Source organism: Adiantum capillus-veneris, chromosome 23, assembly GCF_014529385.1.
Source record: "Adiantum capillus-veneris isolate H3 chromosome 23, ASM1452938v2, whole genome shotgun sequence".
In the NCBI taxonomy this organism is placed as follows: Eukaryota; Viridiplantae; Streptophyta; class Polypodiopsida; order Polypodiales; family Pteridaceae; genus Adiantum; species Adiantum capillus-veneris.
This window is the reverse complement of record NC_140953.1, coordinates 72,119,334-72,180,281: the sequence shown is the minus strand read 5'-3', so window position 1 is coordinate 72,180,281 and position 60,948 is coordinate 72,119,334. Positions and strand designations below refer to the sequence as shown.

The following is a 60,948-nucleotide window of genomic DNA, read 5'->3' as shown; positions in this document are numbered from 1 at the left end:
ATGTTTGTGCAGTCTTAATTAGCGTTAATTAGCAATGTTAGTTGTAAGCAAGCTTGACAGAGCTGCCAGGGGTAGTTGTGTGCGCGCGTGAGCTCGAGGCCCACACGCAGCATTATCCACAGAAAAGTTTTTTTTTATAAAAAATTTCTCTTGCCCTCCCTTGGTCTTCTCAGGTTCAGTGTCTGGTGTGTGGTCAGATTGGCCTTGAGAACTTCCAGGTGCCTAACTGGTCTGATTTTCTCTTTGAATTGAGCCAAGAGCATTGGTGGAGTCATCATCATCATCATCATCTTTCTTGTTATATGGTCCCCCTTCCTCCAGATCCTCTGTGTCTTAATCACTCTCCTTGTCTTCATTCTTCATCATCATCCACATTTGGCAGAATTGGTCAATGTGTGTTTGATTTGCTAAAGCACTGGTGTAGGTGAAGCTCTTTCCCTCCATATCATCTTTGATTGTTTCCACTAGATTTTGTAAATCTTCTAAATTTAGGGTCGTGTAACCCTTTGAATTTGTTATGTCCTCTAGTGCCTGATAAAAGTATTTGTCAAGAACCGATTGTTTCAGTACACTATGGACTTCTTTCAAATTGCTCAGAGCTGCCTTCTTGTGATCTCTTTTGTGCCTGTCAAATTTTGGAGCTTCAGTTATCCAGTGTGTTGTTGGAGTTCTTCGATGGTATTTGTCTGCCTTTCTGACACTCTTCTTAAATTAGATATTCCTTGAGGTTTGTTACCTTTTTTTGTCGTTTCCTAGCCACATCAGAATGTTGCACTGAGTTCTGGGCTTCCATTATCTATACCAAGGCATTTATGATTGTGTTCCATGTAGTCTCAATGGTTTCAACACAACCATCAATAATTGTATCGGTGAATGATTTCAATTTGGTGTTTTGACATTGACAATTTGGGTCACCACACTGTTGAATAAGATTGTGCTCAGATTAATTGGTTTGTTGTTGTTGATGGATTTAGTACAAGTGCGAACGAACCTATCAATTGTTATCCATGACTTATAAAACCTTTTTAATAAAAAACATACTATCCTTTTGAGAGGATCAAAATATTGCAAAAGTAAGTAGATAGACAAAAAAAAAAACTGATTTCCACATGTTTTCATTGTGATCAAAAGGCCACCATGCCTTCTGATCCAAGTGTCAAAAGAACCATCAAATATTTCACAAAAAATTGAAGTATCTACGATGTAGCTTTTTAAATTAACAAACCCCAAAATATAAAGAAGTGTTATTCCACATGTTTTCAATATGATCAGAAGCCCGCTACCCCTTCTGATCCCAGTGTCAAAAGTTCCCCTTAAATTTTAAAGTGTATCTAATGTGATCAGAAGGCCACCAACCCTTTTGATCCCAAAAAATATCCCTTTAATATTTCATGATGTAATCAAAACATGATGTAACCTTTGAATAATAAACCAGATAAGTTATGCACCTTTCTTAGAGCCTAAATATGTGTTTTTTAGTGCTATGTGGATCAGAAGGCCATCACCCCCTTCCGATTCAAGTGGTATAACCATTATCAAAAATTTTGTTTTGAGTCGACATTCATTGTGGTCTTACACATTATCTATCACTTCCTCTTGAAGCCATATATTATAATGTCCAGTCGTCCGTACCAAAGGGATTGGATCCACATATCGTGACATAACTATATCAATCTCGAGCATGAGCATATATAAAAACTATGTATCATCCCCCTGTGTACTAGTAGGCATCTTTGTCCTAGGACGGTAAACTTCTTGTGTCTCGCTAGAGCATGGCCACTAACTTTGTAATAACCAGACATGTCGTGCATAACACATGCATAGGGTAGACCAAGAAACTCCCGGCTCCTCCTGCAATCACTAGCGATCCACAAGGCATCTGAAAAGACTGCTCTCTAAGCATAATTTGACACCCACAATCTGCTAAGTATCTCACTGAGATCAAACTTTGTCTTGGTTGAGGAACATAACGCACATCTCAAAGTGTATATGATGCACCACTATGCAATGATATGCATATATGTCCTGCTCTTGCAATGTCAAATGCCAAACCAATGGACAAGTACACTCAAGACTCCCACTCAAGAAAGTGCTAAACTACTCACAACATAGTGTGATTTGCAAGATCGTACAATTATCTACTAACCACCATGAAGAAGTGTCACTTGTACTAAACACGTAAGCAAGAGGGACACTAGAGGTCAACATGACATCACCATCATTAGTATATGAACCCACATCTTTAGCATGTGTCAAAACCGTTTATGCATCTTGCATACATCATTGCCGCTACCTCAAACATCAAACGCAATGACGCTTAATGTACATTGTGTGACCACAATGCAAACAATGCATATATTGGCAATTAACAAACCATGGTCTCTCACGAGTTTCCATTGTGGAATTTGAACTCTCACACATAATCTACTATATGGATACGTAGAAATCAAAACTATGGCAAGAAATCGTGGGAGAACTCTTGCACAATCTCCCCTGTAAATTGAGCAAAATCTCAATCATAAACCATGCCAAAACGGCAACAAAGTGGGAGATCACTTGACCACTATAAATTCAATGCTTGTATATGCACAGTGTAGCTCTACCAAAGCAATGTACACTAATAGTGTTCAAGACTTGACGTACTACGACGGAGTAACCTCTATTATACTAAGCAAAATGTGCGCACAAACAATCCAAGAATAGAAAAACTATAAAAATGAGCATAAAACGCATAACTATATGCATAAGCAAAAAACAAACGTGATGCTCAATACGCATCCCACAAAACCACATGCACAATCTGATGAATGCAAGTAACATGTACCTAAAACCTATAGAACCAACAACTAGCTACCTCTAACTTGTAGCAAAACGAGCTTACACAAAGAACACAAAAATATATCAAAGGGAGTCAAAAATTAATATACCTAACCATCATAATAAATTGTAGATACGCACAAAAGCATGGCGAAAATCTGGGGAAAAGCAGACAGAGATTCCCCTTCAAAATCTTCAAAGATCTCACTAACAACCTGGCATACACAAAACCTATGAAGCCAACTAGGCTATAAGAAAATAAAAAACTCAATCTCTCATCCAGAAGTGCCATATCTTGTGCCAAAACCATTATCAAAACACTCTCCAAGTGCGATGGAAAGAATCAAGACAAACTGCTGGATGTAACAAAGCACATAAACCATAAAACTAACACCAAGTGTGTCAACAGCAAATGCACATGTGGGCATACATTAATCGTCAAGGTTTTGGCAAAATGAGCTCACTTTTGTACAAAGATCTCTCCAAAAAAATCCCATGTCTGAAACGAATATACTTGTGAATCTGCAACCTGTGAGCTGTAACTAGCTTACATATATCTGCATATGACATACATGACCATAAATTATACAAATCCATGCATAAAACTCTTTGAAGTAACCCGCAGTCATATATGATCACATAACATGTGCATCATAATTCGCATTAGAGAAACACAATCTGTGAGTAGAAAACCTCAGCTGGAATGTCCATTGGCCAAAAATCCCATAGCTTGTGACTTGTGTTATGACCATGCAATCTGATAAAAATATTTCCAAATCTCTTCAAAATTTACAAAAACTTTCTTCTGCAAAATTGAAGAGCACCGAAGTGAGAATTCTCAGCTAACAAAAAACTAACACTATGTACCAACAATCTGCACACAGTTTGAACAATCTACAACAAAATCGGTGAAGAATTTGATTTAAATAAATATTATGTAAAGTTGTAACCTCAAGAAATCCGTCAAAAACTCACAAAACTCATTGAAATAAGCTCTTTACATAGCAAAAAACGGATCTGCGAAAACAGGTTGAAATTTTTGGTGCAAATCTTTTTGCACATACACTTCCAAATTCTCATGTGAACCAAATGCATGCTCATACTTGGTTCTATACTCAATTGTTAGTTGAATGAAGCTTAGTAATGCTTCTCCACTCCTATCTACTCCAAATCTAAGTGACCTCACTCGCACCAAGTTAAATGGTGAGCTCCAAAATACTCGTTGATACAAAAATGCTACCAATTGAAAGAGCGCGTGTGCAAATGTGTGTGCAAGAGGGAGGAAAGAGAAGATAGAGATTGTGTTTGGGTGGAGTTAACCTCTCAAGTTGAAGATTGAAAAAGGTCTTTATTCTTGTATGTACAAAGAATAACGGGAAAATGAGTAGAGCGCCTAACTCTGTATCCGGCACCGTCTTTACTCCAACATGGAGGAAAGCTATTCCATAAAGCACATATCTCGCAAAGCCATCAATAAGGAAAACTCAAAGAAACAATAGTTTGATGCATAACGTAGTGGATCACGGAAGTACTTTATGAATTTAAATGCAAACAAAGATAAAGATTTGACTATCAAAAGCATCTACATAGATACAAAGCACTCGTCCCAAAATGCAAAGACGAAGTGAAAAGTCAATTGACAATTTTTTCAAACTCAAAAGAAAGCAAAAGCATGTGAAGAATGTTGGAGAAATAGAAAACGCAAACTTGCTGAGAATTTTGGTGACTTGGCTCTTACGGACATCAAGTGCATTGCAAGAATCTTTGTGAGAGGTCTCTAACATGTATGCCTTTATTCTTTACTCTTGAAGATACATGTGGAGAGGTTGTGAAATTAACCACCCATAGGGGAAAATATTTTCAAGTATCAAATATGAAACGCTCAAATAGACAAGCAAGGAAACACATTTGTTGAATGCATTGTTAATTTTAACCTTACAATTCAAGGTAGCATCCCTCTTGAGTGGAATGTACATTGGATCAAACCTGCATATAAAAGAGAGGCATGAGCAATGCGAAAAAATGGTAGGTGAATGGGCTGAAAAGAGTGACAAATGTGCGTACGGACAAGTGTAGTTTCCAACCCATAATAGCTTCACTGATCATCTTGCCCCCCTTTAGAGAAAGCGGGTTAAAAGGTAAAAGACCGCATCATCGATTTGTGAACTTCAAGAAGGCTTTCGATATGGTCCCCGAGAGAATCTTCGGAAAAGTAAAGACGCCAAAGTACCATGAGAAAAATGTGATTTCTCGTATTTATGAAAAGGGATGTGTCGAGTATGGGATATTTGAATTTGTTTAACGAGTACTATTGATGTCAAACAAGGATGCCCACTTTCTGCGACTCTCTTTGGGCTACCTGCTACAATATACATCAACGAATCGGCAAGGCAATTATCTATCGCAAGAAAGTAAAATAAAACGCAGCAGCTGAAAATTATCTATCGTTATGTACGTTGTGGCTAAGTGCTACAAAATACATCAAGAATGGGCAGGGCAATTATCTATCCGAAAAAAATACGATAAAATGCAAGCAGGTGAATTTTTTTGAGCTGACCACTGCCTTTACTTACATTCTGGGTAAAACAAAAGAGATTTGCTGCAAAGAGCTCCTGTCGAACAGATAATCTCAAAAAAAGAGTGTTAAATGTGCTTAAATGAAGTGATGGGTAAAGAAAGAGCAGGATCAAAAGGACGTCTCTCTCATCAACCAATGCAATTATCGAGAAAAGTAGTCAAAAAAAAGTTTTTAATAGCACAGCGTAGAGAGAAATTTAAACTCACAGGGACAATTCCAAGAGACCTCAGAGATTATCGGAGACAGAGAAATGTGTGTGTGTGGGGGGGGGGGGGGGCCGCTAGCAATAAGTAGAATGAGACTGACTATCTGAATGTATTTCCATCTAATTTACATAAGTAAAAAAATGGCATGCCACATTGCAGACATGCCTGTGCTCGAACTTCCACAGGAAGTTATAAATACACCTGGAATTTGTCCTTCCAAGTTGTTGGGGATTCGCCAAAACCACTATAGCATCAATAACAATTTTGGACCATAGATTTACAAAAAAGAAAAAGAGGACATAATTTTACATTGTGGGATGTACATACACTTATCGATCCCCTCAGATGTCACAGGCCCTTTGTTGATAACACACAGCACGAAATCGCCTGACTTCAGTATGAGACATGAGCTGCCAGTTTTGTGAAATGTTGCTAGCCCCTTCATCTAAAGCACAATGCGAAGTCGTCTTAACTCGGCCTGAAATGTTGAGCTGTTACTCAGCATACGATAGGCCAGTGTGCGTATATCCTCCCTCGAGCACTCTTTTGAAATGCGAACAAGCTCCCACAATGCACCACCCGCAACCAAATCTTTGGCATTCACATCTGAAAGATATCAAAGTTGCTCATACAAGAAATCTAAAGACATCGACTACTATAGAATAGATAGCAACATCAGAGATGACAACCAGGCCTACTTGGTTGTACCTTGTTGTGCCAGATGACAGAGCGCCAACTCTATGTGGCGACGGATAGGAGCTGCCTCGTTACTTGCATTGGCGACAATCCAAGGTAAAGCTCCCTCATCAATAAGCAATGATCGACCTCTTTTTGCCCCTGCGGCATAATGGAAGACATCCTTTAGATAAACAGCCTAAAACCATAAGGAGTATAAATGCTGTTGTTGAAAACTTTGCCACCTTGTGCAGCTCCTCTAGATTCACACTTCGCAAAATTTGCGATTCCCCTGGCAACTTGGGCAAGAACATCTGGATGTCTTGACTTTACCATGCTTAGCAGTGCCTTAATCCCACCTTCGTCCCTTAGTTTCAACTGAAGCTTGTCTGTAAAGCATATTATTTCAAGCCCAATGAGCTCCACAACCAAAAGCTTATGAGAGATCATCTGATCAAACAGAGCATGTGCCAGATACCATTTCCACAAAGGTTTGCAATGGCCCCTGCCACCATGCGGAGTGTCTGTGGATCTTCTGCTTCCTCTGCAGTCGTTGACAAAAGAGCGATACCTCCTTCCGACATTATCAGCTCTTGGTTTGTCTCTAGAGGACAAAGAGTACTCGTCAAAAGTGAAATAAACATGTAGATGTGCCAGACACTTGCAACCGCATCTCAATAAAATCTATGATCGCAACTCTAAACATTGTTTAGCCCATCAATACCTAAAAAGAATCTCCAAATGCAAACACAACATTTATCCTCTCCAAAAATACTACTCGAGCTTGCCCTAAGTTCCCAAAAGGGGATACATTACCATTCATGGCTAAATTGGCTATGGCACCTGCTGCCACTCTACGAATTGTCTCATCCTCAGAATTATTTAGAAGCATCAGCATTGAGTGAAGCCCTCCTGCTTCAACTATTTTCTCCTGATTCGCTTCTGCAGTGAGATGCAAACCAATAGGTAACAAGCAAACCAAGAGCCAGTGAACAAAACAGAAATATTACAATATACCCTCAGCTGCCAAGTTTGCCACCACTTTAACTGCATGAACTCTAATATCGACATCCTCAGCCTCAAGTAAAGAGAGCACCTTTTGCAAACCCGCTACGAAACAAAAGCGGAAGGAATCAGTCCAGATTAGGTAACCGCAGTCAAATATATCTTGATAATTCTTGCAGTTCTAACACATTTGTGCATAGTTGGATATTCCAGGATCCATGGGAACAAGAATAGTGAAAATGAAAGAGCCAGACCTTCAGAAAAATGAGATAAGATGATTAAAAGCGTTTACTTTATAGAAAAGAGTATTATATTCACCATGTTCATGGGGCTTGCCCATGGATCCCTTCTGACCTGCAGGAGTATCAAAATTATGATTTCCACTCAGCAAACTTCTATGGCTTTCTGATCCGAATGAACTTCTACCAGAAGCTATCTTCTCAGGTATCCGCTTTGCCTGCCAGTTACAACTTTAGAAAGACTGCAAACGTGCAGCAAAAAGATCGCACCTACTCATGCTGGTGGTAAAAGACATCAGATTTAGTAATCCACCTCATCAGAATCGAAGTTGAACTGCGATAGTTGATGTTGTAACTGCTTGATTTCATCTTCAAGTATTCTTCTTTGTTTAGTCTCGTCCTCCAATCTCCTACTGAGCATCATAAGCTCCTGACCCTGATTAATCTTTTCAAATTTTCAAGAAGTTGATATATTTGATAAAACGTGATAGCTCATCAAGGCACTGATAATGTTAGATTGACATTTACCTACCTCTGAATTTCCACTCTCACCCTTGGGCAGTCCAGATTTCAATGTACAAAGCTCTCTTTCTGCCTGCAGCCTCAATTGACTTTCATTCTCTAGCTGCAGCTTCAACTCCAAAACCTCATCAGTGAGCTGCTTGCACGGGTCAGATGCCTGCATTCAATCACTCTGATTGAGCACCACAACTATTATGTAACTGCACACAACGATAAGCAGAGCAACTCAAATTTACATCGTTGTGATGTTGCATGGCTGCCAGAAGTTCACTTTCCATTCGCTGCCTTTCTATTCGTTCACTTTCAAGGTTCTGCAATGCCTCCACTTGTTCCTTCTGATATCTGACCCTTTCTGCTGCCATTTTCTGAAAAGAATTTTGCAAAAACGCAATGCCTCATTTGTGAGTTTAATAGCTCCTTAGCTCATCAAAAGACACAAGAGTCACCTCCAATGCACTTTCTAGATTCTTTTCAGCTCTTCGCGCTTCTTCAAGTCTTTCTTGTAGCTTTTCCTCAACATCCAGCAAAAGCTTTGCTTGCCTCTCAATCTCTGTAGTGCGCCTTTCCAACTCCATCCCCAGCCTGCGGCACAGGCTCTTGTAATCAAACTCTTCTTTCAACTTCACCATGTTCTCAACTTTCATTGCCTGCACTGCATAATATAACATCAGTGTCAATTTCAACAGAAAATAGAACATGCTCCTTACCCAATATCAGCCCTCCATTGAACTTTCCTTCACTATCCTCACAATTTGGTAGCTTTGGGCTTGAGAGAGCAGATCTCTGGCATGCCTTTTTAATAAGACCCTCGAAGTGGTTTTAGAAGGATCCTTCTGCCCAGGCTATGTTGCCCGATTGCATGATTCAACATTGGTTGTAGGTGAGCACCAGACATAACATGGTCTATCCGCTGGCTTTCCTTCCTTCTAGACTCTCATATGGTATAGTTGTAACAAACTGCCGATGTGTCAAAGCTTAAAGAATGGAGCCAACTTACAGATGTGGCCGAGGGGCCTAAACTGTCACAAAGTGATGACGTGGCTGCCCGAGAGCAGAGACCCTAACCCTAATTTCTGCCAGAAACCCTACCTGCTGAAACCCTAATTCTGGAAACCCTATTCCTAAAACCTGCAAACCCTAAATCTGAAAACCCTAACCCTAAAACCTGCAAACCCTAATTCTAGAAACCCTCACCTAAAACTGGAGAAACCCTAACCCTAACCCTAAGGGCAGCAAGGAGATTTCCGAAAATTGCGCTGGCTGATGATGTGGCAGGCTGTACGGATTTCCGTGAATTACGCTGGTAGCTTTTTGGATTTGCTTTTAGACCAGATGCTTTTAAGTTTGAAGCCTTTTCACTGTAACTACTTTTCAGGCTAAGGGCCTTCAAATATGAGGCTAGGGCTCATTCTCTGGCATGCTTCCCGGAGAAGGTGCACCGGCTTGTACTGTGTTGATGCAATATAAAGAAATACCGAAAGGGGCGCCAAGGTTTGGGGCCAATACTCTCTGGGGTGGAATTCCGCCACTCTGTGTCGCGTATCGTCTCTCTCTTTCAATTCAGTTGTTATTGAAGTGTTAAAAGTCTGTTCAATCTGTTCTTTTCTATTGGCACGTGGTGCCCGTCTTGTGACAATAGCCGACACACTTGTCTTCCAATGGTTGGTGGATCACAAGAGTGTGAGTTGAAAGTTGGGTGGCATAAAGTGGTCCCTTCCCAGCATGTGCCGGCTGCAGCTATCAAATGCAAACCTAAAGACCCTACAAAACAGATTGGCTACAACTGGCGTGTACACCGTGGAGGGCGGTTCTAATTCAATTGCCTGTTAACTTTACACATAGTACTGAGAAGAAAAGGGAACACAGATGCGTCTAGCGACTAGAATGCCCCTGCACACACGAAGACCAACACCTTGTAGGCCCCGAAGACTGGTGGTGCCCCTTTTCTTTATTCAATGACGGCCCGAACACGTAGATCAAAGTCTCACAAAGCTGCCCAAACCTGGCGAGGGCTGAAATTGCAGGTTTTTGATCCAATTTCGGCAACATAACAACACCAAATCCCCTGTAGATCAAAAGCATCTGTCTAGGACGGATTCCCTCACAATTTAGAAGCTTTCTGATGAGCTGTAACAGAATTTCAGCATGCTGTAATTCCCTGTTTTGCCATTGTCGGGTGCCAAAAACCCTATACACGCATCCCAAGGCTTTCTTGGGGCTCCCCTCGTGTTTCCTTGCAGTTTAGGTGCAAAACCCTAAACATGCAGAAAAACACAGCAAGCTGTAATTCTCTGTTTTGGATCAATTTTAGCAAAGCGAACACGTCTACGTGTGTCCCAAGGGCTACTGCACGCAATGGGACAGTTCTCCTGTAATTTGGACGAGTTCTCACGCGACAAAACTCTCCAAATTCACAATCTTTTGCGATGGAATTGTGCATATCTGTGGGGGATTAGCAATTAGCTCATCCGGTTCCTGTTCAAAAGGCTCTTGCCTTGGCAACGCGCACAAAACCCCTAGAAATGTACAATCAACTAAGCAACCCAACTAGTGGGGCATTACCATATGTGCAAAGGGGAGAGAGAAGTGCGCGACAGCAGATCATCGCACTACATGAGACAAAGGAGAAGGCAAGCTTTCCATTAAAGCTGTGAATCTGCACCCACAACTCACACACATTGTAAATGCACAAACATCAAAAATCAGCCTCCACTTCAGTTTCGGGTGCCCCCTCTTGGGACGAGAGCCTGGAGTGTGTGTGTTGACCTGCAGTTTGCTCTCCTATTGCCACGTGTTTAGTTTGCCCCTTTAGTTTAAATTCCTAGTTCCCACCAACTTATAAATGTGACTTGCCGAGTGGCACAGGCTTCCATACTCATCAGAATTCAATGCTAACTCGCCCGACCAGTCCCAGACTGACCGACCTAGATTCTCAATGTGAGAAACCCGTTCGACCGCAGCCGTTTCACATTGTCCATGCAGTGTCCACTTGCACCTTTTCAACTAAAAATCCGTATCCTGCACATATTTGTTTGCCTCAAATATCTTGTCCTTGGTTTGCAAAATGGGTGGGACTTTCTTCCCTCCTTCCACTATCTTAAATGGTGTCTTGCATGTTGACGTATGCATAGTGTTATTGTAAGCATATTCAACCAATGCGAGATGATGTTCCCAAGTTGCCTTGTGCTCTGACACACAACATTTGAGCAGATCCAGGACATTAGAATTTGCCTCTTATGATTGTCCATCAGTTTATGGATGAAACAACGATGAGAACTTTAGCATAGTGTCCATGTTTTCAAACAATGCCTTCCAAAAAGACTTGTCATACGTGGATCCCTGTCACTGACAGTTGACAGAGGCATCCATAATACTTAAAGATAGTGCTTATGAGTATCTTGACCATGTGTTATGGCTTTATCTTCTTCCTAACAGGAATGAAATGGTCCTGCTTACTAACCCTACAAATGATAGTCCAAATCCCATCATTGTCAGTTTGTGATCTTGGAAGATCAAAGATAAAGTCCATCGCTATGCTTTCCCATGGCCTATCAGGGAGGCAAAGGCTACAACAATCCCGGTTGCTTTTGCCTGTCGAATTTGACTTTCTGGCATACTAAGCATGATCGTACAAATGTGCCACCATCTTGACGCAAAGCTGACCCATAAAAGAATGCCTCAACCCCTTTCACTGTCACATCAATTCCACGATGCCCAGTATATGGTGGAGCATGACTTTCCATCAAAACCTTCGGCCGCAACTATTTAGTGACGCACAACATTCCATGCATCAAGATACCGTGATACTTAAAGATATTGCTCATGAGTATCTTGACCATGTGTTATGGCTTTATCTTCTTCCTAACAGGGATGAAATGGTCCTGCTTACTGAACCTACAAATAGTAGTCCAAATCCCATCATTGTCGGTTTGCGTTCTTGGAAGATCAAAGATAGTCCTTTCCCATGGCCTATAAGGGAGGCAAAGGCTACAACAATCCAGATTGCTTTTGCCTGTCGAATTTGACTTTTGGCATACTAAGCATGATCGTACAAATGTGTCAACATCTTAATGCAAAGCTGGCCCATAAAAGAATGCCTCAACCCCGTTCACTGTCACATCAATTCCACGATGCCCAGCATATGGTGGAGCATGACTTTCTATCAAAACCTTCGGCCGCAACTATTTAGTAACGCACAACTTTCCATGTATCATGAGAAAGTCATTCTTAAGCATATAGTAGTGCTCACGATGTTGCCCATCAATAGGCATTGTACTGAGTTCAAGCAATGTAAAGAAATACCGAAAGGGGTGCCAAGGTTTGGGGCCAGTGCTCTCTCTCTCGAGGTGAAACTCCGTCACTCCCCATCTCGTGTCGTGCATCTCTTTCGGTTCAATTGTTAATTGAAGTGCTTAAAGTTGTTCAGCTGTTCTTTTCCGTTGTACGTTATGCCCATCCGGTTACAAAAGTTTCAAACTTTCAGAGGAATTGAGGATCAATTGAAGGCTTTGACCTTCATACAACAATTCGATGCAGCTTATGCTGGAGGAAACTTCACAGAGTCTTCAAGGATACGCAAGGCTGCCACTTTCTTGAAAGAGAATGCACTTCAATGGGGGACCGCATTGTTGAATCAAGGTCAAGCCTCAACAATGTGGATCCAATTCAAACGGCTCTTTGCACCTGCGTGGCTGACAAAACTTTTGAAGTGGATGTAATGACAAAATGGAAAGAGTTAAATGCTAAACAGTTTGCGAATCTTGATGAGTACAATAAACAACTCTCGCCACATTGTTGCGAGTAACCTCCTATAGATTTGCGCCATTGTCAGAACAGATTGAGATGTACTGTCGCGGATTGCCCCAGAAAATCAGGGACTACTGCACAAAGACTACCATCATGAATATGGCACAATTGATTGAGAATGCGAGAGTGGCCAGCAATCTGACGAAGGGAGACTTCAATGGATTTAATAGCCAGAACGGGTCTCAGGGTAAACAGTTTTCAACCAAGGACAATGCTTTAGCAAAGCCTTCAGTGTCTCCCACAAAGAAACCCTCCACTGATGAAACTCACACGTTCAAGAAGCAACGTAAATCTTCTTCTGGGCGAGGAGCAAGCCTGAAAAAGGCTTTTTTCTGGCAAAACTTTTGAAGAAAGGCAAGATCTGAGAGAGGCCAAGAAATGCTACATCTGTGAAGAGACATTTTGCGAATGAATGCCCACATAGGAAGTCACAGATAACAATGACAGGTCAGAGCATAAAGGAAAGAAGCCAAAGCCTAGTGCAAGACTTGTCCCAAATTTGGTTGGTGACCAGCCAAACATAGATGCCACAGAATTGTGTAGAGCTTGGGGCAAAGCTAGAGAACAGACGGTATTGGTTTTCTTTGATCCAGGAACGCGTGCAAATTTCATATTATCAGAATTGGCATCAAAGTTGGGCATTCGTGTAGAGGAGATGGGTATGACAAGTGAAGCAAGTTTGGCATGCCCAGGTCATTCAAAGCCTGTTACTCCCATTTTGGGGAAACTTCGTATGCACATTCAGAGTTATGTGGATGCGGGAGAATTTCATATTATGCCACTTGAGGGCTGCGATGTGTTATTGGGTATCCCATGGTGTTACGGGGTACAACAAAAAAATTACCCTTGTACATAGAGGAAAGACTCATGTCCTTGATGTAAAGCTTAAAGGCGAGTCTGTCCCAGTTGTTTCTGCTTCTGCTATTTCATCCGTAATAAAGAATCATCCTTCTGAGTGCTTGATCTTTGCAAAAGAAGTACGTGAAGTTGTATCTAATTTGTCTACCTTACATAAAGATAGGTCAACTTTTCTGAGTGGTTTCACTCATTGTTTTTTGGACTCTTTGCCAGGGGAGTTACCTCCTGCGAGACCTAATGATCATACCATAGATCTTGTGTCAGGTTTTGGTCCACCAAATAGACCACCGTACAGGGTTAGTACAGGCCAACAAAAAGAGATTATGAGTCAAGTCAACGAACTTTAAGAGAAAGGGCTGATTCAACCTAGTTCATCCCCCTTTTGTTCGCATGTACTCCTAGTGCAGAAGAAGAATAGGTGATGGCGCATGTGCATTGACTACCACACTTTGAATAAGAATACCATCAAGAACAAGTTCCCCATACCGAGGATAGATGGCATCCTTGATCGGCTTGAGGGAGTGTCATTGTTAACCAGGATAGACCTAAGGACCTAAAGAGTGGCACCACCAAATACGCATCAGGCCAGAAGATGTCCATAAGACTGCGTTCAGGACAACGTTTGATCTCCATGTGTTTCTATGTCATGCCATTCGGTCTCACAAATGCTCCTTCCACATTCGAGTGAATGATGGACAAAATATTTAGACCACATAGAAACTTCGTGGATACCTTCTTTGATGACATGACTGTCTACTCAAGATCTGAAGAGGAGCATAGGGATCACTTGACCGCAGTTTTCAATGAGTTACGCAAGAACAGGCTACTCATTAATGCCAAGAAGAGTGAATTCTTTTTGGAAGAAATTCACTTCTTTGGGCACATTGTTTCAAAGGATGGGGTACGCATGTCTCCGGCAAAAGGAAGCAATTAGGTCATGGCCACACTTGAAGTTCGTACATGACATTTGAAGCTTTCTAGGCTTATGTTCCTATTACAAGAGGTTCATCCGAATTTTTTTTGAGATTGCTTCTCCACTCCACAGTGCAAGGGAAAGCAGTTACTTTCAAGTGGACAACCAAGGAAATTTTAGCCTTCAAACACTTGAAAGAAAAGCTCACTTCAAATCCGGTAATCATTTTGCCAGATATTTCGAAACCTTTTGTGGTTCAATGTGATGCATGTGGCCACAGCCTTGGTGCAGTTCTAATGCAGAATGACCGAGTAGTCGCATATGAGAGCAGAATTTTTTTGAAGACCGAAAGTAACTTGCAAGTTTATGAGAAAGAATTGCTGGCAGTAATCCACGCTCTCACTAGTTGGAAACACTATTGTTAGGGGCTGATTTTGTTGTCCAGACAGATCATCAAACCTTGCGATATTTTCTCACACAAATAAAGTTGTGTTAGATATACATGCAAATTATGCTATATCTCTACATATCTATATATCTAGAGAAGGCGGAGCGACTCCCTACAGCTGTACTGTGATCACCAATAAATGGGGTACCATGTAGAGTCCAATGCATCTGGTGGAGAACTCCATTGCACCATGTCTTCTCTCTATTGCTCTTTTCAAGTTGGAAGTGCTTGGCATTTTCAATTCACTTGTGGGTCTGTTGCCGATTCACCGCCTCATTAGTGAGACAAATTTCGTATTGGCTAACTAACATTCTTCTTCATCTATTACTTCTTATTGTTCTTCATTTGGGCAATCCCCCCATTTGTGATGTGCTTCTCTTTGAGGTTGGTGTAACCGTCCTATGCTTTGACTATAAGATCGAGTTTGAATCCATGATCTTTGAATATTTCGCAATGGTATGATTATCTACCATAGAAGGGAATATGGCTTCTCTAACAACAAGTTACCACGTATAGAGTGCAAGTGGTAGTATACATGGTTTGTCAATTTATGTGTGTGAGAGAGTAATGGGGTGTTTGTGTGTGTGTGTGTGTGTGTGAGAGAGAGAGAGGGGGGGTGTGGAGCGAACAACTCCGGCAAGGAAAGAAAAACTAGTGGCAGATAATGCAATGAGAACAAAGGGACAGCAACGGCAGTGCACAGGGTTTGAAGCTAAAATGCCAAAAAAAAAAAAAACAACATTACAATACCAAAAACTAATTACTTACTCGTTGACCGAACATGATGGTGCTTGTTGTTTCCCCACGATGTCGAGGTGAAGGCCCAATTGTTATAACCAAAGATGTCCTTGCAGTACCTGCGAAGTTTAGTTCAAGCATTGGCAACACATACACTACCTTAAAAAGTTGGGAGGCTTATATGAATGAAATTAACCATCAACTCTGACTACCCCATTGGTTGACAATTAATTATAAATGCAATACACGGCTAGAACAATAGCAATCCTCACATCATAAAATAAAATGTACACAACATTATTGTTTCAATATACGTTATTAACTAAATACTATTCACAAGGAAAAGAGAAATCAATTTCAACTCAAAAAAGACAACGAAGATTGCATCACATTAGCAACCAGAAAAGGCTAGAACAACCATTGCATTATAACCACAATTGCAAAAGAAGATCTTTCACTCTCACGATCACCTAATGATGATCAAAGTGCCAGAGTGCCCAAGTCCGTAACAAAGAAAACAAGTTGTGTACAAGGAGAGAAAACCCCTTGACCTTTGCAATCTCTAAGATATAAGCAGACATTGACTCACTAAATTTTATGCCTCCAAACTCTAGGCTTGCCCTTTCCAATTGGCCTTTGCCAACACATTGCTAGGTGTTTGCCATAGGTGATCACCCAAAAGCTATCACATAAATCCCAAAAAATCCACAAAATTATGAGAAAATTACTGTAAACGTAGAAACATGAGTTCATGCTTACATGCACTAATGCATCTTGTTACCAATTGTTGTAACATTTTGGCAACCCCACAACATGGCATAATTGGCAAAAAAAGGTACAATATGCAAGAGACGGGGCAAAAGTCAACAAGAATAAGCCATGGGCCCTAAGTGTGCCAAGGCTCTCACTAAACACTACAAACACAACCAACCCACAATCAAGGTCTAAGCACTAATGAGACATCTAGAAGTCCAATATCAAGAAAAAACGCTTGTTCAAACCAAGGAATCGCTTCCAAACCATCCACATTAAAATGCCTTGCACAAATCTAAAATTGCACATTTCCAACGCTCCATAGGAGTGGCTTCAATTTTTTATTATATCTTTCTCAATTGCCAAAGCCAGCTTACTATTATCTTCAACTCTACTTTATCCATCTCTTGCGTTATGTGGAGAGTGGTACACGTAGAAAGGTATACGGTGATACTAATTGATACAACGTATAAATGATGAAATATAGCGTGATTACTTGACTTGATATGACATTAATATTCATGAAACTTTATAAAAAAAAAACATAAAACTCCCATGAAATCTGATGCTTGAGAGAGGGAAGAGACTTTTCATATCAATGATATCACAAAAGTCAAGACAACAAAAAACTAAAGCTTGTTCTCCTCATGTTTTTGAAAGTTCCATATATGGTTATGTGAAATATGAAAGTTCCTAGGTTTTACACGTGAAATGAAAAAACAAAAAGCAAAGATAACATGCAAATTAAGTATATCTACGCTTAACATAGATTATTTAAGCAATGTAACAAATAACCATGATAGGAACATAGAAGCACTTGAAAGTATTCTTGAAAGAGTTGCCGAAATACAAGCTTCATATTAATGCAATTATGGAATCCATTGCTTGGGCCATATACCTATCACAATCATGTGAGAATAGACCCACGGAGCAGTTGTGAAAAAGGATAATAAAGAGAGGCATAGTTCACTTTGGAGCATGAAGTTTGATGCCTTTTGCCCCTACCCATACTCTAGGTATGTGTTGATAGATTTTTTTCATGTAATATCAACTTTATACGACCTCACGAACTAGAAGATCTCTTTCATAGGTCTTGGTTAGAGAGAAGCCTTTTAAAATATTAAGCACCTTCTCAATTAGTAGGGCAATGCCTAGAAAAATCCCCCACAACCCAACAAGAAAATGATATATGGAAATATATGAGGGCGCCGGGACAAGGTGGGTGGCTGGCCCCAAACTCGGGCAGCCGGATCAAGAGCAACCTAGACAATGGGTGGCCAGCACGGAGACATACTAGCCGTACAAGTATGCCCTAGACCTGTGTGAAGCAGCAGAGTGGTGTAAATCTAACACCCCCTCTCAGCACCTGATGCTGAACAAACCGCGTGAAGCCGAAGATGTGAGGCAAATGATGAAGATGTCTGCTGCGATGTCCACTGAAGGACAATACTACGGCAAACTTCGCGAGTGTAGCAATAGTCTGGGGTGTCACGACCGCCAAGAAATCCCCATGGTAAAGTGCCGTCACGAGCAGTGTAGTAAAATGTTGTACTCCGCCAATACAAGGTAAAGATACTGTGTGAAGGGCCCGAACTGAGTGTGAAAACAAAGTGGAAATAGAACTGCAAGTGTCCTGCTCAATAGGATTTGTGGTGTCTGTAGTCAAACCGTTTGGACAAAATGGGGAAGCCCAAGAACCGTCATGAGAATAACCGGAAGCCTGTAACCTGATGAGTGCGCAGCAGTGTGTGCAAGTGATAAAGCACGAGAAGATGTGCAAGGCTTGAGGCTTGGAGAGGAGGCACTGGTCTACAGAGATGGGGCACTAGAAATCGAAGTAGAGAGAGAGAGAGAGAGAGAGAGAGAGAGAGAGAGAGAGAGAGAGAGAGCACGATATCTTGAAAGGGGAATAAGTGAGTGAGTGTGTATTGGGCACTCATTCCCTTTATTAAAGTATAGGACCATTTTTAAGTTAGTGGCCAAGTTCAATGTGAACTTGGCCAAAGGTTAGTAACCTTTAAAAATATACACAAAAGGGGTCATTTGGGCCGGCCATTTGGGCTTTAACCCAACAACCTCCCACTTAAAGGCATAAATGGCGTCTTTAAGCTACGTGACTCCCACCATCTGTATGCATAGCTGATGTTGTGCTTTGGGTAAGCACTTAGTGAGAGCATCTGCTGGATTTTCTGATGTATGGACCTTAACCAATGTAATAAGGCCATCCTCAAGCACTTCTCGAATGAAGTGATACCGCACATCAATATGCTTTGTGCATGCATGAAACATGGCATTCTTTGCCAGACATATGGCACTCTGGCTATCACAACTAAGCATAGGTGCCTTGTCAGGCAAACCAAAATCATTGCATAGACGTACTAACCAAATGGCTTCTTTGGAAGCCTCGGTGGCTGAAATATATTCAACCTTTGTAGTATACAATGCAACGATCTTTTGCAATCTAGAACACCATGAAAAAGCACCTCCTGCAAGAGTAAACACATAACCACTTGTTGATTTCCATGTATCCACATGACCAGCCATGTCAAAGTCACAAAATCCCTTCAACTCCAATGGTCCTTTACCATAGCAGAGGCATTTGTTTTTAGTCCCTTTCAAGTACCTCATAATGGACTTCACTGCATCCCAATGCAACCTGCTTGGATTAGCCATAAACCGGTTCACAACTCCCGCTGCATGGGCTATGTCAGGCCTAGTAGCAACCATAGCCGATGTTGTTGTGCTCACATGTCTTTGCCTCTTTATACGTAAGAGGCTCTCCCTCGTCTGTCAACATAATGTAATGCAAAGAGGGATCATATCTACTCATAGTCCATCTTGGACGAGTAGACCGTCTGACCCAATGATCCACATTATCCGGTAATGAGTCTACATCAAGAAGCATGATAAAATCATCAACAATGGGTTGCTGTACATCATTTTCAGCACCATTTTCAGCATTGTTTCGTGGCTGCAAATGCCCTTCAGCAGCCTCAATTTGCTGCCCAGCTTCATCTGGCTCAAACACCACTGGATCATCTACCTTTTCAACCATATGTGGTGCATCCTGAGGATCAAGAATAGGACTAACAGGTGGCTGGTCATGTGTAACCGCCCGTGGTGGGGCGGTAGGCATTCGCTTTCACCCGAAATTCTTTACTTTAGACACACACACACAGAGAGCACTTTGCAATGGAAACCTGCGACGGGAATTAACACTTAATCACACACACGGCTCGGAAGCTAGAATGCCTCGAGCAGACGCCGACAATCTGTAGGCCCCAAAATTGGCGCCCCTTTCGGTATTTCTTTATTCTTTGATAGCGTAAATTACAAAGTAGAATCCTGGGAATCCTTTACCTGTATCCAACTAGATACCACTTGATTTGGCCAAATTTCGGCAACATAACAACACCAAAACTTGCGCGAAACCAATTCCCCTACTAAAACTCACTTCCACTGGCATAACCCTCTGATTCCTGCCCAAAAACAGTTAATTCAGCACGTTGTATTTACTGGTTTTTGCCTTGCTTTCAGCCCCAAACAGTCCCCTAACCGTCCTCTGCCAATGGGGCACTATTCCCAATGGTTCTGGTGTCCGTATGGCTGAAAAACATTCAATTTTCTGCGCATACACAGCGCTGAATTTGCACCTGTACGGTGAGGTTATGACCCTCACCGGTGCCTGCTTTGGAGTAGCAGTTAGCTACCCCTGTTCCTGCTCAAGGAGGCTCTTGCCTCAGGACAAAAGCATGAACCCACACAGCTGTACATCAGTCAAATGAAGAGCCCTCTTGTGGGGCATCACATAACTGCACATAGGGGAGAGAGAGCAGTGTGTAGTGTGCAGGGCATCACTCCTAGCACCACACTGTACATGAGAGGAAAAGAAAGCACTCCATAGCTCTTAACCTGTGAGACAGGTTCTCAATGAAGCATCCCCTCAGCATAAATCGAGCGCCCCCTCTGCTGCCCTTGACCTGTAATGCATCTGTGAACAAATAGATGCAAAAAGGGAAAGATTTCCATGGCTGCCAAAACTTGCGTATCGCTGAAAACGCAGCAAAACAGCCCTGCAAACACGCATTTGATGCCTTCCAATGCTAAAAATGAGCTCTGTGGACCTAGGTAAAGCCATGGGAAGCTCAAAAATGCAGAGAAATGGCTGAAAATCAGAGTTAACAGCCTCCAAAATTACTCCCAAAAGTCAGTTACGAGTTCTGTTCTCCCAAACTTGGTAAATTGACCAAATAGTGCCACTTGGCACTCATATATGCAATTCCCCGCATTGGGCTTCCTACTTAAAAATCTCTCAACTGGTGCATCACTGACTTTGCAGCACAGTAATAAAATATTTCCCTGGTCGTACCGAAGGTAATGACGCTAACACATTTCAGTGCCCAAAATAGCAGTTCCCTAATTTGTAGGAGATGCTTCCGTTGGGCTCCCACTGGTCTTTTGACCATCTATCCTCATTGGGACCGCATCCAAAAGTGCAATGTGGCCCAACTGTCGGATACTTTCTGTTGGTGATCCCACCTTGACTTTATGCCTTTATTGAGTTCACTTCCTAGTATCCACCAACTTGCTAAGTGCGACGGAGGTATCTACATGATCTTAAACTGAGCCTACTTTACGAGTTCCAGTGCCGACCAACTTCCCGTCTGCGGGTGAAACTATCGTTCACATTGGCCATATAATGTCCGACCATTTGCAACTTCAAAAAGAGGGTTTCAAAAATTAAACAAAAATCATTGAAAAGAAACCAACAACCAAGGTTAGCAGTTGCCACGTCCTCGTGACATCATGCTGAAATTTGACCCTTTTATGGTCATGCTTTGAGGCACAATTGTTTTGAAGCAGCCTTGTCTCATTAAAAACAACATCCCGGTTGCGCACAACCCTTTTGAGCTGAGGTGACCAAGTCCTGTAACCCATTTTGCCTTCTTCACCATATCCCATGAAAAGGCCTTTAATAGACTTGACATCTAGTTTGCTCCTCAACTCAGGTCTAATATGCACAAAAGCTTCGCAACCAAAAATGCGTAAGTGATCATATGAAGCAGGCTTGCCAGGCCAAACCTCTTCAGAGATGTCACCTTTCAAAGACATGTGAGGGGATCGATTACATATATGCACTGCAGTTTTCAAAGCTTCTCCCCAAAATCCATGAGAGATTAGTTGTGGACAGCATGCATCTCACCCTCTCACAAAGTGTCCTATTGAATCTTTCATCCACACCATTAAAAGAGGGGCTGTATGGCTTAGTAAGCTCCCTCTTAATGCCCAAATTTTCACAAAATTTGTTAAATTCAACACTTGTGAACTCCCCCCTATTGTCTGTACGCAAGCATTTCAACTTTCTACCTGTTTAGGTGGTCACAAATGCATGAAATTTCTTAAACGATAGCAGCAAAGGCTTCATCCTTAGATTTAAGCAAATAAACCCAAATTTTCCTAGAATGACATCAACAAAGGAGACAAAATAGCATGGCACCTCCCATAGACTTAGTGGGCATGCTACATACATCAGAATGTACAAGATCAAGCACACAAGATTTACGAGAGACACCACAGTAATAAGAATGCTTTACTTGCTTGCCATATAGACATTCATTACAAAAGTCAAGCTTTGTGGCTTTAGCATCAAGCTTATTCAAAATACAAAGCTTAGAAAGGCCCTTTTGGCTCATATGGCCAAGCCTCTTGTGCCATAACTCCATGTAAGAGTTAATTTCAGCCAATGCAATAAACTTGTCCAACGTGGCCTTTCCATGCATGGAGTAAAGTGTCCCTTTCTTTGTGCCCTTTACAATCATGCTTGAGGCTTTAGTCATTTTCCATGATCCTCTCTCAAACAAGATGCTATAACCATGCATATCCATCTAACCAACAGAAAGCAGACTCTTCTTGATTCTCGGCACATATCTAACATCATGCAAGACAAGCTCATTTGTGTCATCTATGGAGCCATTTTGATGTATGTAACTGCCTTTCTGTTCAGGCTAACCCATGCTTCATCCGACATATTCTGTGGCTTTACCTATTCAAGTGCCCCTTCACAATCCTTAAGAAATAGGATTCCCTGGATTCTTGTCTTTCCAAAGGTCGAAACCTGTTCCATCGAACCTCCTAATCTCGAAGAGATTCTTCACATCCCAAGAAGATGAGGCCATAGATGCACGAATAAGAGGGCTAATACGCTAAATTTTTGGGCAAAATGCACCAAAACCGGAGTATAACCTCACAGAAGTGTGCACTACATCTCCAAATGGTCACAGGAGCAATTTGGGGCAAAATGGATGAATTTAGGCACAAAAAAACAATTTCTGAAACTTCTACGCAAGAAATTTCAACGAGTATTTGTGCTGAAAAACAACAATTTTAGTTCTTTTTAGCCTCACAAGACATACATAAGGCTATTGCACAGCCTTTAGAAGCATGTATGAGCAAAAGCCCCAATTTGTAGCATCAAATTGCAAAAATTGAGCCACAAATGATCATACATAGCCAAAACTTGTCAAAATGTGCATAAATTGCATCAATTTGCACTTTCCTCAATGTAGATGCATCAAAAATACACTTGCAAAAACCTACGTAAATCTGAAATTTGCTGAAAACACCTCTTTTAGGACCTCTTTTTCGGCAATTTCTTTGTTTTCGGGTAGCCGGGACCTAGTAAAGATGTTCCCTCACCTTCATACATGATTTGCAAAACCTGTATTTTCCTGTCATAACCTGTAATTTGCTGATTTTGACCTAATTTCAGCCTGTTTTAGGTCAATTTGACTAGCCCGGAGCCCTCTAATGTCCAGGGACGAGTCCTTTGGCGATAAAATTGCAAAACCTCGCGTGAAAGTTGACCTCTTTGGCTGAAAATCAGGTTTGCAGGTTTGGAAGTAAACCCTAAATTTGCTCTGATACCAGTTGATGAGTGCGCACTAATGTGTGTAAGTGATAGAGCACGAGAAGATGTGCAAGGCTTGAGGCTTGGAGAGGAGGCGTTGGTCTACAGAGATTGGGGCGCTAGAAATCGAAGTATGAGAGAGAGAGACTACACGATACCTTGAAAGGGGAACAAGTGAGTGAGTGTGTATTGGGCACTCATTCCCATTACTGAAGTATAGAACCATTTTTCAGTTAGTGGCCAAGTTCAAGATTAGTAACCTTAAAAATATACACAAAAGGGGTCATTTGGGCCGACCATTTGGGCCTTTAACCCAACAGTAACCTAGGGTGGCTAGGTGACTGAGCTGTGAAAAACTCCAGAAAGAAAGCAATCTGCGTTGTGAATAATCTCTGAGAAGAGGAAAGGCCAATCCAATCTGTCTGCACCGTCTTGCATGTATCTCCTGCCTCCAATCCTCCGGTGTCATCCAAAACAAAATCCACGCCAACAAAGCCACCAAATGGCAACTCGGTGTGGCTCTCAATGTGAATGAGCTGGGAGTGGCCTATTACCTAGGTTGGAGAATAAGTCTAATGTAAGATTATCGAGGGTGAGTGTAAGCAACTCTGAAGGTAGCAATCCAAATGGTCAAGAGTGTAGTAGAGCAATTGCACTACCATCCAAGCCAAGCTCGGGTGACTCCGGATTTAGTCGCGAGATGCGGGAGATCTCGCGAGTAAACTCTCCACAGAGTCCAAAGCATTGAAGTCCCACTCCAATCAGTAGATCCAAGCAATGAACCTGTCCAAGAAGAGATCCAAGATCCTCTCCCTAAGTCCATGTGATTTGACGTGTCGAGGTCAAGTGTAGAGATTTCAGCGTGCATGTACACCACCGAATGGTACGGGAGCGTCGCAGAGTGTCAGAGGAGAGGGTTCTCACACTTCTCAATCGTCAAGGGACTGAAAACAGAGAAAAAACAGCAAGTAATGCCAAAATGGTGCCGATTTCGGAGGGACACCTGAAGATGCCGTAGATCTGCAAGTGCCTGGCAGTAGAAGGCTCTCCAGGTGAGTGCACAAGGACAGCATGTGACTGAAAACGCAGCAAGTTCTCAAAAAAGCCAACAGTCCCAAAAACGCAAATCTGCCAAAAAAACGCAAGGCTGATCTTGGCTTCTTGGGTGCGCTCTACTGCTAGGGAGGTAGCGGCTGCAGTAGGTGTGCAGATCCAGGCTGACAAATGTAAAAATGCTAAGCTTCTTGCCAAAAAAAAAACACTAGGGCTGAAAAACCGCTAGGCTGTTCTACAACTTTCCCGCGACGGAAATCGACAGAGATGCTACCCCTAGCCTCATGGGATGAGATCAATGAAGATTCTCCAAAAACGCTGGCTGTTGTTGATCCCTTGGGAGGAGTACCTGATGCGGATGATGCACCCTTGGATCATCGAGAGCCTGAAGTTGTTGATACCATGTTAGAGTGCGCGTGTGCGGAAGCGAGAGAGAGAGAGAGAGAGAGAGAGAGAGAGAGAGAGAGAGAGAGAGAGAGAGAGAGAGAGCACATAACGCTAAATGTGGAAGGGGGGGCGATCAACCCCCCATGACTACCATGAGCAGAAGACCCTGTCTATACAATCAAATGTGTGTAGAAGAGGATACCCCCCTGCCCCCATAAATAGGTGCCAAAGGGGAGGTAGAGCAATGCGGAAAATTCCCCCATAGCCCAACAAGAAAATGATATATTGAAATAAATGAGGGCGCCAGGACAAGGTGGGTGGCCAGCCCCAAACTCATGCGGCCGGACCAAGAGCAACCTAGACTATGGATGGCCAGCCCGAATACATACTAGCCGTACAAGTATGCCCTAGACCTGTGTGAAGCAACAAAGGGTGTAAATCTAACACGAGGTCCTCTCCTCCTAGCATTGCTCCCAACCTAATTTGTGGGAGAGAGGCCCTGGCAACTTATTTATAGGCCTAAAGCCTTGCAAAAGCAGTTTACATGAAAAGCTTCAAGTCTGAAAGCATCCTGCCCAAAAAGCTGGCGCCAAAAACTTCGAGCGCAAATCGCGGAAATCCGTATGGCCTAGCATGTCATCAACGTGAATCATGAGCGTCCATATAGCTGCCACGCCATCAACCTTCTACGCTTTTTGGCGATAAGAGAGTGGGTCTGCTTTATTTTTAATTTTGGGTTCTTAGGCCCCATCGAACAAGGTCCCATATATTGGTGTGAGCTGAACTTTAAAAATAGGCCACTCGGCAAGACTTGAAAGTTGGTAAACTTCTTCTGCATCTTTCACTAGGATTTAGACCCCTCTCTATCCGGAGTCCGTCCTTTAGGTAATGCCACGTCCTCACTTTGTGAGATACCCCCCTCTTGAAAGAATTGTAATCACCCTCGATTACGCCTACAAAAACTAACATAGGACAAAAACTAGTTCAATAGACACTGACTCTAAGTACCGACGCACTAGACCACATTTATCCAACACTTGTACAAAGACGAAAGTCACTGAACAATCACATCACATTCACATCACTATCTTCGTCGACATCTTAGATGAGAATCATAATCATTGTAACTTTTTTAGCAATCACACCAAGATCGTACTAATCACTGACAAGTGACTTGATTGAACTTCGTTACCATCATATCCACATCACCCCTCAGGTGAACAAGACAAAAACATTGCAATCGTTTCGTCTTTCAAAACATGCACTCAAACATTACACACATGAAAGAGCACACATAACAGATTCATTCCCATTTCAAAATACTTCTTTACACAAAATCATTCAGCAAAATATTGTCAACCCGTCAGTATCCCAGAAATCTCAAAGAAATCTGTAACAGACTTGGGACACTCCAAGTCAAGAATCAATCGCGACAGCACCAAATAACCACTTCAAAACAATTCACGGATCACAATAGATTTGCACTGGCCCGGCGGAATTCCGTGCCTAGAGATATTGGCCCCAAAGACTGGTGCCCCGTTCGGTATTTCTTTATGTATTCAATCAATGTCAAAGTACAAAGAGCCGTTAGGGTTTCACTCTCACACTCGGCGTCCAGATGCTCTGCAGAGTGAGCCCTAAACCGTTTACTTAAAGGTTACAAGGGATGCCCAAAAGCAGAGGCCCAAAAGCTTTCAAAAATAAAAGCAAAATTTTCCTCTCTCTCTCTCTCAAGCAAGAGAGACTAAAAATAAAGTAGTTAATTCTTTTCTCTGTCTCTTGGCCAATTTGCATCGCCCATGGGGCTGCTTTTCAGTTCCGCAAAATCCAAAAATCCATACGTTTGCCACGTGGCAAATTTTAGGGTTTCATCCACCTTAGTGTTTCAGTCAGAAATTAGGGTTAGGGTTTTCAAAAATTAGGGTTTCTGCACATTAGGGTTTTTGGCAGAATTTAGGGTTTCCAAGAACTTTAGGGTTTCTGGCAAAAAGTAGGGTTTTTGTGTCGGTAGCCACGTCATCACTTTGTGACATACCCCCCTCTTGAAAGCATTGTAATCGACAGCGATTACGCCTCCAAAACCGACAGAAGCCGTACACTGTCTTAGCAAACACTGACCGTTAGTACCTTCGTACTAGGAACACACATCTAGCACATGTACCAAATCGACAGTCACATCACACGACAATCACAGGAAATCACTAAACATCACAAGACATTCAACATTCATTAGGATCTTAGACCATGATTTATCGGCAAGCAATCGCATCTAGGTCCAATCAGGACCTCATCGATGTCCGATTGACTAACCCCTATTGCAACCATGTCTATTCGAGATCAATCAAACCAAAATGCTACAGTCATTTAATGTATCAGAGCCTGCACTTAAAAGAAGTCAAGAACAAATCAATATCATAATCAGGAATTCCATTTCATTAGAGTCATACAACAGAATACTGTCAGCTTTCAGTATCCCTGAATCTCAAAGAGACATAAGTGACTCTAGTATCTAAATCAAGGCATCTGTTGACAAAGGAGCAGAGTGACTCCCCTCTAGTGCATCCTACTGCACCAGATCTCCGGCCAAGATGAATTATGGGTTCCATTTGGAGTGGACTATGCTAAACCAAAAGCATCGAGGTACAGTTTCACAATCTGAGAAGTATCTGCTAGGTCCTCCTCTTCCATCCACTTCGCATCCAATACAGGATAGTTCTTGAACTTAACCAAGAACCGCCTTCGGACTTTACCTTTATTCTTTGTATCCTTATCTGCTAAAATCTGTTCGAGAACAAGGATCTCCTTGTTTTCTTCCACTTTGGGTTGCTCATCGGGCTCCCCATCATCAGGCACATCACCCTTAAAAGGTTTCAACAGACTCACATGGAATGCATTGTGAATCCTCCAAGTATCTGGCAATTTCAATCGGAAGGAGACATCATTTATCTTTTCAGTGATCTAGAAAGGTCCGTACTATCGCATACTAAGCTTTCGAAAAAGCTTCTCCTTTCCCTTTTTCTTTCTAAGGCATGCCTCCTCAAAACGTAAGAGCACCCAATCATCCTCCTTCGATTCCAAGCCGCGACGATGGCGATCCGCTGTCTCTTTCTGTCGTTCTTGAGACTTCTGCAAAGTCTCGCGAACCTTGGCAAAAGCCGTTTCCAAATCTCGCGTATATTCATCCGCTTCAAAGATCTTAACTTTCGTGCTTAGGAAGGTTAGAACCTTCACAGCACCTTCAACAATCTCAAATGGCGTCTTCCCTATCGAAGAGTATATCGTGTTATTGTAGGCAAATTCCACCAAAGGTAAGTACTTTTCCCATTGAGTCTTCTGATCTGAGATATAAGACTTCAATAAATCTAGAACCACTAAATTTGCAATCTCAGATAGCCCATCCGTCTGCGGGTGGAACGATGACGAGAATTGCAACCACGTGCCAATGTTCTCTCAATTTGCCGTCCAAAACAAACTCGTAAATCTGGGGTCTCTGTCGGAGACAATCGTCTTAGGGCCCAGGCATACTATGTAATCTGAAGATCTGGGCCGCAAACAGTCTCGCTAAGTGATCTGGCTTGCCTGTTTTCTTCACTGGAATGAAATGAGCATGTTTGCTCCATCTGTCAATAACAGTCCAGATACCATCGTGACCACAGATCTCAGCGTTTTTCACCCTTGACAAAACGCAGATTTCCAACAGATGAACAGTAGCAGATACATCCCAGATTAGTTGCAAAAGTTCCCCCATCATTAGCCAAAGAAAACACAGCCAAAACAGTCATTTTCAGCCACAGAACAGTTCCGAAAAACAGCAGTTAGAAGACCACAGATTTCAGCCACCAAGTCGTCGTCGTCACCGTCGTCGTCATCAGCATAGTCCCATTGCATCAATCCATTGCATACGCATTGTACACCTTTGTGCAATCAAAGTAGACCACTCTCGCCGACGAGAGTGGGGCCTTCGGAGGAGGGTTTTACAACTCTCGGTGTCGTATTTCTTCTCTCTCCTCCTCTCAGTCTCATTCACTTGCACGCACAATATCCACTCACTTTGTTCGTGATCATAGCACTCTCCATAAGAATTACATAGCACTCTCCATAAGACGGAAGGCTCTCTCCTTCCCTAAGAACTAAAAGGAACCTTGAGCAATAAAGATCACTAATCTTGAGAAAATACAACATTCATTCCGCTACACCTTACAGCCATCACCAGTAGCAGATCAGCCCTTCAGCGTTTTGCCTCATTGCCAGCACCTCAGTACCCAACATTTTGCTCCCGCAACTCAGCCATAAGTACCCTCAGCAGAACCAGCCTTTTTCAGCCAATTTCACTAGCACTTTCAGCCACACAACAGTCGCAACCAGAATTCAGCCTTCATCACCAGCCCATTGCAGATTTCCAGCCCTGGATCACTAGTGTTTTCAGAAATCAACCTTAGCCTGGTAGTTTCCAACATCTACCACAAGCACCATCAAGCATCTGAGCATCTAGGATCATTGTATCAGCATTTGTGCAAGCTAAAGCAAATACCTCGAGGGGGCACTTGGAAGGGGGTTTGAGAGCCCATTTAGTGTCAATCCTCTCTCTCTCTCTCTCTCTCTCTCTCTCTCTCTCTCTCTCTCTCCACAGCCAGCCTACACCGAGCCGATCTGGGAGCATGCCTCAGAAGAGTTGATATGATGAGGAGTGTAGAGAGACGAGGGTCAGATTACAGAGAGAGGTGCTCATGGATACTACTACACATAATCTGTATCATCTGTTTATGAGTCAGGACTCTAGTGAGACATGGAGGCTGTTCAATGAGCACTCTCCACCGCCAGCCATCACTTTCACAGAAACATGGGGGGAATATACTACATCTCTCTATACAGCATCGGGGCAGCCACCTTTGCATGACCCTCCAGAGGCATGCCCAGAAACATGTACTTTCTTTACTGCTGAGAGAGTAAGGAAAGCCATCGACAAGATGAAGACAAGAAGAGCACATGATCATGATGGTCTGGTAGCATAGCACTTTACCCATGCCAGAGATATGCTTGCAGAGCCTCTTGCTATGATGTTTAATAGAGCCATGTATGAGGGGTTCCCTGAGACATGGAGTATGTCCACTATTGTGCCTATCTTCAAGTCGGGAGATCCTATGCTTCCCGGGAATTACCGAACCATCATGGTTGGTCACACTCTGGCTAGGCTATATGCATCAATTCTTGAGCATGAGTTGAGTGGATGGGCAGAGAGAGAGGGCATACGGTCAACAAGACAGACAGGGTTCAGGAGAGGTTTCTCCACTCTTGACGAGATATTGAGACTCAGAGCCATTATTGAGGAGGGTAGATACCATGGCACGAGGATATATTGTAGCTTTGTGGATTTCCGCAAAGCCTTTGATACAGTGCCACAAGCCAGACTCATACGCAAATTGCAAGACATGGGGGTGCCCACAGAGCTGATACGGGGGATCTTAGCTTTATACAGGACAGTGGTAGGACAAGTACGCACTTCTCAGGGCATGTCCGACATAGTTCACTCCACCATTGGGGTGAAGCAAGGTTGTCCCTTATCTCCGACTCTCTTTGGGATATATGTAGATGAGTTTTCAAATTATGTACATACAAAGGGTGATAGACGTGCCTAGCTTGCAGGGACATGGATTCCGTTGCTATTATATGCTAATGATATTGTGCTGATCTCCGACTCTCCAGATGGAATGCAGCGTCATTTGGATGCATTGATGTATTTGCACGAGACAGTGGATTGTCTGTGAACCTTGGTAAGACCAAGGTAATGGTGTTAACACCACGGCACAGTGGGTAAGGAGGTCCGCCCCCACTTTTACATATGGTCGAGAGACTGTGGAGTATGCAGATACATACACTTATCTTGGGGCGGTTTTCAGTGGTCCAGTATTTTCCCTGAGGCATGCAGCAGATACGCGATTGACTAGAGCCTATGCAGCATTGGGGAGACTTGAGAGGATATGTTCGCACGTTCAGTGTTCCAAGAACCTTGGACAAAGCTTTGGCTCTTTGACACTTTGGTCACTTCAGCCATGCTGTATGGAGTGGAGATATGGGGCCCCTCATTTGATCATTATAGCAAAGCTGGTAGTACTCATGGAGCGAGATGTATGAACAAGCTCTTGGTGTCTATGATTTCTCGGATGATTAGGACCAAGGCCTCAGTACCACATGACATTGTTAGGGCGGAGCTCGCTGCTCCTCCATTGGTAGTGGAGGCACTCACTCGATCAATCTCATTTACGCATAGCACTTGGGCTCTCCCTAGAGACGGATATGCTCGATTAGCACTAGAGTCTTCGCGGCAACTGGCATTGCAGGGAGATAGATCATGTTGGTATGCAGAGATGGCATCTTGGTTTCAGTTACATGGCTTTGGTATGGACCGGCTACCCCCATTTCAGTACTCTCTGGATGCACACTCCATCTCCCTCACCAGGGCAAAGATTACGAGGCTCATCAGACAAGACTTGATTCAGTTGGATACGTAGAGGACATGGATACAACCTACACATGAGCTAGGTACGAAGATGACTTTCTATAGAGAGCATCTTCTCCAACTCACGGAGGATGGTTTTGTGATTAGACCATGATACATGGATACTCACCTATCCCACGAGATACGATGTGCTATTGGTCAGATTTGCACATCCTCACATCAACTAGAGCTCGAGACAGGTCGATTTAGAGGAGTACCCGCTGAGTCCAGCATTTGTCAGGTGTGCCAAATAGAGCCAGAGAAAGAGCTACATTACATATGTCACTACCCAGTATACTATGAGATACGAGGCCGCTTTCACTGTCTATGCAGAGAGGGGCCACTTTCTAGAGTCATGAGATACCAAGATCAGAGATGCCTCGGATTATACTTACTGGAGATTCGCAAACACAGAGAGGACCTCTTGAAGAGGGGCACAATGAGAGAGATCCAACGACACTGGAAGATTACAGATTTCTTTCAATCACAGACGAAGGAGTTCGACCAACCCCCACAGCGTAACAACACCAAAGGCATACTACTTGATCGGGCGATAGAGTTGGGGTGGTCCCGTCGATGAGGAGGCCCTCTCGATATCGATGCAGATTGCGACAAAGGATCCGTACCATATTGGAGCGACTTAGGAGCCGTCTCTGATACTGATGTATACGTATATGATGCCTCGACTGTCAGAGCGCTCCATTGCATTGTATCAGCCCACCCTTTGTACTTCCTATTTCCTTCGTATCAGCTTTCGCCCCACCCCTACCTACTACCTACTATCAGCTTTCGCCCCACCCCTACCTACTATTTTACTACTACCTGGTATTAGATTCACCACTTGTAACCTTTTGGTCTCAGAGGACATTTTGGCCTTTTGAAGACGTTAATATTACATTACATTACATTACTAACAGTGTCATTCTCTCTTCTTTAGTCTATTGCACAGCTCTCTCATTCATTTAAAGGAACCTTAAGTATGCACCGAGCACTCATCCTGAGTGCACACCATCAATCACTTCCACTGCACATAACACCTTTGCTATGCTTTCCCATGGTCGGCTAGGTATAGGTAAAGGTTGAAGAAGACCTGGTGCCTTGTGTCTGTCAAACTTGAACCTTTTGGTCTCAGAGGGCATTTTGGCCTTTTGAAGACGTTAATATTACCTTACATTACTAACAGTGTCATTCTCTCTTCTCACTAGTCTATTGCACACCTCTCTCATTCATTTAAAGGAACCTTAAGTATGCACCGAGCACTCATCCTGAGCGCACACCATAAATCACTTCCACTACACATAACACCTTTGCTATGCTTTCCCATGGTCCGCTGGGTATAGGTAAAGGTTGCAGAAGACCTGGTGCCTTATGCCTGTCAAACTTGACCTTTTGGCATACTGAACAACTACGAACAAACTCATCCACATCCTTTTTGAGCCTCGATCAATAGAAGAACCGCTCCACGCCTTTCAAGGTGGTGTCTATGCGGCAATGGCTAAAAAAAGGTCGACAGTGACACGTCGTAAGAACCTTATTCCGCAATGTCTGTATAACACACGGCATGTTTTTCCGCATCAAATAGCCTTCCTTAAGGGAGTAGCTTGCAACCATAATTACAAGGAATTGCCACTTTGAGTTTGGCGTTCCCCGTTCTCAATCTAGCTTCCTGTTCCGAATCCCCGTTCCGTGTTTCAGACGTGAGAAAGCAATTATGCCTTTGTGGCCAAAAGATGATATTTGCGTCGCTCAAAAATATCCCCACACAAGAAAAAAAGGACCTCCGTGATTTTCGGAAATTAGGGTTTGTGGCAGAAATTAGGGTTTGCAGGATTTTTAGGGTTTTTGGCAAAAATTAGGGTTTCTGTTGTCCGCCACGTCATCACTTTGTGACATACCCCCTCTTGAAAGCTTTGTAATCAACAACGATTACGCCTGCAAAACCGACAAAAGCCACAAACCATCTTAGCAGACACTGACTATCAGTACCTACGTACTAGGGACACACATCTAGCACATGTACCAAATCGACAGTCACATCAAACGACATCACAGGACATCACCAAACATCACAGGACATCACATGACATTCAACATTCATTCGGATCTTAGACCATGATTTATCAGCAATGTGCTAGCAATCACATCTAGGTCCAATCGGGACCCTCATCGAAGTCCGATTGACTAACCCCTATTGCAACCATGTCTATTCGAGATCAAGTAGACCAAAATGCTGCAGTCATTTCGTCTATCAATTCCTACACTCGCAAGAAGTCAAGGACAAATCAGTATTATAATCAAGAATTCCATTTCATAAAGTCATCCAGCAAAATAGTGGAGTGACTCCCCTCTTGTGCATCCCACTGCACCAGATCTCCGGCCAAGCTCAATCCATTTGGAGTAGACTATGCTAAACCAAAAGCATCCAGGTAAAGTTTCACAATCTGAGGAGTATCTGCTAGGTCCTCCTCCTCCATCCACTTCGCATCAAATGCAGGATAGTTCTTGAACTTAACCGCCTTCGGACTTTACCTTTATTCGTATCCCTTTGTGCCAAAATTTGTTCAGGAACAAGGGTCTCCTCGTTTTCTTCCACTTCGGGTTGCTCATCGGGCTCCCCATTATCAGGCACATCACCCCTAAAACGTTTCAAGAGAATCACATGCAATGCAATGTGAATCCTCCAAGTATCTGGGAGTTTCAATCGAAAGGAGACATCATTTATCTTTTCGGTGATCTAGAAAGGGCCGTCGTATCGCATACTAAGCTTTGGAAAAAGCCTCTCCTTTCCCTTTTTCTTTCTTAGGTGTGCCTTCTCAAAACGTAAGAGCACCCAATCATCCTCCTTCAATTTCAAGTCGCGACGATGGCGATCCGCTGCCTTTTTCTGTCGTTCTTGAGACTTCTGCAAAGTCTCGCGAACCTTGGCAAAAGCCGTATCCAAATGTCGCGAATATTCATCCGCTTCAAACATCTAATCTTTTGTGCTCCGGAAGGATGGAACCTTCGCAGCACTTTCCACAATCTCAAATGGTGCCTTCCCCCGTCGAAGAGTGTATCGTGTTATTGTAGGCAAACTCCACCAAAGGTAAGTTCTTTTCCCATTGAGTCTTCTAATCCGAGATATGAGACTTCAATAAATCTAAAACCACTGAATTTGCAATCTTCGATTGCCTGTGAGTCTGCAAGTGGAACGATGACGAGAACTACAACCGCGTGCCAATGTTCTCCCAAATTGCCTTCCAAAACAAACTCATTAATCTGGGGTCTCTGTCGAAGAAAATCGTCTCAGACGTACCATGTAATTGGAAAATCATCGTGATCATTCTGTGTTCTTGGGAGATCAAAAATGAAATCCATTGCAATACTTTCCCAAGGGTGGGTGGATATGGGTAAACGCTGCAACAATCCCTGTGTCTTATGCCTGTCAAACTTGACCTTCTGGCATACTAAGCAACTGCGCACAACCTCTTCCACATCCTTTTCGAGTCTCGGCCAAAAGAAGTATCTCTCTACCCCTTTCATGGTGGTAGCAATGCCACGGTGACCCGTAAAAGGTGGACAATGGCATTCCATCATAACCTTTGCCTTCAACGGTTGTGTAACGCACAACATAGTATTTTTCATCAAGTAGCCTTCCCGAAAGGGAGTATCCAGCTATTGTCTCCCCAACCCGTATCCGTGTGAATATCTGCAAAATCTGTATCTGTGACGTACTGATCGACAATATCCTCGAAGCTCCTATGATGTATCGCGGAAATAGCCAGAATTAACAGCTTCCGAGACAAAGCATCTGCCACCAGTGGACAATCTGGAAGTGGAACTGTGACAAGATGTTCGTCGAACGCGTCTGCTTTTCCGAAAGCTGCTTCTGTGACAAGAAGTAGCGCGTCTGTAAAGACAGTCAAATCCGCTCCGAGTAGGTAGTGCCGCTACTGAGTAAGAGCATGAATAACCGCCAAAAGCTCTTTCTCATAAATCTGTGTTGTCATCTCCGGCCTAGAGAACAATCGGCTCTCGTAAGCAATGACAAGGCCTTCTTGCATTAAGACGGCACCCAGACTACGACCACAAGCATCACAACATACTTCAAATGACTTCTGCAAGTCCGGCAAAATCAAATCCGGTCTTGTAGTCAATTTCTCTTTCAATGTCTGAAAGGCAGTCACCTCTGTGGATCCCCACGAGAAAGGGACTCCTTACTGTGTCAAGATATGCAAAGGGGAAGCAACCTCTGCAAACTTCCGTATGAACTACCTGTAGTACGAGCACAGTCCCAAGAAGCTTCCAACTTCATGGACATTCTTCAAATCGGGCCAATCTCGGATAGTCTCTATCTTGGCCAGATCCATTTGCACTCCTGCTGCTGAGACAATGTGTCCCAAAAAGTATATCTCTGGTCAGAACAATTCACTTTTCTTTACATTAATCACTAACTTGTGATCTCGTAATGCTTGAAAGACCTGAGACAGATGATCTCTGTGTTCTGTCTCATTCTTGGAGAAAAAACAATGATGTAGTCAAAGAAAGAGCCAACAAATAGCCTGTACTCTCGAAAAATCTTGTCCATCATCCCGTTAAATGTCGCAGGAGCATTGGTTAAGCCAAAAGGCATCACCAAAAACTCAAATAACCCAAAAGTCGTTCGAAAAGCTGTCTTGTGGCAGTCTCCCGACGCTATACTGATCTGATGATATCCACTCTTCAAGCCAATCCTGCTAAAGCACGAGGATCCCCTGTAACTTGTCGAGTATATCATCGATCCTAGGAATCGAAAATCTGTTCTTGACGGTGATTTTGTTGAGAGCTCTATAATCGATGCACATACTCCAAGATCCGTCTTTCTTCAAATCCAACAACAGCGGAGAGCAATACGGTAAAGTACTACGCTGGACAAGACCCTTTTCCAAGAGGTCATTGGATTCATAATCTCTTCATTCTGTGCTCGGCTCACACGATAAGGTGGCCGGTTCGGTGGCGTGCTTCCAGTATCAGATCAATGGTTTGATCTTCAGGCCCTCTCAAAAGCAATCGGCATGAGTGTGGAGAAAAATCTTGGCGTTCTTTTGTTCAGGTCAAAACATATTCAACCTTTATCCATCGTTCAGTTCTCTCCCAAAAGAATGAGTAAAGAAACTGAAGTTCATCAAGTACAATTCTCTGAGCCCTAAAGTTGCTTTCTCGGCCCGATAGTCAACCACGAAGTAGTTCTTGTGGTACCAAGGGATTCCGAGTAGAAAGTCACTCGCGTGCCACCCCGGTCATTGCAAACGAAGTTTGCCAATGCTCGGTGTATTGGCAACATCCCGTCCGGGTGCCAGTCGAACTACCTCCGCCTGTGGCGTCAGCCTGTCGGGCGTAATTCCAAATCGAGCCGCCAATTCCAAGTGAAAAGAAGTTGGCCTTGGCTCCTTCAAAAGAGCTTCCTGTTCCTTCACTTTGCCCCAAAAGCGGCAAAGTTTGTACTTTCATTCATTAGATTCGGTGCAGATCCCACTCCATGTGGTATCAATTCTACTTTTCTATCTGCCTTTTCTGCCACGTTCCTCAGCTGCTCTCGAACTCTCAGGCCTGTCGGCGTCCTTGTCGTTTCGTTCTTTCTGAGCTTTATTAAGGCACTTCGCGGAGATATGTCCAAGTTCCTTGCATCCAAAGCACTTCCCCTCCCTTATGAAGCGAGCTCTCTCCTCAGGAGGAAGCTTGGGTCGGGCATCCTTTTTCTCTGGATTGCTCTCTCTTTCTACTTTCATTCCCAGAAGTCTGTTCGGCTCGTTGTGTCATGACCTCATTTGTGGGGTAGGTCAGACTGCCAGAGTGAATGGCAAAGCCCCGCTTCGCATGACTCATCAACTTCTAAATAGAAGCTGATTTCTGTTCCAAGCAATGATCTCGGATCTCTGTAGGTAGACCCAAGGTAAACCGCTCAATCTGTTCTCTGAACGAGATCTTCTTGAATGAAGAGGGGGGTAGAAAAGAGCTCCAAAATCTTTCACAGTAAGAATTTACTGTATCGCTCTTGGTCATCCGAAGATGGTTCCAAGCAGCTCGTATATCTCGTTCAAACTCTTGAGTCAACCAAGAAGAAATAAAAAGCCTCTTGAATTTCAGCCATGTAACTGGCACAGTCTTGCTTGATAGAAGTGTGGACCACCAAGTGCGAGCATTCCCCTTAAAATAAGAGGCAGCTCTCCGAATCTTGGAGTACTCTGAATAGCGTCCTCCCGCAAAAGCGATGTCAAACTGCTGTATAAAAGACAAAGCCTTCGAAGCATTGAAGTATCCCGAAAAGTAACTTGAGCGCTTGGCCACCTTCCTTAAACTCTTGGACTTTCTTGCTTTTATCTTCGAGAAAGTAATACTAGTTGGCTTTGTAAAAATTCTTCTTGTTCGCATAAAAGTTTCCGTTATCAGAGTCTGAACTGTCCGTAGACGAGTCCTCTGTAGAAGTGTCACTCACTGGCGAGATTTAGACTGCTTTGACTTTTTCTTGCCCTTTCCGAAGCGTTGTTTCTTGCTTCGCTTTTTGCTTTTTCTCTCTTCTTCGCTCGAGTCTGAAGAGCTAGAAGAACTATCAGAAGAAGAAGAAGAAGAAGAAGAAGAAGAAGAAGAACTGGGTAATCCTTCAAACTTGACACGCTTCTTCTATTTCTTTGCCTTGTCGAATGTCGACCGACGACCCAAATATCCCGGGAAGTCAACGCCTTTCTTCTGCTTTTTGCCATGCTTTTTGTCTTTCTTTTGCACGTCGAAAAGTTGAGCAATGCGTGCATCAACCACGTTCTCCAATTCCTTCTCCATATATTTCTTGGAGGCAAAAGGTTTCTTGAGAGCGGGTTTCGGGAGTGGTGTTGTGGTTCTCTGCCATTCCGTCTGCAGCTCCTCCAAAGAGGTCTGGCTCATATATTTTCCCATCTTCGGACCCTTGGCAAAGTTGAGCATCATCTTTGTTGCATCGCCAATCAACTGACGACGCTCCATCTCTCGCCGCTCCGCCTGAGTAGGCCGAGGCGGGCCATACTCTTTTTGCCTGAATCTTCATTGTGATCCATGTCCGCATCTCCGGATGCACAGGGAGTCAACTGATTCTTGCATGAAGCCATAGGTGTCGCCGAAAAAAAAATTTGGGGATCGTATTTCTTGTAGAAGAGAAATCGGCCGTGATCTATTACCACTGTAACATACTTAGACACTCCAAGTCAAGAATCAATCGCGACAGCACTAAATAACAACTTCAAAACGATTCACAGATCACAATAGATTTGCACTGGCCCGACGGAGTTCCGTGCCTAGAGATATTGGCCCCAAAGACTGGCGCCCCTTTCGGTATTTCTTTTTGTATGAATCAGTTCCAAGTACAAGAGAGTGGCTCGGATTTCACTCTCAGACTCTGCGTCCAGATGCTCTGAGAAGTGAATGCCCAAACCACTTATTTAAAGTTACAAGGGATGCCCAAAAGCTTGAAAGCAAAAGCTCTTTTCCCTCTCTCAAAGAGAGCTTCTGAAAGCAAAAGTAAATTCTCTCTCTCTCTCTCTCTCTCTCTCTCTCTCTCTCTCTCTCTCTCTCTCTCTCTCTCTCTCTCTCAATGAGAGCAACAAAAAGCAATTATGCCTTTCTGGCCAAAAGCTGAGATTTGCGTCGCTCAAAATATCCAAAAAAAAAAGACCTCTGCTATTTCTAAAAATTAGGGTTGGTGGCAAAAAGTAGGGTTTGCAAGATTTTTAGGGTTTTTGCTATCCGCCATGTCATCACTTTGTGACAAGCTCTACTGGAATTATTAAAAGCCATCAGGAACGGAAAACTCTAATGTGTCATATGATGGGTGACATTAAGCATCGCGAAGGGGTTTTACCGTTAGTTCGGTGGGAGAGAACGGGAAACGAATATTCCTGATGCGTCACGTGATGGGGTGACGGGAGCATCGGAAAGGGAATATCCCGTTGGTCTGGCAGGAAACCCGAACTGGAAAGAGGAATACGCGTAAAGACGCAAGCACAAGAATAAAGATGGGTTCTGAGAAGCTTTTCTTAAAAAGCGGAATATTTTGACAAGTTTTCCGGGAAGAGCAGACGCTTTCCCGCGAGGAATCTATGTTTGCATTGCATTCGTGCATGTGGTTGCATCCAGGGACGCCTGGGAAGTGTTGTGAAAGGCATTGTTTTTAACTTATAAGGTTTTATTGAGTTTTTGGGCAAGTTCAGACCAATTTTAAAATATGTCAGCCGCCCACTTAATGAGTGGGCAACCACCTAGAAAATAAAGCAACAAAACCAGCCAGCGAATTCTCTCTCCCTATTTCGGGTAGAACAACCACGAAAAAAAAAAAAACCGGCCGCGATCTCTACGCGAACAGCTATTCGTGCCGTGGCCAAGGAGCTATAAAAGCACCACATGCCCTCATTGAAAGAGGAGTTACCAACGTCAACAAGAGAAGACTCTGCCGCCAGATAACGCAAGAGATCGCGAGACTAGGAAGCACGGAAGTCGCTTTTCCCGCGCAAGAGCGATAGGTATCTATTGTGGATTCGCCATACAAATTGTTGTCGCGTGTTTGTGTGTGTGTTTACAAGTACTTCATCGCGAAGGAGAAGCGAGAAGGCTTCGACGTACGCTTGGGAATTCCGAGAACGGAATTCGAAAATTATCTGCGGAACCTCGACTCGGATTTCACTTACGGGAAGGAACGACCATTGAGTCAGAGATTTAGAACGAAGGGGTTTTCTCCGGTTCTTATGCTTGTAAAAAGATAAAGGATTCTCTTTGGGGGGGGGGGGGGGACCAGCCCATCTTCTGGTCCCAAATACTGTGTCGAACTTCTCTCTCAACTTTGTTTAGTTGAAAGATTATTTATTTTCATCTTGTTGATTATTCGTGTGCGCTCCCGTTTGTAACAGATCTCCAGGGCCACCTCCCTACAATACTACAAGCGCCCATCCTAATGTCTGGGCACATAACATCTACCTTACGCTATCTTTCTTTAAGTTAATTCCCTTAAAGAACCAATGCGACCGATACGCCATTGGACTGTCAACATCGTTGCAGGAATATCGTTTACATAAGCAAGCATCAACCATGCAAAAGCTAACGGACCATGCCACGATCGGCTACAAACTTATGAAAGGAAAGCTCGAGTTTACTACAAAAGCAACTCTGGCAAGCCATCACAATTCCGGCAATAACGAACCAATCCTCGAGAATCTCGTGAAAGTCAACCTCAAAGGCCTCATCTTACACAACATCAACTAGAAACCCTCTTACAAGAAGGCTGATGTTTTGAATGTTTTCAAACCGGACATACCTTTAATACAAATCCTCAAAGAGCCTCGACATTTTCGAAGCAACCTCCGCTCCAACAGCAGGTAGATCTCAAGGGCCACATCCGGCTAAGCCAGCTCGCCTTGTCATCGGGCTTGTACCTGATATTTATGGCAAAAATCTCGAGAGTTCCAATGAATTGTGCAGAGCATATGGCAAAGTCAATGGCTTGAAAGCCATATTTTCTTCGATCTCGGAGCTATCGAAAATTTCATACATCAAGAGTTCCTGAAGCAGATGGACTTTGATTATGATTCACAAGGATGTGAAATTGAAGCCAAGCTAGCTACCAGACAAACTCACAAAGTGGTCCCACTAGTTGGGGCTCTTCCAATAACTATCCAAGGTTACCATGGAAAAGCCGAATTTCATATCATGAAGTGGGACAATTGCGACGTTCTCTTGGGCATGCCTTGGCACTACAACAATGACGTGACACTCAATATCCGCAACCGTACAATCACCCTGATGCAGAAGGACAAGCCAATCGTCCTCAAAGTTCGGTTGGCCAAACAAAAACCTGAATGAATTTTCTACTTGTTTTGTATTTAGATACTTTTGAACTTTGTCTCAGAAAGTACAATTAGAAATGAATTGAATCTGTTTTAACATTGTCTTTGTGCCCATTTGAATTGTTTGACTTTTGTTTTAATAGCGGTTTCAATGGTTGATAATTTACTCCCAGGTAGAATGGTTAAAATGTTGTTTGATAATGTCTGAACCTCTGAACGACGCGGGTGCGATGTCCAAGGAGTGTTTAATTGTATGCTTAAAACCTCCATGATAAAGGTTGTGGTCTTGGGAGCGTTTGGTTGTATCAGTCCTTTGAGTTCATGGCCCGAACCTTTTTAGGTTATTTGCATAGGGAAGTGACGTAGTAGTCATTGAGTAGCTTCATCCCGCAGACCGTGTCTCAAAGGAGTGCTTAGCGGCGCTGTTCGTTGTCTCTTGTAACATGCATACGTGAGCTTTTGTGTTGCTTTGTTATGTACCAACCACTGAATATTCCTAATTGGGTGAAATTGCCTAGGTATCTAAATTTAGTGCATCAAGACACACGTTCAAGATCAACATGGTCTGGGTGTGATGGCTAATTTTGCTACGCCGAAATATCAAGAGCTCCGATATGGAATGAGAAAACTGAACAACCCTTGGAATCTCCCTCAGAATTACCTTCAAAAATTTTGAGCTAACTTGAGTTGTTTTGCAGATATACTATAATCCGAAACAATTACTCTTCTTTCAAGAAGAGGGGATGTCACAAACTGCTGACGCGTGGAGTCACTGAAGACTCTACGGATTGGGGTTTCCTAGACCCAACCTAGCCAACCTGCAAATCCCGAACAAGGGGCTTAAACCCTAAGAGCAACAGAAGCTTTCACCAACTTATAGATCCTCGCCGAGTGGGCCTTACAAGTAAAGAGTTATTACCAACATATGGGACCCCCTCTCGATGGGTCCCAAGTGACATAAAGACATTAAATAAAGCAACACTTACACATGCACAATTTCCCTTGCGTAAAAAAAATGATGACGTGGCAGTTGTACAAACGTTCTGTATTTTGCATTGACAGATTGATGACATGGCAGTTGTACGAACGACTGCGTTTTCCGTTGCAAGCTACTAACGTGGCATCACTACAGATTTCTGCGTTTTACTCGCTGGTAGCTTTTGAGGATCGGATGCTTTTTGACTTGAGGCTTTTCATTGCAACCTGCTTTTCCTGGGCCTTGGGCCTTTAAATAGAAGGGTGGGCTCTCTTCTCTGGCTATCCTAGCAAGAGCAGGAGCAGAGTACAGAGTTCAAGAAATATAAAGAAATATCGAAAGGGACACCAAGGTTTGGGGCCAAAACTCTCTTAGGGTGGAACTCCACCACTCCTCGTCTCGTGTCATGCATCTCTTTCAGTTCAGTGTTATTTAAAGTGCTAAAATTTTGTCTGGTCTGTTCTTTTTCGTTGGCATGTGATGCCCTCTCGTTACACGCAACAAGGACATCCTCCTTGCATTTGTCTCCTCAAAGCATCTACATGGAGAGAATGTGATCAACCAGATGCAAAATACCACAGCTGAGGTGCAGGCACCAGAGAGGATGTATTCCATGTTCTCTACATGAGACATGTCTCCCTCTTTCTCTAGATCAGTTCTCTTGCTAGGAGGAGATCCCACTAGAACCTTGCTTTCTCCGGAGGCAATTTATCCAGAGACCGTGCCAACGGTCTCGTGTGCAGGAGGAATTGGCAGTGTCAGTAGCAGTTGCAGTTGTATGTACCTCGAGCCTATTCATTGGAATGTCAGATCTATGTCAGACCACCCTTGGTCACTTGTATGAGCACATTGTTATCAGCATGGAGAGCTTCTCTCTCTCTCTCTCTCTCTCTCTCTCTCTCTCTCTCTCTCTCTCTCTCTCTCTCTCTCTCTCTCTCTCTCTCTCTCTCTCTCTCTCTCTCTCTCTCTCTCTCTCTCTCACACACACACACACACACACACACACACACACACAGAGTATCAACTGACAAAGCTACCAATAATGCATTCACAAAGAAAAGTAAAGACACATAATGCAATGGAAGTATGGGTACTGGAAACATTTATGGAACAGGATAAACCACCTCCAAACGAATCACGAAGGAGTCGTGTCAGTTTTGAATCTCTAATTGGAACATGAGAGCTGCCTTCAGCTAGAGCATTGATACACTTCCCCAAGGCTGTTAGCGACAGATTTATAGACTTCGCTTCTTCCAAAGCATGGCCCTCGCTACCTTCAAGAAAGAGTAGGAAAACTCTCAACAACGGCTGTGACTTTCCAATAAAACCAAGAAACAAGCTAGCACTGCAAATATAAGACACCCATAGTGCCTAACTCACCAGATTTGTCCAGCCGTTCAGAGCCAGCAAGATCAACTACAACTAGTTTGCTTTTTCTCACTGTGGGAGCACAAAATCCCTTCGGCATATGTACACCCATCCCATTTTCATTTGGCAGAACCAAGTCACCTCCTTTGCCTTTCACATGTTTCTTTACATTCACCTGCACATAGACCCGGGTTAAATGCATGATTAATCAAACTCCTTAGTCAATTAGACTGCCAAATTGCCACTAACCATCAATATTGCATGGCTTCTTGAGGACTCGGTGTTGAGTTTTGTATTGGCTGCAAACCTATTTGCTTCACCCGTTTGAAGCAACTCTACAAAACTAGCTTGATCTCTGATTTCTACAATGGTAGCTCCAGGCACAGAAACATCCCCCGTCTTTGGGTCCTCAAAAATGGGGATGTTGTCTTTGCCTGGTACTAGAAGATCTTGTACAGTTTCCATGTATAACTGGTCACAGCAAACACATGTGTTGGCCACGGTTTTTCAAAGAAAAAACAAGGTACATCTGTTTTGCAAACATTAACCAAGTTTCAGAAGACAAAAAAACGCCCCATCCAAACTGTTAGAAGCTTAATCACAAGCCACAACATGATTTATTTGAAATGTTCAAGATGTATTGAGCGCCTCACTAGGGAGTATAGGAGTGCTCCTCACGACGATACTTGTTTCATTTTGGGTTACGTCAAAATTAAAAAGATGGCTAGCGAGAACCTAAATGATAAGAAAACCTCACTTAGCCGGCCACTTCCATTTCACTCCTACCCCTAGAAAATGTAACAAACATTGAGCTCTGTCAAGCATATGCAAAACATATTGAAACAATTGCAAGTACAAGCCTACCTGCAAATAAGAAACAGTCACTAAATCTTGCTCTGGACAGATATCTGCAAGAATGTCCTCCATAGCACGAACCATTATACCACGATCGGATGTGTCTTCTTCTCCCAATTTTCCAAGGGTGAAAGTTTTACCAGTGCCTGTCTGCCCGTATGCCATGACAGTTCCATTGTATCCTTCCAGAACACTCTGCAAACCACTTGTAAAAGAGAATACTACTTGTTAATGACTAGAAGCTATTGTGAACTGATGAGACGCCACAGATTAAAAATATTGCATTGCAATGGAACAAAGAAGACTCATCTCAACACAAAATGACAAGCACAACATGTTACAAGCCTCAAGAATCAACACACACGCACAAGATACAAGCCCAAAACCTTCTTCGCTAAAGTACTAGAAGTACCATATAGCTTTTAGCATACAACAAGGCCACCAAAAAAGGCCCCACTGTACAAGATGGGAAACAAAGAAAACCTAACTCGAAACAGTTTCACAAAAGTTACTCAAAGCAAAGACAATCAATTTCAATACCCAAGTTAGGGATATCAAGACATTACAAAGGTGCCACTGTTGCTCAAAAGTAGAAAGCTTACCAATGCATCTTCCAGCGTGAAGGCATGTTGTTAACCGTTTTTTGGTAAAGTCGACACAAAAACTGTGAGAGACGCCATCCAAAGGCCAGAAGACTTCTCACTATGCAAAGATGACACAATAAAAAGCACCCAAGAAACAAAGGACATTTGGAGAACACAGCAGTCTTCTATTTCAGCAGAGTGAAGAAAGTTTCATTTGCACAAAAAAAAAGGAAAATTATATTCTAGGAGAACACAGCAGCCTTCTATTTCGGCAGAGTGAAGAAAGGAAAGCTTCATTTGAACCAAAAAAAAAAAAAAAATCTAGCAGCAGTGAGGTTCCACATAACATAACTATAAATCAACATATATACCTTTGCAAAGTGCATCTTCTATATAGCTAGATGAATCAAGGAAGAGCCTAAATTCACCTATGCAAGAAAGGGCATCTTACGTTATAAACTATAAGAAGGGCTAAAATACTTTGAGCATCCAGAACTAAAGTGTGATAGTATCCTTTGTGTGCACACAGACAAGAAAGACAAAAAAGAAGACAAAAGCAAAAAAAATCAGCACTCGGCTTCAAGGATTTTGTTCCTCTCCTCTAGTGTACGTTGTCTAATGTGAACTACATAGAGGGAAAGTGTTGCTAAATGGACTATTTTCTTACTTTTTTGAGTGATTTCTTTTCATTGAAATTAGAATATTTAAATGTGTGCCCTTGAACCATAAGGTTAGGAACTGTAGATCTACTGGAATTATTTAAAGTCATCAGGAACAGACAACTCTGATGTGTCATATGATGGGTGACATTAAGCATCGCGAAGGGGTTGTACCATTAGTTTGGTAGGAGAGAACGGGAAGGGATATTCTTCATGCGTTATGTGATGGGTGACGGGAGCATCGAAAAGGGAATATTCCATTGGTCTGACAAGAAACTTGAACTTGAAAAAGTAATACTCGTAAAAGACGCAAGCACAAGAATAAGATGGCTTCTGAGAGCTTTTTTAAAAAGAAGAGTTTTTTTTAATTGTTTCCGAGAGAAGCAGATGCTTGAGGAATGTGTGTTTGCCAGAACTGCATCTGGGGACGCCTGGAATGTGAGTGTATAGCATAAATTTTCAGCTCACTCAGCTTTATTGAGTTTTTGTCCAGATTCACATTTTTTTTTTAAAGTGACGGGCCGCGCACTTAAATATTAACCAAGGCCTCTTCGAAAAAAGCCAGTGCTACCCATCAGCTGAAATTAACACAAGCAATCTCTCTTTTTCCTCTCACCAAAAGCAGCCGCCAGCTCCTCCCCCACTCAAGCACTACCTCAGGTTCCTATTCCCGCCGGCTCCGCACCGGCTATTCCTGTCGGGTGAGCCTATAAAATCAGCCCATGCTCTCTCTGAGTCTCAAAAAAGCACATGCACTAGCAGCAAGGAGCACGTCCAGCGGGAAGTTTTCTTATTTTGTTTTGTTTTAGGAGTCGGGGATGGGTACTCTCGGCTGTTTTCCTCACACGACCCCTGTGACCCATAAGGAGCCGTTTTCACAAAGGGCTTCTTCGCTAAATTTTTCTTTTTCTGCCCTCCTTTCTCGTTGCTCGGAAACCCACTGTCCTCTCCTTTCAGCAAGGCAAGACCAATGTTAGCAACTTCCATTAGCTGAGTGAGGGTAGCCACTCTATTCTTGGTACAGTAATCGCGAAGCCCCTTAGGCAGCCCACAACAGTACTTCTCTATCTACTCTGTCAATGGCACAAATTTGTAGGAGGTCACTGAGAGTAACGCTTTACAAAACCTCTGATTGTACTCCAACAAGCTCTTGCATGTAGCCGAATCTGTCATAACGTCGGCTTCAAATTCATTTGACAGCCAAGCAAATGCAAACATTTGCTTGAAGTAAACCCCAAGTGACTGCCCGCGGGTACCTGCCCTTGCATTAACAATGCCGTCCACCATGTAAGCGCATTGTCCTTTAAGAAAGTGACAGCTTTCCCGACTTTCGAGGCCTCTGTAAAATTCCCTCCTGCATAAGCTGTATCAAACTGCCGGAGGAAAGTGAGAGCCTTTGCTTTATCCTCAAAGCCACTGAAAGTACTGAACTTTACAGCTGCACCACCTTCTTTGTAAGCTTTCGGCTTCTCTAGTGCCCCCAAGTTGTCATAAGGAATGGTCTACAACATGGGCACTGTAGCAGACATGATCGGCACATCTTGGCCATTCACATTTTGCGTCAAAGGAGCGATATATGGCTGCTGTCCAAAAAAACCAGCCATGCCAAAATGACCCTGTGGCACCCCAAACTGACCATGGTTGCACTGAAAACCTTGTTGCATGCCGATACCCCCATACATTGTTCCTGGCATGTACGGCTGACTTCCAAGCGCATAACCAGCCATACTTTGGAACACTGATCTACCCCCGAAATACCCAGGATGTACCGTGGATGGTGGAAAAACTAAGTGCATAGCCTGGTATCCAGTTCCTTGTCCATTCAAGACAGCATGCGGACTCTGAAAGGTGGCCGGCTGAACTGGCACAACCTGCGGAATAGAGCGTTCTAGCCACCTGTTCAAGCACGCGAACCTGTTTTGGAGCCCCTGACTAAGCAACATGCGAGTGTTCCCTATCCTGCCAAGTCGCATTAAGTACTTGGGCTTGAGCCTCAACAAGCTCCGTACGCGGTGTAGGTTGCCTATTTTGTTGTTGCACTAGTGGCGCTTGCAAGAACTCCATAAACCTTGGATTCTGCACCGGTTGCAAAAAGACATTCACCACGGCAACTGAGTCCTAAACGCATCATCCTCAAGTTGCCCAGTCATAAAGCCCTGTACTACTGAAGGGACATTCACATTAACAGGAGGTACAGTCTGACGTGGCCGTGAGCTCTCGCCAATCTCGAAGACCATAGGAATTTCCTGTCTGTCCTTCCAAGAGGAACCCTCTTCCATAATGCCCTTCCCTTTGTCGGCCATAGTGTAATCCCGCATTCATGTACTCTCTCTTTACCCAAAAGAACCGAGGCTCACTCTTTGAGAAAAAAATGATTGATATCCCGGCAATGGAACCTTGAAACCGGCCCGTAAGGCGGTAGGCTTTGGCTTTCACCCGAAATTCTTTACTTTAGACACACATACAGAGAACGTGCAAAGGAAACCTATGAGACAGGAATTAACACTTGAATACACACACGGCCATGAAGCTAGAATGCTCCGAGCAGATGCCGACAACCAGTAGGCCCCAAAATTGGTGCCCCTTTCGGTATTTCTTTATTCTTTAGGAGGATAAATTACAAAGAAGAGTCCTGGGAATCCTTCACCTGTATCCAGATAGATACCATCTGTTTTGGCCAAATTTCGGCAACATAACAACCCCAAAACTTGCGCGAAACCAATTCCCCTGCTAGAACTCACTTCCACTGGCGTATACCCTCTGATTCCTGCCCAAAAACAATAAATTCAGCACGCTGTATTTACTGGTTTCTGCCCTGTTTTCAGCCCCAAACAGTCCCCTATCTGTCCTCTGCCAATGGGGCACAATTCCCAAGGGTTCTGACGTCCGTATGGCTAACAGTCAATTTTTTGCGCATACACGGCGCTGAATTCGCATCTGTACGGTGAGGTTATGACCCTCACCGGTGCCTGCTTTGGAGTAGCAGCTAGCTACCCCTGTTCCTGCTCAAGGAGGCTCTTGCCTCAGCACAAAATCATGAAACCACATAGTTGTACATCAGTCAAATGAAGAGCCCTCTTGTGGGGCATCACATAACTACGCGTAGGGGGGGGAGAGAGCAGTGTGTAGCGTGCAGGGCATCACTCCTAGCACCACACTGTACATGAGAGGGAAAGAGAGCACTCCATAGCTCTTAACTTGTGACAAATGCAAAAAGAGGCTCCTCTCAGCTTAAAATTCAGCGCAAACTTTTCTGTGAGAGGCAAGTTCATGAAAATCTGCCACTTGGCGCAATTACAAGCATTTACCCGTTTCGGGGTTGCTGCCTAAAAATCTCTCGATTGGTTGCCTAGTTGACTTCGCGCAGAGTTGTAAAGTGTTCCTCTAATCATACCGGAGGTAATGACGCGAACACATCTCACGGCCCAAAATAGCAATTCCCTAATTTTTAGGAGATGCTTCTGTTGGGCTCCCACTAGTCATCTGACCATCTAATCCTCATTGAGACCGCATCCAAAAGTGCAATGTGGCCCAATTGTCGGATACTTTCTGTTGGTAGTCCCACCTTGACTTTGTGCCTTTATTGAGTTCACTTCCTAGTATCCATCAACTTGCAAGTGCGACGGGGGGACCTACATGATCTTGCTCTGAGCCTAGACATCCTCTTACTATACGAATTCCAGTGCCAACCACTTCCCGCCTGCGAGTGAAACTACCATTCACATTGGCTATACAATGTCCGACCGTTTGCTACTTCAAAAAGAGGGTCTCAAAAATAAAACAAAAAGCATTGGAAAGAAACCAACAACTAAGGTTAGCAGTTGCCACGTCCTCGTGACATAGTTAACAGCTGCCACGTCCTCGTGACAGACAATCCACTGTCACGAGCAAATGTATACAGAGCATCCAAACGACGTTGCATCCCCTCTGGAGAGTCAGAAATGAGAGCACAATATCATCAGCATATTAGTAACAATGGAATCCATTTCCCTGCTAGCTGAGCCCCCCTATCTCCCTAACGCTCTACATAGTCAGAAAACCTATCCACATACATCCCACAAAGAGTCAAGGATAGTTGCTTTACTCCAATAGTGGAGTGGACCATGTCAGACATTCCCTCAGTGGTGCGTACATGCCCCATCATTGTCCTATATAGAGCCAAAATACCCCATATTAGCTCTGTAGGTACACCCATGTCCTGTAGTCTGTGTATAAGTCTGGCTCTCGGCACTGTGTCAAAAGCTTTGCGAAAATCCACAAAGCTACAATAGTTCCTCCTGCCGTGGTGTCTACCCTCCTCAATTATAGCTCTGAGTGTCACAATCTGGTCAAGAGTGGAGAAACCTCTCCTGAAACCTGCTTGCCCTGGTGCTCTTATGCCCTCTCGCTCTGCCCATCTACTCAACTCCTGCTCAAGAACGGATGCATACAGCCTAGCTAATGTGTGACCAACCATGATGGAACAATAATTCCCAGGAATCATGGGATCTCCTGACTTGAAAATAGGCACAATCGTAGACATACTCCAAGTCTCAGGGAAGCCTTCATACATGGCTCAATTGAACATCATAGCCAGTAGCTCTCCAAGCATATCTCTGGCATGGATGAAGTGCTCTGCTACCAAATCATGTGCTCTCCTTGTCTTAATCTTGTCAATGGCTTTCCTTACCCTCTCGGAGGAAAGAACATGTCTTCGGGCATGTCTCTAGTGGGTCCGGCAGAGGTGGTTGCCCTCATGCTGTGTAGAGAGATGTGGCATATTCCCCCCATGTCTCAGTGGAGGTGACCGCTGGTGGTGGTGAATGCTCGTGGAATAGCCTCCATGCTTCGCCTAAGTCCTGACTTATAAATAGATGATACAGATCCCGCTCTAGCTGAGATAAATAAGCCCTTTTCTTTCGTCGCACTAGGCGGCGAAAGATAATTCGTGGTTGTCTATGTGTGGTAATACCCATGAGCACTTCCCTCTGTAATTTGATCCTCGTCTCTCTACACTCCTCATCATACAAACTGTTTTGGGGCATGCTCCCAGATCGTTTCCGTGTGGGTTGGCTGTGGGGGTATGCCTCTACTGCTACATCATGGAGCGTCTCTGTCAAAATCTGAGTGAGTTCATCTAGTGGCCGTCCCGGCATAGCTGCCCGTACACCACATCCATATTCTCCCTCATGAAGGTATACCAAGTGTGTGTGGGGACCTCTCCTAATGGAGCTGTGCTGAACTGAAACGTCAGGGCGAAAGACACGATAGCATGATCAACTGCTACTCCAACTGGCCTAGTGCTCACCATGAAATCCTGAAAGAATGGAATGAGACCTGGCTGGGCCATAACATCATCCACTCTGCTGGCACCATGTCGGTGTGGAAAGCAAGTAAAACCTCCAGCTGTCGAAAATCTTTATAGGCCATACACAATGGCCAATCTATGTGCGGTTCCCATATCTAACAAGTATCTGCCATATTCAGTGTATTCCTCATCTTGTGATAGTCTGGATAGACCTATCTCTATGACGTCCAGCTCCTTAAGCATCTCCTCGGAAGTATCATAAAATATTGTATGGTGGTGGGCGATTCTAGCATTGAAATCCCCTAGTATGATAATGTCACCATCCTTGGAAAACTCCCACATGTCATTATCCAAAATAGCAAAGGGGGTTGTCCTCTAGGTGATGCATATGCTGACGTACTAGGAGGAAAGTAACATATAGCAATGTAGAGATATATGCCCGTCTCTGCCCTGGGCTCACCCACATGTACCTAGTCTGTTCATCCTTGCGCGCTATATATATATCAATGGCTACAACTCCTCCCTGACTAGAACTACCACTCCCCCTGAACCCCATCCTCGATGCTCCAATTTGGTCTCCTCTCTGCAAGTTGTCTCCCGTCTATATCCACTCACCTGTGGCATGGATTGTCCACGGGCTTGATGTGTCTCAAAGGAGAAAATGATGTCGCTCCCTGTGAAGCTATTGTCAAAGGCCCCCACCACATCAAGACAGAGTGACCCATTACAATTCCAAGTTGCCATCTTTAGTGTGGTCCCATAGGTCTCGCACCGTCATGCGGGGCGTCGCTCCAATATCACCACCTTTCTATCCCTGTAAAAAGCAATCTTCCCCTTTTCCCTTGCTGCTCTAATTTCCGGCATTACTTCTTGAATATGAGCAATCTGCGAGAGGGTGAGGTCATCTCCAAGAAAGATGTCAGTCTTCTTTAGAGTCTGTCTCTTCTTCAAGAAGTCCTTCTTCGCTTCCATGGAGGGGAAGCGAAGAATAAGTGCCCTTTCCTTCGAGGTTTCTCCGTTGCTCCCACTTTTCTTAGTGCCCACTATCCAAGCCCTCGTATGCGTCTGCTCGTTGAGCCCCACCAGAGTCATGAGTTCTTTCACCTCTTCATCCACATGATCTTGGTCTCTGAGGCCACATATCCTTACATGTAAGGCCCGCACACATCTCCTTTGCTCCTCTTCTAGTGTCAAGTTGATGATACTTGGTGCGGGGGTGGTGGTTATTTCCTTGCCTTTTCCTTTCTTGACAATCTCGATCCATTTTTCGGCCTTTCCTACTTTTTGTTGGGTCTTTGTTATGACATCTACCCACGAGGTCGTTATTTCTTTTTGTTGCTCCCCACCTTCTTTGATGGCCCACACTTGTTCCTTCATCGTGTTAAGCTCTTCAATTACCGAGTATTGAAGCTCTCCCTCTTTGACGACATACTACGATCGTACCTCTGCAAGCTCTTTCTTGCGTAGTGCGATTTCCTCATCTTGGGCCTTCACGCATTCCTCCAGTGTATGAATTGTGCTTTCCTGTGCTGCCACGCATGTGTCGAGTGCGTTAATAGTACCTAGGAGGTGGCGGTTGATCTTGCTGATGGACTCACTCAATTCTTCTTTGCATTTTTGGATGGCATCCTCCACCGGGTCATCCTTTCCATTCTGCTTTCTCATGATTGAAAGGCCGCCTGGAGAGGGAGACGGGTACAAAAGTGAAGAAGAGGGTTTCCCCCCCCCCCCCCCTCTCCTCTCTCTACGCATGCAAGCTCTTTCTCTTTCTGCGCCTTCTCTCTCTATGCTTTCCAACTCTCTCTAAGCCTAGACCTTCTTCTCTCTCTACACTGAAAAAAGTTCCCCACATCTCTCTCTACGAAACACGCGGGGGTTTTGGGGGGGGGGGGGGGGGAGGCAGCAGGGGACTGGTGCAGAAGGGGGGCAAGAGAGCGTGGGGCAACGAGGGCACAGGAGCCGAGCAAGTCAACGGGAATAGGGCACGGCACAGAGCAGGGAGCGGCAGTGCGCGCGCGAGCAGGCAGCGGGGGCAGGCAGGTAGCGGGAGCAAGGAGCACGAGCAAGCAGCGGGCAGGAGCATAGAGAGAGAGAGAGAGAGAGAGAGAGAGAGAGAGAGAGAGAGTCTCATGAACCAATCAACCTTGGCAATGAATAACTGAATAATGTATACAATGGAGGCAAAGGGTTGCTTATATAGCAATCCCAATAAATTGCCCTACCCAAGTCTTTGACAAATTAAAAAAATAAATGCCTAAAAGCCAAACTAAATAATGGGATTACATTGGGCAGTTCACTTAAGGTGCCTAAACTTTAACAATTGGACCGTCAAACAACCCATAAACACAGAAAACAACAAAAGTTATTGTGGTCTCAAAATCAAATTACGGAAGTTGACCATGCTAAATATTAGAAGTTTCCAAAAAAGAAAGGACTGACTACTGATGCTTTCCCATACATCAAAAGGTGGAGAAACGGTCGCATGGTCTCGGTTGACTGACCACCATCCACAGCTTGAGAGCAACAAAACACCTCCCATAACTTCCCATTCCCAATCCCAATCTCCCCATTTCAGTTCCTGATTAGTGTATACTGAAGGTGTCCAAGATTTCTTGTTGGCAATTGCACCATTTTTCAAAAAATACAAATCACAAGTGACCATGCCACATTATGCTGCCATATGCTGCCTCCAAAGATTATCAACTATGTTTGGCTCTCGAGTCTCGATCATCTTAGCAGCGCACTGAACTAAGATGAGCTACTCCAATAAAAGTTTCTGTGCTTTCCCATGCAGCTCGCAAACAAGATTAATCACACCATTTCCACATTAGTATGCTAATAACAAGAACTCAACAACAAGCATAACTATACAACATTCTAGGAGGCCGGGAAGACAGTCAAGACTTGACTTTCACAAAGAATACTATGTTAATAAACGACTTTCATGCCAAGAATAGAGTGAAAATTTATCACAACCTCAAGCACTGGCTTTGCCACAACTTCATAGACGAGCTTCTGAGAAGAAAAATCAGTGAGCACTTCATCGAATTCATAAGTCTCACAATCCCAATTGTTCTTACGCAATTTCAGCCTCTTTAACTGCAACAGAAAACAAGGAATATGATTGCTATGCAGTAGAAATTGAACTAAGTAAGACAGCAAGAGAGAAAAATTCAGGATAGAATGAGAAACCTCAGGTTGAAGCTCAACGCAGTCTGCAAAATCTGCATCCGCAACCATTTCTTCCGCATTCCTTGGCCGTAGCCTCACGGCCACCCGCACTCTACCTGAAACTGCTATGCGAACAGCCAAAATGCAGGGGGAACAAAGTCAGCATAAAATGCCATATGATGAGAAGCACGTTCACAGACACACAGGTCTAGATGGTGGCTAACAGCGGTGTGCCTCTTTCTGAACAAAAAGAAAGTGCAAAACAATTTAACTACCAAAAGGTGTGCTGGATGGGAAGCCCTTGCAACTCTTGAAAAAGCACATCCACTCCTCTCTCACAAGCCTTAAACGGGTAAAAGGCTAGCGGTAAACAAACATATCAGCATTGATCTATCATCAACCAGGTGTCTAATGAATGTCATATATCCAAGCACAAGGAATGGAATTCTAGTTTCTCTACCACAATGCAATATATATTGAATTACGATCTAAGTTTTATTGTACCAAGACAACAAGAATCTCAGAAGCACCTTCGCAAAAATACCAGAATTAAAGAATTCCGATAAATGGAGGCAATGCTTTGAATGGACCACAAACAATCACAATCACAATAGAGAATTATTACCACTCACCTCCAGAATCATGCTTGCCATTTCTCTGGGGGGTCCGCTTGCCTGCGGCTGCAGCAGAGTGTGAGGGGGATACAGGCTTCGAGCGTGCAGGAGCTGGAGATGATGGAGGCGGAGACGGCACAAGAGGCCGGCCACTGCTGTTGCTGTTACAGTTGCTATTAACAGAGAGAGGCCTTTCCAGCTTTGGCACAGGCCGGCCCATGCCATTTCGGTAGGCCATCCTCTTTCTCAAAGAAGAAAATAGAATAACACCAGCCCAGCCCTAGCTCCTTTCCTTTTCTTCCTTGCTGGGAGATATGGCCCTTCCATGCAATCAAGGGAACACCTGCTTGAAAAATGAAATGCATAAAGCTAACAGAACTCTGCTTTCATAACTTTGATATATCTGCAGCTACCAAAAAGCGAATGCAAAGTGTGGGTTAGCACAATGATCTGCCACTTACACCGCCTGATTAAAAGCCCTGCCAGAATATTCTGCTATCTCAATACAATTTCCATTCGCTTCTCCCTGCATGAACCTACTGAAAATAATTTTCCTGCGTGTAACCCTAGTTCCGAAATTGTTCAATTATGTCCGTGATGAAGCCTCTCAGGTGTTGCAATGCAACACCCTGCACTTGGCATTGAATAGTACCCCCTCTTATGGGAATGCTGCACTGAAACAGCTTGCGAGATCTTTTACACCTGCTGACAAAATGGCAATGGCGTGAACCTGCAAGGTTCAACTCACAGCTTACTCCGAAGAGGAAATGGCCCTGACTGAAGTCCGCTGTGGGGTATTGCTGCGACAAAGAATGGTTCCAATGGAGGCGTAGACACGGGGAAGAAAGGGGGGTTTCTGCGAGGCAGGAGAAACCTGGAAGACAAAAAGAAACACGCAGTACGAGACCTCGAGCAGGGATACAAGAACAAGCAGCGACAAAAGCGAGCAATGCAGCAAGACGACAGAAGGAAAGCCGATGGAGGAGAGAAACCTCTTGCTGCGATGGAAGCTGCTGCCGGCTATGGAAAGGGGAAGAAAGGAATAATGCTCACCGACGAAAGAGTAGTTGCTCGTCTTCTATTTGGCTTTAATCTAGCCAGAAATTTACTCGCCCTGAATAAAATAACCATTCCAGTAGCCGTAACATCATTTTGGTCTGCAACTTGTAGTTCCTAGCATTTACTGAAATATATATAAAATTCCTAGAGAGTCGCACATTGTGTCAATTTGCCTTGGCACTAAGTAACACCCATCTTTAATGGGGAGTGGAGAAATGAGATCAACGGTCAGGGCTGAGGGGCAAGATCTCAAGGCGCACTAAACACGGTCATACAAAAAGCTAGACGCAATAAACCTGACCAGCGGGAAAAACGAAGCACGTTGCCCAAGATTTGAACCAATGACCTTACAATTCGGGTTTAGGATCATATAGGCTAACCACCTCACCCGCACGCACATCATGTTTACACAATCGCTTTTATAACCTTATATTGTGAGGCGACATGCATTCCCTGAGTTGTTCAGGTTTAGGGCCTGTCCAGGTTTAGTTTTTATTTGACTATTGCTGTTGCGATCTCCTCGGCTTTCGTGCTTGGACTTCCGCGCCCTTGATCCCATTACCCCCCCCCCCCCCCCTTCCCTTAAATATAGGTGTTACTTAGTGTTGAGGGTCAATTTGTGTGAGTCTCTGACGACTAAAAGGCCACATGGAGCATGTCCAATTGGTGACCTGGCGGTTAGATTCCAATCGCAACGACCTCAGTACGATAGTAGGACTCACGACGTGATTGCCCGTTTTGCAGGTGTGAGATTGTAGCTAGAAAGAAGTGAGCCCGCGCACGACAACCCCCCGTCACACTGCATGGTCCGCCAACTCTAGCTAGTTGCAGCACCGTGACGTGCGTTGCAGATAGTTAGACCAACACCCCCATGGCAACCACACTACAATCGTCACCGTGGGCCACATTGCGTGCTACTACATCTACCCCCACCGGTTGCAAAGAGAACGTCACCAAATTACAATAACAATGGGATGTGACCTTAGATACAGGCTGCTACAACTCTAACTACCTACAGTTGATCCCACCACACTCCATGACCATTGGTGTGAAAAACAATTGGTTGCGCCATGCCAAAGAGGGTGGTTACCAACAGCTTATAAACATGTGTTTTGTAAAGCTCTACGAATATCGCAATCTCAAAGGCTCTCTCATTGCTGCAACACAGGTGATGAGCATTGCATCTCTCTCTCTCTCTCTCTCTCTCTCTCTCTCTCTCTCTCTCTCTCTCTCTCTCTCTCTCTCTCTCTCTGTGTGTGTGTACCTGCTACAGAGAGCGCTCGTCCAAACCCAATCGTAAAAGCTCTATACCTGCTACTGCAAAGAGCGCTTGTCCAAACCCAATCTTGAAAGCTCTATACTTGCTCTGCTGCTGTAGAGAGCGCTTGTCCAAACCCAATCTTGAAAGCTCTATACCTGCTACAAAGAGCTCGTGTTTGAACGCAATCTTGAAAGCTCTATACCTGCTGCACAAAGCCCGTCTCCGAACCCAATATTGGAAGCTCTTCTCATTTCAAACCAACTCGAGTATGAAGGACCATGTGGTTGACTGCACCTCTTGAACTACCTTACCTCCCAGTTTCCAGTCGACAAAAACATGCTTAGGGAGGGCCACATTGCCACAACGTGTAGCTCCATGCAGCTCCTCTTTATGACCAATACAATGCTTGGCCAACCATTCTGTCATAATAATGGTGGCACCCATACTACTTATTTTGACCACGTCCACAACATGCAAGACGGTATTCCTTTGTTGGAATTTTCCACCGACAAGTCAGTCATCTCATCCGATGATGCTCTATCCTTGGTGGTCATGCAAGTAGCTCCAAAGGGAATAGCAAAGCAACCATCCAAGTCAAAGAAGGTTTCGAATGGACAAGTGCGAGGGTCTTAGGCTTGATCAACCCGTACAAAGAAAAGTGGACCAGTCTTGGCAAGGTAACTTCATACAAAAGCCTTGCACAGGGGTGACACGATACACACAACGGACACTTCATCCTTCTCGCCCCAATAGTGCAAGAACAAGTGGGACTCCCCATGAAAGACATACCAAAGGGAGAATTGGGGTGAGGAAGGCACATGTGACTCTCTATCTATAGTATTATGATCGTATGTCCCCCGTACTTGGAAAAACACCGAAAGTAAGAGGGTTGCCAGGTGGCTTCAATGGTGAAGCCTTTCTACCTGGAGCACCAGATGATGAAAACGACGACAGCAACACACGCGATGATTCAATGGGCGTGAGTGATGAGGAGTAGCAAAGTGTGCCAACCCCTAATCATAGGTTCCCCTTGCCACACCTAACAATGGTGTGCCATCTGTTGCAGGGGTCGAAGGAAGTTCAAGACCTCATGATGCAAACTCATTTCGAGGTCAAAGATGTAAAAAAAGACGGGATCTTTATGAAGTTGGCTCTTCCTTAGGTGCGGAGCTTAAAGAAGGTCCATCAAGCTTTCAAGTGACGATGAAGGATGACCGGTCAAGCTCCGTGATGCGTGGAGAAGGAACTAGAGACAATTTTAGATCGCACAAACGGGTTGTCGTGATGTTTGATGTGTCATGAGAAACATTCAAAGCCAATAAAACATTCCTTTGCATTGTAGCCAAATAAACTCCTTTAGTTGGTGTGTTTGTCATTCTTCCACATGGAGTGTGCGCTAATGTGGCTCCCATAATCTAACATTACTCTCTCTCTCTCTCTCTCTCTCTCTCTCTCTCTCTCTCTCTCTCTCTCTCTCTCTCTCTCTCTCTCTCTCTCTCTAACCGTGTATGACGTTGATAAAGCAAAAGACGTCGTACGCACACTCACACACCCAAAAATCTCTCTCTCTCTCTCTCTCTCTCTCTCTCTCTCTCTCTCTCTCTCTCTCTGTGGAGCAAAAGACGTCGTACGCACACTCACACACCCAAAAACCTTAACACAACACAAGGTATTCCCTTAATTTTCTCACCTCACTCACCACCACTCAAGAGCTCATTAAAATTTTACCCACAAGCTCAATTCAAACTCCAAACACCTTGCCCTACAAGCCCTTGCTTGCTCGCAAACACTACAAGGTGAGTCGAGTTGATCAACACTTGAAATCGCACTTGATAGCGACCCAAATTTAAAAGAAAAACCATCAAAAACTCCAAACACAAAAAGCCTTTCTCAAACCATTGCAAAAGCTTCACCAAACTCCAGTCTGTTTGGACACTTTGCAGTAGCCCCAACCTTAATGGCACCGAAACAGAGTCACATAGTTTTGCAAAAAGCCACACCTTCTTCCCTCAATTCCTTGCACACACACATCCATATAAATCTCAGAACTTCCATAGACTCTCCCAAGTGCAAAATTGAAGAGAAAAAGCTCTCATTCACTCCTCCACACACTCGAAATCACGACGCGAACGCTACGGAACTACACTAGACCACCTGTAGGAACCCTGCTTTCTCCCACACAAAGAGAGGTGAAAGTGCTAATTCTTGGCTTCAAAAGTACTTCCTCAGCCTAAACCATCACGGCACCATGACTAATGTGGTAATTTGAATCCTTTTCTCACCATTTTTGGACCTTTTTAGCCCAAATTTTGGCCAGTTTTGACCCCAGATGGGCATTTTTCGCGAGAAAGATACCAAATGGGCTCCAAAATCAACCAAATTTTGTAGGCTTCGACCTTGATACCCAAGTATCATTTCCACATGCTCATATACCATTTTTGACCACTTTTAGGACAAGCACACATGACCACAGATCAAGCACCATAAATAGACAATTATTGCATGTGTCAAACTTCTCGGCCGGGTCGAGGGTGCCCACACCTCCCACTTGCATTATTTACATTCTAAAAAGCTTAAAAACCTTCCCTAGAACCAAAAGAACCTGCATGGAACCATATCTAAAACATAGACACCCTATCCAAGTGCTCGATTGTCAACATGCGAACCTGACTATTCACAATGTGTACACATTGCATCATTTTTTAAAACTTGAAAGCACTTTGCAAAGCTCCCAAATGCATGTATTTACATCTTTTTGTACATACACCCATGCATATACATGCTACTTTGTACCCGGCGAAAGCGGTCTATCATCATTGCCCACCCTCTACGTAGAGCATTCATGTTTAACCAAGAGACTATTCGCATCTGGAACCACATCCCTTGCAAAGTATTTAGTCGATCTATAACCATTTATTCTATAGCACAAACGTTCACCAAACAATTTTTTCAACTCATATGTGCCATTAGAAAATACATGCTTCACTCTGTATGGACCCAACCATTTATTCCCTCAACTTCTTTTGAAAAGTAAAATCCAAGCGAGAGTCATACTTCATCACCATATCTCCCTATTTAATCCCTTTCTCTGGAAGCCTCTTATTCATTTTCTCCATCCTTGTCTCTGCTTGTTGAAGATAACAAGCACTGGCTTTCTCTCTATTCATTTGCAGCAACTCTAGAGAAGGAATTCTTTCCTGTAGCTTGTGATTATGCGCACCTTGCATTCTACACAACAACCTCAAGGCATCCAAATGCACCTGTATGGGCACAAGAGATTCCTTTCCATAAACAAGCTTTTATGGTGTAAACTGTGTTGATACTCTATATACAGTTCTATAACCCCACAAACACTTTTCCAAGTTCAAGTTCCACTCTTTAGGATGCTCTCTAGCATAATTTCATAGCATCTTCACAATTTGACCATTGTAGTTTTCAACCAACCCATTGCATTGTGAGTAGTAAGGAGAACAATGCCTATGCTAAATTTTCAATTTCTCCATAAGAGCAGCAACAAGTTTTCCCCTAAACCTTGGTCCACGATTAGAAATGATAACCATAGGAGCTCCAAACCTGCAACACACCTATTCATACAAGAAAGAGGACACCTTTCCTCTTGTTACATTTTTTACCGCTCATGACTCCACCCATTTTGTCAAATAGTCCACAGCCACAAGGATATATCTTTTGCCATTGTTGGTCCTTTGCATTGGACCTACAGCATCCACTCCCCATTTTGCAAATGCATGAAAAGACATTTTAGCTTTTTGAGGCTGATCCAAAATCTTTCTATTTACAAACACTTGGCATTCATGGCATGACTTGCACCAAAAATAAGCATCTCTCATCATAGAGGGCCAACAGTAACCCGCTCTCAAAATACAAAAGACAA

General features: G+C 43.7%; 1 protein-coding gene across 5 annotated transcripts; it reads right to left on the bottom strand.

Annotated features, from left to right (window-relative positions):
* Positions 1–5,682: 5,682 nt before the first annotated feature.
* Positions 5,683–55,803, bottom strand: LOC147427958 (kinesin-like protein KIN-UB). Of its 5 annotated transcripts, XM_086496463.1 has the most exons (20): positions 55,198–55,802; positions 54,755–55,079; positions 54,144–54,247; positions 53,928–54,050; positions 44,431–44,616; positions 43,816–44,037; positions 43,579–43,741; positions 43,323–43,472; positions 15,836–15,924; positions 8,489–8,689; positions 8,279–8,407; positions 8,053–8,199; positions 7,834–7,965; positions 7,600–7,738; positions 7,294–7,386; positions 7,093–7,218; positions 6,755–6,880; positions 6,522–6,665; positions 6,310–6,438; positions 5,683–6,207 (listed from the first exon to the last, which is right to left on the bottom strand). In XM_086496463.1, the coding sequence occupies exons 2-20, from the start codon at positions 54,972–54,974 to the stop codon at positions 6,047–6,049; spliced, it is 2,784 nt and encodes a 927-aa protein (XP_086352589.1). In that variant the 5' UTR covers positions 54,975–55,079; positions 55,198–55,802; the 3' UTR covers positions 5,683–6,046. The 5 variants fall into 5 exon arrangements, with proteins under 5 accessions (XP_086352589.1, XP_086352591.1, XP_086352590.1 ...); XM_086496465.1 differs by having other exon boundaries at positions 7,834–7,956; positions 54,755–55,803; XM_086496464.1 differs by having other exon boundaries at positions 54,144–54,244; positions 54,755–55,802.
* Between the last annotated feature and the right edge of the window lie 5,145 nt (positions 55,804–60,948).

Bases quoted from the DNA above. Each gene is read 5' to 3' on its own strand.
- LOC147427958 (XM_086496463.1), bottom strand. From the start codon at position 54,974: ATGGCCTACCGAAATGGCATGGGCCGGCCTGTGCCAAAGCTGGAAAGG. The intron at 15,925-43,322 runs GTGGTTTATCCT...TAAACTTCGCAG, and splicing joins CCTTCGTGATTCGTTTGGAG to GTACTGCAAGGACATCTTTG. The intron at 7,966-8,052 runs GTAGGTAAATGT...AAATTTGAAAAG, and splicing joins GTGAGAGTGGAAATTCAGAG to ATTAATCAGGGTCAGGAGCT.